The sequence below is a fragment of the Bufo gargarizans genome, chromosome 1, assembly GCF_014858855.1.
Source record: "Bufo gargarizans isolate SCDJY-AF-19 chromosome 1, ASM1485885v1, whole genome shotgun sequence".
Taxonomy (NCBI): domain Eukaryota; kingdom Metazoa; phylum Chordata; class Amphibia; order Anura; family Bufonidae; genus Bufo; species Bufo gargarizans.
This window is the reverse complement of record NC_058080.1, coordinates 367,854,824-367,926,912: the sequence shown is the minus strand read 5'-3', so window position 1 is coordinate 367,926,912 and position 72,089 is coordinate 367,854,824. Positions and strand designations below refer to the sequence as shown.

General features: G+C 46.7%; 1 pseudogene; it reads left to right on the top strand.

Moving 5' to 3' along the window:
• The first annotated feature begins 51,145 nt into the window (after positions 1 to 51,145).
• LOC122927320 lies at positions 51,146 to 63,563 on the top strand (annotated as a pseudogene).
• The last annotated feature ends 8,526 nt before the right edge of the window (positions 63,564 to 72,089 follow it).

Below are 72,089 nucleotides of genomic sequence, written 5' to 3'. Positions count from 1 at the left end.
GAACCCTCCTTGGCCATTCTAGACCCAGCGGGAGAACCGCTTTTTGACCCGGATGCACTTCACCATCCCAGATCCGCAGAATGGCTCCCCTCAGAGCATGTTGCCAAATACTTGGAGGCGAGAGTACACCAACCTCTTAGTAAAGAGGCTAGAAATAAGTTACGGGCTGAATGCCCCAGGCCAATTGTTCCCAATAAGGTCTGTGAGACCCCTATTGTGGACCCAAAGATGTCCCAATATTTAACGAAGTCAGGATGGAATCCCCGCAGAGGGCTTGAATCTGCTCTAAAAGCCTGTCAAGACAAGATATTTTAGGCCCCCTGACTAAAATATTTGAGCTGGCTGAGTCCGCTAAAGCTCAAAACACGCTGGTTGACCCAGAAGAGCTACGAGGTTGGGTCCAGCGTGCAGTATGTATCACTGGAAATATCAATACGTCCCTCTCTATTGAGAGACTTAAAGCCATATTGTTTAAAATTGAGCCAAAACTCTCGAATTTGGCATTAACAGAAGCAGGCAAGGATGCTAAAGGCCTCCTTTTTGGAGATTATTTTATAAAAGATCTCTCCCATTTTGTTGGGGCCTTTACGGCCTTGGATAAGGCTCAAACGTCTATGAGACACATTTTTCAAGGTCGGGTCTCCACCAGGGCCGGCAGCTCTAGGGGCCGCCTGTCCGGCCGTTCATCTTTCCAGACCCGTGGTTCGGGTCGAGGCTCCTTCATGTACCGAAACTCCAATCAGGAATCCAGACAGCCGTCTACCTTCTTCCCCTCTCATGGCCCGGCTTGGAGATCCAGAGGCTCCAGAGGTTTCCCAGCTTCAAGACGTCCATTCGGTAAGTCTACCAACCCCATCCCTTTCTTCAGTTACCTGGGTAGGGGGAAGACTCCGTCTTTTTTCCCACGTTTGGGCTACAATTACCTCGGACCCATGGGTTCTCTCTACTGTGCTAGGTTTCCGAATAGAGCTAACCAGATCTCAGATCTACATTCCCCCTCCAGAACCTTACCACCTTCCTGCTCCAAAACTCCTTCTTTTGCACAAGGAATTATTAGCCCTATTCCGGAAGGGCGCCATAGAGCCGGCCCCATCTTCCTCCCTGGGAGTGCTCAGCAATATGTTTCTTGTGGCCAAAAAAGGGGGCTAAATGCGCCCTGTTATCAATCTCCGGCCACTAAACGCTTTCGTCCGTTACCGCCATTTCAAAATGGAGGGTATTCACCTCTTGAGAGACATGCTCCTTCACGGCGATTGGATGGTAAAGTTAGATCTGAAGGACGCCTACCTGACAGTCCCAGTGTCCGAGGTTTCCAGGGACCTCCTTCAATTACGATGGGGCAAGGAGACATGGAGATTTACTTGTCTCCCATTCGGTCTTTCTTCAGCTCCTTGGGCCTTTACAAAATTATTGCGCCCGGTTGTCTCCTACCTTTGCAGTCAAGGGATCCGTCTCATCGTCTATTTCGACGATATCCTTCTCATGGCTCTGGACCGAGCTACCCTTCTGACGCATTTAGGTTGGACTATGGACCTCCTGTCCTGTCTAGGTTTCCTGCTCAATCTGGAGAAATCCTGTCTCACTCCGGGTCAGGAGATGGAATTTTTGGGTTTTTCCATCAATTCCATTACAGAAACTCTCAGTCTCCCATCTTCCAAGTTCCAGGCGATTCGCAAGGAGCTTTACCGGACTCTATCTCTCCCGCAGGTCTCCCTGCGTCAACTGGCCCGTGTCATCGGCCTCCTTTCGGCCTCTATCCAGGCAGTTTTTCCTGCTCCCCTGCAATACCGGGCCATGCAACGCCTCAAGAACTCACACCTTCTGGCAGGCCTTTCGTATTCGGACCTGATCACCTTGGACGTGGCAACCAGGAACGAGTTAACTTGGTGGATTGGCAATTTGGAGGTCTGGAACGGCAAAGCTATTTTCGCCTCTCGTCCGGATTTTACAGTCGATTCGGATGCCAGCCTTCTGAGATGGGGAGCCTACTGCGACGGAGTGACCACTGGAGGACGCTGGTCTGCGGAGGAATCTGCCTTACACATCAACGGCCTGGAGTTGCTCGCGGGCACCTTCGCAATTCGCAGTTTTTTTTGCGAATGGATTGACCGGAACCTGCATCAGACTACGGATGGACAACGTGTCGGCCGTCCGTTATGTCCACGCCATGGGAGGCACGCACTCATCGACCCTGTCCCGGCTGGCTCGGGATTTTTGGACCTTCTGCCTTTCCAGGGACATCACCGTAGTTGCAGAATACCTACCCGGTCTCCACAACACTCACGCGGACTGGAGTTCGCGTTTTCTTTCCGATTCCAGCGATTGGAAGCTAGACTCGACGGTGTTTGCTTCTATATCCTCCCTTTGGGGACCCTTTTATTTGGACCTTTTTGGGTCCCGCTTGAATTCTCAGCTGCTCCGTTTCTACAGCTGGCGTCCAGATCCGGACGCGGAGGCAATAGACGCCCTGTTGCAAGACTGGTCGGGTCACCTGATGTATGCCTTCCCACCATTTGCCCTGATTCCCAGTGTCCTGGCTCAGATTCGCCAACAGAGGGCCGAACTAGTCCTGATTGTCCCGTTCTGGACCACACAATCTTGGTTTCCTCAACTGTTGGAAGTCCTGGTTCAGTGCCCATTACTTCTCCCATTGTTTCCGGACCTCTTACTGGATCCTTTGGGTCTTCAACATCCTCTCATCCTGGAGGGATCTCTACAGCTCCTCACCTGCAGGGTCTCGGGGGACCCTAGCACGTCGCTGCAATTTCGGACTAGATGTCTTTTGGAAGACGCATGGGCTCCCGGAACCAGACGGACCGTGCGGCCTGTAAATCTTGGGTTGACTGGTGCATGGCTAGGAACGTGGATCCCTTATCAGCTCCTGTAACGGAGATTTTGGAATTCTCTTTTTGACAAGGGTAGGGCTTATCGTACGATCAATTTGTATCGTTCGGCAATTTCGGCCTCTCATCTAGGTTTTAGTGGGGTTCCTGCGGGTCAACATCCCTTGGTATGTCGTCTTAGAGGCTCTCGACTTTCGCGTCCTCCTAGACCACGTTTTTCTTCCACTTGGGACGTTTCTTCTGTCCTTTCTCTTTTTTCATCCTGGCCGCCCAACTCAGAACTTTCCTTGCGTCAGCTTTCCGCTAAATTGGTCTCCCTTTTTTTGTCTAGTCTCTTGTAAGAGAGTCTCGGATGTCAGGGCCTTGGACTACGACGCTCGTTCTTTTACTCCGGATGGTGTGGTATTTAATATCACCCGTCGCACCAAGACCAATATTCGTTCAGTGACTTACCCATGTTTCCCGGATTCTCCGTCTCTATGCCCGGTCGCTTGTCTGAGAGAGTATGAGTCTCGCACTTCTTCTCATTGTATCTCCTCTTGTCCTCACCTTTTCCTATCGTCGTCCTTTTCAACCTGTCACCAGCGTCACCTTGGCCCGATGGGTTAAATGGATTATGTCCCAAGCGGGAGTTGATACCGCGGTATTCACCGCACATTCCACCAGGTGTGCTGCTGCAACTTCCATGGCAGTCGCTGGAGCACGATTGGAGGACATTATGCGTCTTGCGGACTGGTCCCAGGTTTCTACATTCCGTGAGATCTATTTTCGTCCTTCTTCTCATGTTTTTACTTCAGTTGTTTCCCAGCTTTAAACTCGCAATATGAGCCTCCGTGTCATGTAATAAAATTGCATGATTTTCCTATTTTATGACGTAAAATCATGATTTTATTAAAGACACGGAGGCGAGTATTGCCCCTCCCTTCCCTCCCTGATTTATTCTGTTGTCATTTTACTTCTGAGATTGATACCTTCATTATGCTATGTCTTTTAAGTCTTGTACTGTATTTGAATGTTCCCTTGATGCAGAAAATCTTGCTAATAGCTTTGTCCTTCTTCCTTAAAAGGTCGATTACCCTTTGTTTTTCAGTTTTTTCTTTCTCAGGATGAACTTACCTATTACGCTACAACGGCTGACTACAGCGTCTACCTTTTCGTTTTCCAGCTCTGCGAATCCGGTTCCATGAGGATTTCGTCTTAAGTTTTTCCTTTTTTCAGCTGGAACTTTTCTTCAAGTTGGATTGTTCAGTTCTTCTATTGCGGAATCACCATCAAAGAAAGAGGAGGAGTGTTCGGGGTCCAGACCTATTATACTGGGTCATATGGGGGAGGGTTCTGTTGCCATGGCAACTTGTTTGACTTGTATTTTTTCTTTGCTGCTGTTTAATCTAGTAAAGAAAGAGATAGCAATACTCGCCTCCGTGTCTTTAATAAAATCATGACTTTACGTCATAAAACCTGCCTCCATAATCCTTGTGCCACTCAAAATGTTACGGGCTGAATGCCCCAGGCCAATTGTTCCCAATAAGGTCTGTGAGACCCCTATTGTGGACCCGAAGATGTCCCAATATTTAACGAAGTCAGGATGGAATCCCCGCAGAGGGCTTGAATCTGCTCTAAAAGCCTGTCAAGACAAGATATTTTAGGCCCCCTGACTAAAATATTTGAGCTGGCTGAGTCCGCTAAAGCTCAAAACACGCTGGTTGACCCAGAAGAGCTACGAGGTTGGGTCCAGCGTGCAGTATGTATCACTGGAAATATCAATACGTCCCTCTCTATTGAGAGACGTAAAGCCATATTGTTTAAAATTGAGCCAAAACTCTCGAATTTGGCATTAACAGAAGCAGGCAAGGATGCTAAAGGCCTCCTTTTTGGAGATTATTTTATAAAAGATCTCTCCCATTTTGTTGGGGCCTTTACGGCCTTGGATAAGGCTCAAACGTCTATGAGACACATTTTTCAAGGTCGGGTCTCCACCAGGGCCGGCAGCTCTAGGGGCCGCCTGTCCGGCCGTTCATCTTTCCAGACCCGTGGTTCGGGTCGAGGCTCCTTCATGTACCGAAACTCCAATCAGGAATCCAGACAGCCGTCTACCTTCTTCCCCTCTCATGGCCCGGCTTGGAGATCCAGAGGCTCCAGAGGTTTCCCAGCTTCAAGACGTCCATTCGGTAAGTCTACCAACCCCATCCCTTTCTTCAGTTACCTGGGTAGGGGGAAGACTCCGTCTTTTTTCCCACGTTTGGGCTACAATTACCTCGGACCCATGGGTTCTCTCTACTGTGCTAGGTTTCCGAATAGAGCTAACCAGATCTCAGATCTACATTCCCCCTCCAGAACCTTACCACCTTCCTGCTCCAAAACTCCTTCTTTTGCACAAGGAATTATTAGCCCTATTCCGGAAGGGCGCCATAGAGCCGGCCCCATCTTCCTCCCTGGGAGTGCTCAGCAATATGTTTCTTGTGGCCAAAAAAGGGGGCTAAATGCGCCCTGTTATCAATCTCCGGCCACTAAACGCTTTCGTCCGTTACCGCCATTTCAAAATGGAGGGTATTCACCTCTTGAGAGACATGCTCCTTCACGGCGATTGGATGGTAAAGTTAGATCTGAAGGACGCCTACCTGACAGTCCCAGTGTCCGAGGTTTCCAGGGACCTCCTTCAATTACGATGGGGCAAGGAGACATGGAGATTTACTTGTCTCCCATTCGGTCTTTCTTCAGCTCCTTGGGCCTTTACAAAATTATTGCGCCCGGTTGTCTCCTACCTTTGCAGTCAAGGGATCCGTCTCATCGTCTATTTCGACGATATCCTTCTCATGGCTCTGGACCGAGCTACCCTTCTGACGCATTTAGGTTGGACTATGGACCTCCTGTCCTGTCTAGGTTTCCTGCTCAATCTGGAGAAATCCTGTCTCACTCCGGGTCAGGAGATGGAATTTTTGGGTTTTTCCATCAATTCCATTACAGAAACTCTCAGTCTCCCATCTTCCAAGTTCCAGGCGATTCGCAAGGAGCTTTACCGGACTCTATCTCTCCCGCAGGTCTCCCTGCGTCAACTGGCCCGTGTCATCGGCCTCCTTTCGGCCTCTATCCAGGCAGTTTTTCCTGCTCCCCTGCAATACCGGGCCATGCAACGCCTCAAGAACTCACACCTTCTGGCAGGCCTTTCGTATTCGGACCTGATCACCTTGGACGTGGCAACCAGGAACGAGTTAACTTGGTGGATTGGCAATTTGGAGGTCTGGAACGGCAAAGCTATTTTCGCCTCTCGTCCGGATTTTACAGTCGATTCGGATGCCAGCCTTCTGAGATGGGGAGCCTACTGCGACGGAGTGACCACTGGAGGACGCTGGTCTGCGGAGGAATCTGCCTTACACATCAACGGCCTGGAGTTGCTCGCGGGCACCTTCGCAATTCGCAGTTTTTTTTGCGAATGGATTGACCGGAACCTGCATCAGACTACGGATGGACAACGTGTCGGCCGTCCGTTATGTCCACGCCATGGGAGGCACGCACTCATCGACCCTGTCCCGGCTGGCTCGGGATTTTTGGACCTTCTGCCTTTCCAGGGACATCACCGTAGTTGCAGAATACCTACCCGGTCTCCACAACACTCACGCGGACTGGAGTTCGCGTTTTCTTTCCGATTCCAGCGATTGGAAGCTAGACTCGACGGTGTTTGCTTCTATATCCTCCCTTTGGGGACCCTTTTATTTGGACCTTTTTGGGTCCCGCTTGAATTCTCAGCTGCTCCGTTTCTACAGCTGGCGTCCAGATCCGGACGCGGAGGCAATAGACGCCCTGTTGCAAGACTGGTCGGGTCACCTGATGTATGCCTTCCCACCATTTGCCCTGATTCCCAGTGTCCTGGCTCAGATTCGCCAACAGAGGGCCGAACTAGTCCTGATTGTCCCGTTCTGGACCACACAATCTTGGTTTCCTCAACTGTTGGAAGTCCTGGTTCAGTGCCCATTACTTCTCCCATTGTTTCCGGACCTCTTACTGGATCCTTTGGGTCTTCAACATCCTCTCATCCTGGAGGGATCTCTACAGCTATTTTTTCTTTGCTGCTGTTTAATCTAGTAAAGAAAGAGATAGCAATACTCGCCTCCGTGTCTTTAATAAAATCATGACTTTACGTCATAAAACCTGCCTCCATAATCCTTGTGCCACTCAAAATGTGCTGCTATTAAAATGTATTTGAAGTCGTACATTGCACTTAGTAAAACGACTTTGTTACATTTAATTCTTGATTACTACATTTCCACAATACTGATCTCCATGGAGCAACGGCCTGAGGGAGTGACAGAACACTTCATCAGAGCCATTACCACTCCCATTCTCATACCTTTATTCGAAAACTCCTTATGGAAATGTTTTTGCAGTTTCTTACTGTCAAGGTAATAAATGTGGTGCACACTATATATTTTACTTGGTTGTGACTGAAAACTGTGTCTAGTAAATGTTCCCCAATGTATCACTGCTAGAAGAGTGATACACATTTAGAGTGAATATAGTGCTCCCCTTATAATCAACTTAAAGGGGTTGTCCCACTTCATAAAATAGGTTTTATCTAATCTATTTACCCCCACACAACATATCTTCCTATCCATGTTATTATCCAAAAGCTACCTTTCTTTCAAAAAATCATGTAAAGCGATTCCTTTGTTGTTTTCTGTATCCCATGGATACGGCCTCTTTCGTCCGGCCGCATCGCTGTGCCGCGCCTGCGCACAACGGCTGAACAAGTACTCGGGCCGCCTCTCCATTCCTACAAGTACGCGCACGCCCGCGCATGCGCAAATACAGCAGGCGGGTGCCAGAATCAAATAGCCGGCACCCGACCTCTATGACAGGGAGCGGGACCTTAGGGGTTAACTGCCGATGATCGCAGCCCCCTATCATAGAGGTCGGGTGCCGGCTATTTCACTCCGGCACCCACCTCCTGCATTTGTATTAACATTGGTGGCGCAGTGCGCCCCCCCCCCCCCCCCCAGTATAATATACATTCAGTGCGGCCACCCCCCCCCCCCCAGTATAATATACATTCAGTGCGGCCACCCCCCCCCAGTATAATATACATTCAGTGCGGCCACCCCCCCCCAGTATAATATACATTCAGTGCGGCCACCCCCCCCCAGTATAATATACATTCAGTGCGGACCCCCCCAGTATAATATACATTGGTGGCGCAGTGGGAAGTGCCAATGAGGGTTAAAAAAATAAATAAAAAATTAACTCACCTCCTCCAATTGTTCGCGCAGCTGCCGGTCTCCTGTTCTATCTTTAGGACCTGTGAAAGGACCTTTGGTGACGTCACTGAGCTAATCACATGGTCCATTACCATGGTGATGGATCATATGATGTACCATGTGATGACCACAGTGATGTCACCAAAGGTCCTTTCACAGGTCCTAAAGATAGAACAGGAGACCGGCCACTGCGCGAACAATTGGAGGAGGTGAGTTAATTTTTTATTTATTTTTTTAACCCTCATTGGCACTTCCCACTGCGCCACCAATGTATATTATACTGGGGGGGTCCGCACTGAATGTATATTATACTGGGGGGGGTGGCCGCACTGAATGTATATTATACTGGGGGGGGGGGGGTGGCCGCACTGAATGTATATTATACTGGGGGGGGGGTGGCCGCACTGAATGTATATTATACTGGGGGGGGGGGGTGGCCGCACTGAATGTATATTATACTGGGGGGGGGCGGCCGCACTGAATGTATATTATACTGGGGGGGGGGCGCACTAAATGTATATTATACTGGGGGGGGGGGCCGCACTCAATGTTTATTATACTGGGGGGGGGGGGGGGGGACCTCACATACGGCTCCATGTGGATGACCTCATACACATGAACGAGCACGCAGGGTGAGTCATGAGGAGGCGTGGCCTTCACTCAACTGCCTGAGAACCAGGAAGTTATCAGGACATCTACTGCTGATAAGATTAAAAAAGCAAAGTGGGACAACCCCTTTAATGGTTGAGGGTTATTTGGCAATTTCTGATACTTTTTTTTTTTTGAGCAATCACTTAACATAAGCTGGGCAACCCCTTTAAAAATTCTAAACATTTCCTCACCACTCAAACAACGATATCAAATACAAAAGCTAGAAAAACCTCCAAGTTGCATTCACATTAAGTCCATAGATCTTTTTGTTGTTAGTCTTATAGGAGCAGATTAAGATCTGTAGGGCCACAGAGGACAAAACTCTGAAGAATCTTCCCCACACCCCTACTAGAAGTGATAAAAGTAATCTAGTGTAAGGTCTGAGAAACTTTTAAACTGATTCTGTTTTTGTTGCAGATGCAGTTCCCAAGACCAGGGTGCTTGCAAATTGTTTTGTTATTTAATACTATTGCATATGTTAATGCATTGTAATTAGGGCTGCAACTAATGATTATTTGAATAATCGATTAGTTGTCGATAATTTAATCGATTAATCGGGGAAAAACACCAAAATTACAAAACAAAGAGGGTTAAATGATTTAACTTGAAAAATTATGTTCAAAGGCCATATTAAAACAAATTGTGGATGGCACTGTTATGGAGGATCTGTGGATGACACTATTATGGGGGATCTGTGGATGGCGCTGTTATGGGGGGATCTGTGGATGACACTATTATGGGGGGATCTGTGGATGGCGCTGTTATGGGGGGATCTGTGGATGGCGCTGTTATGGGGGGATCTGTGGATGGCGCTGTTATGGGGGATCTGTGGATGGCACTGTTATGGGGATCTGTGGATAGCACTGTTATAGGGGATCTGTGGATGGCACTGTTATGGGTAGGGGGATCTGTGCACTGTTATGGGGAGGGGGATCTGTGGATGGCACTGTTATGGGGAGGGGGATCTATGGATGGCACTGTTATGGGTAGGGGGGATCTGTGGATGACACTGATATGGGGGATCTATAGATGACGCTATATAGCATCTTATGCTATATGTGTCATCCACAGATCCCCCTCCCCATAACAGTGCACAGATCCCCTTCCCAATAACAGTGCACAGATCCCCTTCCCCATAACAGTGCCATACACAGATCCCCCTCCCCATAACAGCCCCGGCCCCGTTGCTCACAGCAGACTATTCTGGCAGTAACTTTTACTCAACGCATCTTTATTACCTTACAATGTAACAGGCAGAGCGGGCGGCAGTGTGACTTTATGAATAAAGGAGGCGGAGCAGGCGCGTCACATGAGTAAGTGACGTTACGCCGCTGTCCGCTCTGTCTGTTGCTGGAGCTTCATTGTAAGGTAAAATAAAGATGCACTGATTTAAAGTAAACCCCCCCCCCCCCCATAGCAACGAATCGGCGATTATTCGATAACTGGATTCGTCGACATCGAATCCCGTTATCGAATATTATTGATAAAGTCGATTAATGGTTGCAGCGCTAATTGTAATATACCATTACATCTGACAAGAGGTTTCAAACCGTGACTCATTCTCTGCAAGAAGCTAGGTGTGGGCTTACGTCCTCCCCAGCTCAGTCTAGTCTAGTCTAGAGTTGAGGAAGTATGAGAAGCCACATGTGCTCTACTCCTCGCAGAACTAGCCGAAAGTTCCAGAGAATCACCTTTTCTGAAGGATTATCTATTAAGTGAAAGACCTCACCATTTCTGCAGTACAGAAGAAAGTGAGGTGGATAAAGGAAAGAATCCAGAAGGTCTACAATCTGCATGGGCGAGGATTGGAGTCAGTCAGTAAGGTATTTTTTTGTTTAAGGCTGCTACAGACTACAAGACTAATATTGCCCATCATATATTCTGCAGAGGAAAAAAAGAGTACTAAAATTCCCATCCTTGCTCAAATCCATATATTACTGTCTGTCAAGCTTTGCAATATGGACTATTTGGAACTGTGTTTTGATACTGTTGGATGTACTACAGCTCCCATTCTGCATTTTAGGAAAGAGAAATGTTTATTATCTACACCTGGATTGGTTACTGACTCCTGCACCATACGCCAGCCATTGCACCCTACCCCTCCTGCCTTGCACCAAAAAACCCAACCTATAACATCCTGGGCACTCCAACTACCATCAGGCAGGAGTTCCAACATCAGGGGATGAACCAAGGGAAGAAAGGGTGCACCCTACTTTCACTGCCCTGGCACTAGGGAGCTTTGGTGTGAGAACTGGCACTGTGATTGACTGTTACAGCCAGATTCACTACTACTCTCATCCTCTGCTCCTCCTGGGCTTGCAGCACATTTACAAAAGTTAAAAATAGTTTGAGCTCATTTAGAAATAAAATCTGTGGTACACCAAGCTACTTGCTGGACCCAGGGCTTTACTCTCACAGCTTCTTCCAGGGCACTGTGAGAGGGAAAATACATGGGATTCTTGGCAACTCAGATAACCATCACCCAACTGAAAAACCAACAAAGCATCTCCCATTCCTGCATTTCCCTGATGAAGGAAATCTTCTCTTTCCAATCCCTGATGAAGTGCATAGGATCTTGCTTTTTAGTCCTGGAAGGTATCCATAACTTTACAGTGATATCACTGAGTACTCATTCTGAGAGAGGATATGAGTACATGGAGCAGTGCTACAGGCCAGAGCAAGCTCCAAGAAGGCCTCGTCTAACATTGCATAGACTAAAACTATATGATGGACTACAAAGGATGAACATTCACAACCCCACCTACAGTAATTCACTACCAGTCCAATAGGAAGAGCAAACCAAGACCCACTACTTACAACTATAGGTAGGAGCACTACATGTTCATATATTTATGCGCATATGGAATATATAGCTATTGCATTTAGGGGTGGTTTAGGGTGAAATGCCCATAGTTGGTGTAGTATAGTGGGAAGAGGTAGTGTTGTATTGATGCTGACAGCTAGCGTGGTAGCAACTGTTTTTAACATTATTGTGTTAAACATTTCTTTTGCAGTAGGTGCGGTACTGCTGCGCTACTGCAGCACTGTTGGAATTTAGTTATAGGAGCACGATAGCAATATATTTATATCTACTCCCTATAATAATTTTCAAAACCTCAAAAGTCTTCAAAGACATTAAACAACAGAGGCATATGCCAAGGAGGAAGTGACAAATTATTCTGTTGGTCGATTTGCTGTTCCTTAGCAAAAGCACTATAACACTTTCTAACTTTGGCAAATGACCACACCTTAAAGTGCCTGAAATTATAAATGTGGTTTCAGTTTATTTTTAATATAGTGTAGGACAGTGATCTTAAACATTTTATGTCATTTATGAGGGTACAATGTTTATTTGTACTAGAAAATAGAGTGTAAAGATTCATCTTGTCAAAGCTGTAACTGAGCATTTCTAATAAGAGTCTGTCTTCAGTGTTCTATTGAGCGATGAAGACACCTGTGTGCAACAAGTCAGATAGGCAGGGTGGTGTGGGCAGTGATAGGGAACATATACATAGTCAGAGACTAGGGTAGTGACAACAGGTGGGCTCAGTAGAGCTGAAGACTGAAAATAGACTCTCCTTAGTAACCCTCAGAGCTTTGCTAAGAAGACTTGTAAGCCATGTACCGGTGGGCTCCCCAGGATACAGCGAAGTCATGAACGAGAAAAGCAAATCTAACACTAGTTTTGCCAAAACAGAATTTCACAAAAAATGTAATGAACACAGCCACAAATGCTGGGAACATAAGATACATTTACATACACTCAGCCCAAAGGCTGAGACCCTTGTGCTGCACAGCACAGCGCCCTACGATGGATGCAGGCGGAAAATGCTGTAATTTACTGACTGGAGGCCACAACTAGACTGCCACACCTTACCTGTTATTACCCTAAAAAAAAAAAATGAATCACTGTATGGGTGTTCTGTATGGGCTAGCCTGCGGTGCAGGACAACAGCTTACAATCTTACACAGATCTACTGTATTGCCCCTACCATAACTGGTCCTGTAGCACGTGGCTGAGTATTCCTTCTGAGCAAAATACCAGCCTGGCTTGAGTTTGTGGGAATTTTATCAGCTCTCCAATGTGAAATGTCTCTTTAAGATATGGAGTCCTTGCAATGAACAGTATTAACACCTGTGGCCTGACACAAACATAGACCCTAACTAACTACAGGCCTGGTCTCAGTCTCTAGGCGCCAACACTGTAATGAGGTGCGTGCATGATCTTACCGACCTGGGTCTGCTTTGCATCCACTGGTGACTCTGAACAGAACAAATGTCTCTCCAACAAGCATGCGGTACCGCAGTGTATATTGCTTTGTTCCTCTGCTCTCATCAGCGTTCCTGGCAGCGATCTTCCTTCCTCTGGACAAGATCAAGGTCTTGGACATGATCAGCTTTACTTAGCTGCAGGTCTGGTTACTGAAGGATGCTCTCACACCTGGATGCCGTTAGCTTCTCTGCTCACACAGCTCTTCAGTTTCTGCTCCTTAAGATGGCTGCCTCCTCTTCTTCTCCATGCTCTGAAAACCACACCTCTCATGAATATGGAAATATATATGCAGTCAGTCAGCTGTGTGGCAGTGTGGCAGCGTATGTTTCTACTACATGCTGTTTAGTTTTTCTCTAGACTCGCTACTGATGATTCTCTGATGAAACGCATCGAGCCCTGTGACGCAGCATGTGGGAGCTTTAGTTTAGTTAGTTAGTTTTGAGAGCCGCTTTGATTTGTTTGCTTGGTTGTTGATACAAATAACCATCCTGTGGGTACCTTTTTATAAAGGGGTCAGTTTTTGTTAGCTGGTCATACTCCAGAAAGTTTGGTTACTTGCCACCAGGTGCTCTCATACTTACCTACAGACACCATCTACCCAGTTTTGTTTAGAAATCCACTTTAATTATCCGATTTGGGCGAAAAATCACTAGACCCAATAGGATTATCAGGCAACCTTGAAGGTGTGGTTTTATATGAGTGATAATTGTTATACATTTCTCTGTTTTTAACTAGTATTAATAAAGCACATTAGTTTTAGCGCCTCCATTTTGTCCGTGATATGCAGTCAGTCAGCTGTGCCTAGGAAACAGGCATCTTGTGGCCAAACAGAAGAACATCAGCCCAGAACATTTAATGTAATCCATACAAACAGTGTTCAAACAATGAGAACTGTTTCCTCATCTCACATACTCTTTAAACCCTGTTTTCCAGTACAAAAAAGGATCTATCCCTAATTAAGTATATTACAGAAATGTCTAACACCACTGTCCCTACACTATACTAAAAATATACTGAAACCAGAGGTATAGCTAGGCTTTCCTGCACCTGAGGCAAAGATTTAGTATGGCGCCCACCAGGCCCGGTCTTTGGGGTGTGCGGGCTGTGCGGCCGCACAGGGCGCCATAGCAACAGGGGCGCTGGGCGGCCGACAGCTCGCAGTGTAATATGCGGCAGGTGAGGCGGCACTTGTGTTCTCCCTTGGGGCGGGCTGGCAGCGGCTGGGCACAGGGAGATGAGTGCTTCCATTGTGGCAGCGCTCATCTCCAGTCATCTGTATCGCCGTCCTCAGGACAGCGATACAGATGCCTGCCTGTGCTGCGGTAGGGGAGGGAGAGGCGTGTCCCTTTCCCTTCCTCTGATAGGCTGCCGGCCTAGTGCCTGCAGCCTATCAGAGGCCGGCGCCTGAGCCATACAGCGTGGGTAAGTATGGGTAAGTATGGAGGTAAGTATGTGTTTTTTTTAATTTTTTTATTATGTACAATACTTTTACTGGCGGGGGCTGTTATTACTGGCAAAGGGGGGGCTGTTATTACTGGCAAAGGGGGGCTGTTATTACTGGCAAAGGGGGGGCTGTTATTACTGACACAGAGGGGCTCTTATTACTGGGGGCTGTTATTACTGGCACAGAGGGGCTCTTATTAGTGGGGGCTGTTATTACTGGCACAGAGGGGATGTTATTACTGGGGGCTGTTATTACTGACACAGAGGGGATCTTATTACTGGGGGCTGTTATTACTGACACAGAGGGGCTCTTATTACTGGGGGCTGTTATTACTGACACAGAGGGGCTCTTATTACTGGGGGCTGTTATTACTGGCACAGAGGGTCTCTTATTACTGGGGGCTGTTATTACTGGCACAGAGGGGCTGTTATTACTGGCACAGGGGGGCTGTTATTACTGGGGGCTGCTATTACTGGCACAGGGGGGCTGTTATTACTGGGGGCTGCTATTACTGGCACAGGGGGGCTGCTATTACTGGCATAGGGGGCTATTATTACTGGCACGGGGGGGGCTGTTAATACTGGCACATGATTGGGGGCACTATAGGGGCATCTACTGAGGCCACAAAGAAGGGGTATTTTATATGGGCTCTCTGTACAGTACAATTTTATACTGGGACACATGGTGGGTACTATGGGGAAGGGGGGAGAGGAGTACTATGGGGTCATCTACGGGGGGCACTAAGAAGGGGTATTTTATACTTGCAAATTATGGGGGACACTGAGAGTATCTACTGGAGCATTTTATACTGGTACATTATGGGGGGCACTAGGAGGAAGGAGGGTGTGGAGCACTATGGGGTCATTTACTAGGGGCACTACACTATATAGGGGTATTTTATACTGGCACATTATGGGGGCACTATGAGGACATTAGCTCAAATGGGGGCATTACAATGGGGTATTTTTCACACTGTCACATTATAAGGAGAATTATTACTACTGGGGGGGGGGGCATTATGGTGGGCTTTATTACTCCCCCATGGTATGACCCCCCTAGTAGCAGCACCAGCCTCTCCCTGCTCTGCTATCCCTCTGCCCCTTCTCCAAATACTTATTATGAAATATTTCTCATTAGGATAAAACACCTCATCAGCTCCACCGAGCCCCCGGCCAAAATGTGGAAGTGGCGTCCGAGATCCCCAAGGGCCAAGCCAAGTAACTGTAAGTTTTCATGTGAAATATGTTTGTTATACACATATAGCATACACTGTGCCATACAATATTATTTTTTTTTTTTTTTTTAGCGCCACAAGGTTAGCTCACATAGGGCGCCTGAACACCTAAGGCCGGCCCTGGCGCCCACCATTTTTCCCAGCAGGCACTTGTTTCCCCAGCAGCACAATGCGGTCACACATTGCTCCTGCTGTTAGAAGGAGCACGGGCTGATTCCCGGCTACTGTATATTCCTTCCACACAGCCCAGCATCGTGATGTGTGGCCTGCTGGGGAGAGCCAGGAGCTCTGCTTCACCATCTCATTCAAATGCCTGGACACCCCCTCAATCCTCTGCGCCCGTGACACATGCCCTACTCTCTACGCTCCTGCTGAAACAACAGTTACATTTTAATGACCAGACACTTTTTTGGTGCATGTGGTGGTTTAATGGCACTAGCTTGTTTTTTATTTATTCAGTTACTGTACGGAGGGGTTAAGTTTAGCATATTTGCTTCTACTGCTTCTAAACTTTTAACTTAGATTCAGATTCAAGGCCACATACCAGAGAGCATTAGCTAATGGCACTACACACACACCTGCTCAGAGAAGTTTGTTGTTCTTCCTTGGTCTTTCTGGAAGATTCTGTGCCCATCCAAGTGTTGGGCACAAAGAAGGGAACTTGTGGTAATTTTGAGGTATGAAAATGAATCAGGCATGAGATACTACTTCTGAGTAAAAAAAAGGAATAGGGGGCCAGTGGCGTAGCGTGGGTTGCCAGCGCCCGGGGCAAGCCAAGTATTGCGCCCCCCCCCCCCCAACCTGTGAACACGCCCCTTTTTACAAATAATGCAGTACATGTCACCTACAGTCCTATGAAACGCCACAGATAACAAAGTGATAACTGAGTACAGATAATGTAGCAGATGTCACCTGCAGTCCTATGTAATACCACAGATAACACAGTGGTAACTCTGTGAGTACAGATAATGTAGTAGATGGGTGTGAGGCCCCAGAATTCAGAACACGTACAGTGTGACCTTAAGTCTGGGGGCAGGCTTTGGCAGTGTGGGCCAAATCCTATAGCCACCCCCCCCCCCCCTAAACAGATATGTGGATGGGCATTACATATAATGGTACACACTATACAGTAGAGTACAGCAGCACATACCTGTTACCTCCAGTGACATCTCCTGTCATGTAGACCTTCCTCAACGTCTTGATTCGGACATAAGACCGCCATGATACCTTCTTTCAGCCGCGACTCTGCAGAGTTTCACAGAAAAATGGTTAGATTTCTCACTTTACTATCATCCTCAGATAACAGACCTCCCCTCCACCCGTAGTGCCCAGAAGTATAATGCCCTCTGTGTAATTATAATATATACTGGCCCCTCTGTGTTATTATTATTCTTAAAGGGAACCTGTCACCAGGATTTTGTGCATAGAGCTGGGGACATGGGCTGCTAGATGGCCACTAGCACATCTGCAATACCCAGTCCCCATAGCTCTCTGCGCTTTTATTGTGTTAAAAAACAGTTTTGATCCTTATGCAAATGACCGGATATGAGTCCTGTATCCGGAGATGAGTCAAGCGGAAAGGAGTCCAGCACCGCCCCGCGTCCTCCGAATCTCCTCCTTGCTGGCTGACGTCACAGAGCTGGAGCGCCGAAATCGCGTGATGCGCGAGCTAGCGCATGCGCAGTGTCGGCATCATGTTCATTCCCTGTACTGGCATCAGCACAGGGAACGAACTACGCATGCGCTAGCTCGCGCATCGCGAGATTTCGGCGCTCCAGCTCTGTGACGTCAGCCAGCAAGGAGGAGATTCGGAGGACGCGGGGCGGTGCTGGGCTCCTTTCCGCTTGACTCATCTCCGGATACAGGACTCATATCCGGTCATTTGCATATGGATCAAAACTGTTTTTTAACACAATAAAAGCGCAGAGAGCTATGGGGACTGGGTATTGCAGATGTGCTAGTGGCCATCTAGCAGCCCATGTCCCCAGCTCTATGCACAAAATCCTGGTGACAGGTTCCCTTTAATATTATAATGGCCCCCTCTGTATTAGGCTCCATTCACACGTCCGCAAAATGTGTCTGCATCCATTCCGCAATTGTGTGGAATGGGTGCGGGCCCATGCATTCTCTATGGGGTCGGAATGGATGCGGAAAGCACACAGTGTGCTCTTCGCATCCGCATTTCCGGAGCGGCCTGCCGAACTTCCGGTCCGTGGCTCTGGAAAAAAATAGAACATGTGCTATTCTTGTCCGCAGCTGTGGACAAAAATAGGCTGTTCTATGGGGGTGCCGGCCGGGTGTATTGCGGATCCGCAAAACACTACGGACGTGTGAATGGACCCGAATAGTAATAATTATGGCGCTCTTCAGCCCCTCCAGCATACAGTCCCATGTAAAATACATCACTCCTTGCCTTCAGCCCCTCCAACATACAGTCCCATGTAAATAATATCACCCTTCCTCTCTTCGCTGCCTGCCTAGAGCTCCTTCAGCATACAGTCCCATGTAAAATACATCACGCCCCGCCTTCAGCCCCTCCAAAATACAGTCCCATGTAAAATTCAAACCTTCCCCGGCCTTCAGCCCTTCCAGCATACAGTCCCCATGTAAAATAATATCACCTCTCCTGCCTTCAGCCCCTCCAGCATACAGTCCCATGTAAAATACATCACTCTCTCTGCCTTTAGCCTCTTCAGCATACAGTCCCATGTAAATAATATCACTTCACCCCCCTCTCTTCAGACCCCTCTAACAGTCTCCAGTGTACAATGATTATTCCTCCTCCCTTCAGCCCCTGCAAAAAGCCCCCCCAAGTCCATATAACAGACTCCGACTGACTCAGTCTCTTCTGCCGCGGCGCCGCCTCCTGGCAATCCTCTGCTGGCTCTGGCTCCCGCGCTCCGCACTGTGTTTCCCGCCTGGAAAGTGGGCGGAGCCGGAGGGAGCCAGGCCAGCGGCCAGCCTAATGATTGCCACTAGCACTAGGAGAAGGAGGCGGCGAGGAGAAGGAGGCGGCGCCAGCCGCCAATCATGATGTATGTTAATTAGTCTAGCTAGTGAACTGTTCAGTTAACCAGTAGTGCGCCCGCCCACCGCGACCGCACAAATGAATCATCTGCATCAGGGCCGGGCGGGCGCACGCACTAAACAGCTGAGCTCTCTGCCTCAGACTCTGGCCGGCCGTTGCGCCGCATGCCGCAACCTGAAAAAAACTTACAATATAAAATCTTTCAGCCGGCGCCGGAGCGCCCCCCCTGCAGTTTGGCGCCCGGGGCAACGGCCCCCCTGGCCCCCCCCACGCTACGCCCCTGTAGGGGGCATATGGAGAAAAAACGGCGTGGGGCTCCTTTTACCCTCTCCATTCAAGAGTCAATCTTCTCATGCAGTTCTTCTAAGCGCTGTCAGCGGTTGAAGGACCCATGATGATGGGTGCAACTTCCTAAACTGGGAACTACACAATACTCTGAATGGGAGCCTGTATTAAATGTAATTAGGGGGCGGGGAAATTTGTCAGCCATAGGTCCCCCTCCTCCATGGACCCCATAGTAGCTGCGTGGTCTACACCACTGGTATGGGCTACCCTGTCCAATCAACGCTCTCAGCCAAAATCTAAAGCATGACTTAGAATTTTGATGAACTTCTGATGAACTTACAATTTGTTGTTTTTAATAAACATGTAAAAAAAACAACTAATCTTTGGCCTCACCGACTATCCATCTTCTATATATGTAATGTGGAATAGGTGCTTCTACAAATATGGTGCTCATTCTGAACACCATATTTCACAATTAACTTACACCAGACAACTGGTATAATACATAGATAAAACTGCTTCGCTTCACATAGTGTATTACAAAACTGACTGCCTGCAGCCACCACTAGGGAGAGCTCACTGCATAGGAATTTATCATTGGAAGGTGAAGAATCTCTGTGTACTGAACTCTCCCTAATGGCAGCTGATGGAAAATGCAGTGACTCTACAGTATGCTGTGAATGGGAGTAGTATTTCAGTGCTGGACCCCCATCTCCCCAGGTCCCGTAGCAGTTGTGTGATCTGGCCATATGCAAATCATGTTCCATCATGATCTAGTTTCTAGTACGTATACACACATACACTTTTGTTTTCATGGTTAAAAAAAAAAACCAGTATCATACAGCTTCATTTCAGAATGATATCTAGTTACATAATTAGGTGACCTGATTTTTTCATTTGCTTGGAATGGTATCGTACGCTGCATTACTCTTCCAGAAATATGCTCTTGGCTTCTCGTTAACTGACAGTGACAAGTTATTTCCCTTCACCTTTCATCAGACAACCAAAAAAGGAACTGGTTACAAAAATGTGGTTTATTGTATAAAAAATAGTATACTATTGCTGTCTATGAGATTTCTACTGCCTTCCTATTAATTACTGCCTTCTGGAATTTTAATATTGATGGCCTATCCTCAGGATCGGTCATCAATATCAGATCGGTGGAGGTACTCTGGCACTCTGGTGACCGCTGCAAACTCATCACAGCTTACAAAGCATCACAGCTTACCCATTCACTTGAATGGGTCCACAAATCCGGAGATGCGGAATGGTGCAGAACAGAAGCATGGAACGGACCCCTACGGAAGCACTACGGAGTGCTTCCGTGGGGTTTCATTCCGTACTTCCTTTCCGCAAAAAGATAGATGCGGCTGCCCCACGGACTGTGTTCACGCATTGCGGCCCACATTTTGCGGGCTGCAGCAAGACCACGATCATTGCGGCCAGATGTCAGCTGCACTACATGGCCAGCACCTGCTGTGTATGGAGCAGACTCAGCTTGTGCACCTGCTCCATACATTTTCCACAAATGATGTACAGATATGTCATTTTGTATTAATGGGTTGTCCCACAAAAATATTCTACATTTTTCAAACAAGCACCTAGATCTGTAAATGCACGTAATGAGAAATTTAGTATAGCCACTGAGTTATTAGATAAAATGTATAGTGCCACCTACAGTGCTTTTTCTTATGTCCACATCAGTGACCTTGTTGATGTGGACACACAAACTTTCAACTGCCACCAACCATATCTACTGGTAGAAGCTATCACAGTTTGGACTCAGTTTCTTTAGTGTGCTATCTATTTTTTTGTGGATTGCACATTGACCCTATTTTTTCCTATGGGGCCATGCAGATATTCACATTTTTTGCGGATCCGTGTTCTGCTAATTATAGAACATTTCCTATTCTGGTCTGTTTTACATACAAGAATAGGCATTTCTATTGATGGGATGAGAAAAATTTGGAATGCACATGAAAGGTTGCTGTTTTTGTGGATCTGTCAATTATGGACTAAAATGTAGATAATGTCATGTGCAGGAGGCCTTATAGGGAGATATCTGCAACAGCAAGGATGCCCACTGAGCAATGAATTGAGGGAACTCTGGATGGAAATAAGTATGGTAATTAATGTTCAATTGTCCACTGGACATATCCAAACCTTGCAAGTGTTCTGGTGAATCACAAACTCTGTTAGCCCCTTTTCACAGGATAGGACAGTGATGGGCAAACTGCGGCTCTACAGCTGTTGTAAAACTACAAATCCCATCAGGCTGATAGCTGTAGGCAGATTGGGCATACTGGGAGTTGTAGTTTTACAACAGCTGGAGAGCCGCACTTTGCCCATCCCTGGGATAGGAGAAAAATATTCGATCTGTAGGGTCTGACCTCAGTGAACCCCCCGATCACGCAAACAAGGGTCCATAACCTGTGGGAACCCCCAAAATGAATGGATCACCAGATGGAGCAGGTGCACTGCTACTCCATTCATCTATATGAGATTGCTGGATATAGCCTTTATAACTGCAGACTTGGGTTTGCAGAGAAAGGGAACTTTGATCCTTATGCAGATGAACCCAAAAGTGTTCTGAGGGCAGTCTGTGCTGTTTCTTTCAAATTTAATTAATGCACTGTATTATTATATCTCCTTTTACTATGTTGTTTCTACGTATTGTTTCTCTGCTGCCATCTGCTGGCCGGAATTTGTATGCTGCACGCCTTGTTCCTTATCCATAAAGTTTTTCTCTGCTGGGCGTGTTTTTGCAGCCTTGGTCCTGGTCACTTCCTGTAGCCATTTTCAGTGCTGCACTCCTTGTGACTGGAGACTCACATCTTGGCTTGTGAAGGCATCAGTTTTTGACCAGCAGTTGCCTCAGCAGTTGCCTCAGGAAAGACATCCACATCACAGCATCTACCGCATTACAGTACTGCACCACTGTATGTCACTGCTCTGGATCAAATAAACCCACGTTTGATTGCATCCTCATGTCTGCGTCTGGGTCCATCTAACCTGAGCATCTGCCGGTCCGGTCTGCTCCACTGCTTGGATACGAAGGTAGGACAGTCACAAGGTCATTATCAGTTACACCTTCATTCGCCTTCATGTGGGGACAGAACAGTCAAAAACTGCCTTAAAGCCTTATACCCCAGTAAACACTCGTCTCAACGTCCAATCCCCGGCTACAGGTTCCCTCAGAGCCCAGTGCCACACTCAGGAACCTCCCCTGCGACAGGCCCACTCGCAGCAAATCTGCCCGGCAACAGTGCACGTCCCACAAGCCCAAGGGGAAGCACGGCGTGTCCGCAGTAGATATACTCTCACCTGGAAGTCCTCCACTACTCTCCAAGCCACTTTCTACATCCTATATTAACCCTTGCTCGCAGGATATAAGAACTGTTCACGCACGCGGGGCCTCCCTCAAACCAAAACCCCCGCAATTCACTCAAAACACTTTAGCAACCTTATCGGGGTGCCTCATCTGAGCCGCACAGCAATTTTCAGCCCCCAATTCGAAAGTTCATTTTCTTAAAGAGACAGCGCACCTTAAATCAAAATGGCCGAAAAGGACCTCGTACAGTTCCCCAGTGATGAAACAAAGCAAATTCAACCTGATACTGATCATTATGAAGAGCTGGAGGTAGAATCCACACTTCCAGCAGACCAAGTCACGCGACCAAGGCGCTCTCTCAAACCAACTATAAAGATCACGGAAAATTATCACACCAGGAAAGATGAGCTATGTGACAACCTGGAAGAGCTATGGGAACGAGTTTCCTCCCTCATATCAGGAATTAAGTCCTCCTCAGGCGATGCCACCAGTTTAAAAGTTGCCGTCGGGCGGCTGAACTCAGCCCATGAAAGATACAAGAGACTGTCCACAAGGTATATAACCTTTCTAAAAGACTCTAATATTGAAGAAGCCCCGTCAGAATTGTGCAAGGCAGAATCAATAGACAGACAAAGAGACGCCATGGTGCTGGATGCTAAAGATAAAGTGGAACTCCGCATCTCTCATTTGCAAGAAACTCGATCACACAGATCGCATTCATCCAAACATTCCTCGCGGTCCTACAGATCATCATGCTCTAGAAGCTCCGCCCTGAGTGACAGATTACTAGAGGCCCGTATAAATGCAGAGCAATCCAAAGTGAGACGTTCCTTCACCGAAAAAGAAGTCCTTGCGAGGGCAGAAGCACAGACAGCGGCCAAGAGGGCTGAAGCAGAGGCGGCAGCCAAGAGGGCTGAAGCGGAGGCGGCGGCCAAGAGGGCTGAAGCGGAGGCAGAAGCCAAGAGGGCTGAAGCGGAGGCAGAAGCCAAGAGGGCAGAAGCGGAGGTAGAAGCCAAGAGGGCAGAAGCAGAGGCTCGAATAAAGATCCTTGAATCAGAGAGGGAAGAGGAAATTGCATTAGCAAAAGTAAGACTACTTGAGCAAGCATTGAGCCAAGGCCTTGATTCAGTCTGTTTACCACCAGAGGAGATAGACGATCCAGTTGATCGGACCAGCGACTATGTACTGAAACAGTTATCTGCACCACCCCCAGTGTGCAGTACTGTCCAAGCCAATAACACTGAAACCTCCAAGCCAGCTCTACCCACAGTGCCAGCGATACCCACAGCACCTGAGCAACCCAATAACAGTTGCCCAGGCGCGCCCTCTCAAGGGCATTTATTACAGCAAGATGGCTACCAGGTGTTTCCTGGCCTACCTCCACAGCTCAAGCGGCAGTCATCAGAATCTACAGAGGCTAGACCACAGCTCAACCCTGCAGCAACATCATTCTACCCGGAAGCATCTCACCCTTTCACGCCACACAGCCTATACGCCCCAGGGGCATCACAAGTTGTCATGGCAACAAGCAGTGAGAGATCAGATATGTCTGAGTTTGCCAGGTTTATGGTGCGCAGAGAGCTAATTAACACCAGTCTCTCAAAATTTGATGACCGTGCGGAGAGCTACAGAGCCTGGAAGGCAACCTTCAAAGCTGCCATCGCCAACCTCAACCTAACTGCAGAGCAGGAGCTCGACCTCTTGATCAACTGGCTGGGCCCAGGCTCCACAAATCGCATCAAGAGCCTTAGAACTGTCTATGTGGGACAAGCAGAAGCAGGTCTCGCTGCAGCCTGGCAAAGACTCGAACGCACCTTTGGCAGTGCAGAAGCAATAGAGAAGGCACTATTCAGGAGACTGCAGAACGTTCCCAAGATCAGTCTCAAGGATGTCCACAAGCTTCAGGATTTAAGTGATTTGCTCATGGAACTGGAGCTCGCCAAAAGAGATCCTCGTCTGTCCGGGCTGTGCTACCTGGATACTGCCCATGGGGTGAACCCAATTGTCGTGAAGCTACCATACAGCCTGCAAGAGAAGTGGGCGGCATCCGTCTCAAGGTACAAAAGAGTGCATGACGTCACTTTTCCCCCATTTATTCATTTCTGTAGGTTCATCGACGAACAGTCCCAGATGAGGAATGACCCCAGCCTCGACTTCCTGGAGTTCAATACTACAGCTTCAGTGACACCATCATCAAGGTATGAAAGTATTGTGCATAAACACAGAGACTTTAAGAGCAGCGTGAATGTTAGGAAGACTAACCTACCATCATCTGCAGTACCCACTGGTAAACAGTACACTACCTCATCAGGAGACAAGGCCTTCAATCGTGAATGCCCCATTCATAAAAAACCACACTCACTAAACAAATGCAGAGGATTTAGATCCAAAACCATACAGGAGCGCAAGAAAGTCCTCACCGAGCTTGGGGTATGTTTCAGGTGCTGCGCTTCATTGGAGCACATGGCTAAGGACTGTAAATCCATTATCAAGTGTGAGGAGTGTCATAGTGAAAGACACGCCTCAGCTATGCACCCAACTCCACTCACAAGGGATTCACCGGCTGCTGTCACCACCAGTCCCGCTCCAAGTCACGGCGGGGAGCCCCAAAATAACGCCAACACAGCCACTGCTGTTTCCTGCTCATGCTTGGACGTATGTGGGGAGGGCCAGAGTGAGAAATGTTGTGCCCGCATATGCCTAATCAAGGTCTACCCGGAGGGGCTACCAGAAAAGGCAGTAAAAATGTATGCCATCATTGATGACCAAAGTAACCGCTCCCTAGCAGGACCTAAATTCTTTGAAGCCTTTGGAATAAAGGGACCGTCAGAACCCTACATCTTAAACACCTGCTCGGGTCGCATAGAGACTAGCGGCAGGAGGGCACAAGGATTCATCGCTTGTTCCGTCAGTTGGAATACAGAAATACCTCTACCGACGCTGATCGAATGCGATCAAATACCCAACCATAGGGATGAAATTCCTACCCCGGAAGCTGCATTTCACCAACCACACCTAAGGCACCTAGCCAACGTTATCCCACCTATGGACAACAACGCCGAGATTCTACTCCTGCTTGGCAGAGACAATCTAAGGGTACACAAGGTGCGTCAACAGTGTAATGGTCCCGACTATGCACCATACGCCCAGAGACTGGACCTGGGATGGGTAGTCATAGGAAATGTATGCTTGGATCAACCAAGAATCCACTCTTTCAAAACGTACGTGCGTGGAGATGGACGCACAACTTGCATTAAGCCTTGCCCTCATCACTACGAGGTGAAAGAGAAGCCTCCAGACCTCATACAACCACCTGACGACATTCCTCCCTTCTTTGCCGACAACTTGGGAAGATTAGTCTTTCACACAAGCAAGGACGATGATAAAGTAGCTTTGTCAGTAGAAGACAGAGAATTTATCAAGATAATGGACAATGAGTTCCTTAAAGACGAAACCAATCACTGGGTTTCTCCATTACCCTTCCGAGCTACCAGGGTGAGACTCCCGAACAATAGGGAACAAGCTCTGTCTAGATTTAACTCTCTTCAGCGTACCATGAACAGTAAGCCTGAGATGAGAGAACACATTGTTGCCTTTATCGACAAAATATTCCGCAACAACCATGCAGAACCAGCTCCGCCCTTAGGGAAGAACGACGAGTGCTGGTACTTGCCTTCATTTGGAGTGTATCACCCACGGAAACCTAATCAAATTAGGGTTGTTTTCGACTCAAGCGCCAAACATCAAGGTGTATCTCTTAATGATGTCCTTCTCACAGGTCCTAATCTGACGAATAACCTAGTTGGAGTGCTGATGAGGTTCAGAAAGGAGCTTGTTGCCATCACCGCCGACATTGAACAGATGTTCCACTGTTTCGTAGTCAGAGAGGACCACCGGAATTTCCTCAGGTTTCTGTGGTACAAGAATAATGACACCAACGCAGAGATGGCAGAGTATCGAATGAGGGTACACGTATTTGGAAACAGCCCTTCACCTGCCGTGGCAACTTACGGCCTTCGTCGAACTGCATTAGAGGGAGAATCCAAGTACGGTAAAGACGCCAGAGACTTTGTAGAAAAGGACTTCTACGTAGACGATGGACTCAAATCACTACCGACTGAAGAAGCGGCCATCGATCTGCTCAAAAGGACTCAAAGTATGTTGTACCAAGCTAAACTTAGACTACACAAAATTGCTTCGAACAGCCTGGCCGTTATGAGGGCCTTCGAATCAGGTGATCATGCACCAGGATTCAAGGACATTAACTTGGGACTGGACAGTCCACCTGTGCAGAGGAGCTTGGGCCTCAGATGGGATCTCTCTGCTGACTCCTTCGGTTTTCAGATAAGTTGCGCAGACAAGCCATTTACAAAACGAGGTGTCCTATCAGTGGTAAACAGCCTATTTGATCCACTGGGATTTGTAGCGCCCATCACCATACAAGGTAAATCTCTACTGAGACAGTTTTCTGAAACAGTCAAGGATTGGGATACCCCACTTCCCTCTGAGAAAGAGCAAAAATGGGAAGCCTGGAAGCGATCCTTATGTGCCTTGGATGAGATCCACATCCCGAGATGCTATGTTAAAACCTCACTTTCCTCTAGCATAAAGAAAGAACTCCATGTGTTCTCAGACGCCTCCACGGAGGCCATCGCAGCGGTTGCCTATCTGAAGGTGACAGAACCCAACAACCAAAATCACGTTGGATTCGTCTTTGGTAAGGCTAAGTTAGCCCCTAAGCCTGATCATACTATTCCCAGACTGGAACTTTGTGGGACTGTGTTGGCAGTGGAGATTGCGGATTTCATACAACAAGAACTGGGTGTCGACATAGCTGAAGTCCAGTATTACACCGACAGTAAAGTCGTTTTGGGTTACATCCACAACCGGACCAAGCGATTTTATGTGTACGTTAGTAACCGCATAGAGAGAATCAGGAGATCCTCCAAACCTGAACAATGGCACTATGTACCATCCGAACTTAATCCAGCAGATCACGCCACTAGACATATGTCTATAGGTTCCTTTATTAACTCTACTTGGCTTACAGGTCCAGAGTTTCTGCTTGGAGAGGTGGACGAATGTGTACAGGAAGCTTTCAGCATCCAGGATCCGGATAATGATCCAGAAATCCGCGCTGAAGTTAGTGCGTTAGTCACTGGAACAAAGCAAACCGCCAGCTTCGGTTGTCAGCGCTTCGAGCGTTTCTCCAGCTGGATGAGACTCGTCAGAACTATTGCAAGGTTAGTGCACATTGCAAGATGTTATCATAATACTCACCAAGATAAAGATTGTCATGGTTGGCATGCCTGCCATAAACCCTTCTCTGCTGAGAACATCTCTCATAGTGAGTACCTCATAATACGTCACGTCCAGCAGGAAAATTTCAACATAGAATGGAAGTGCTTGTACAACAAACAGCAGATTCCTTTAAAAAGTCCTCTCGCCAACTTAAATCCAGTTATCGACAATTTTGGCTTGCTGAGAGTTGGTGGTCGTTTGAATCAAGCCCACCTGGGAATTGCAGAACAAAATCCTCTCGTCATTCCCAGCAAACATCATATCACCATCTTGCTAATCCGTCACTACCACGAAAGGGCCGAACACCAAGGCAGGCAAATTACTGAGGGCAAATTACGGTCTGCAGGCCTTTGGATTATAGGTATGAAAAAACGTGTGGCCCAAGTACTGCATCAGTGTGTGCACTGTCGTAAAGCAAGAGGAAAACAACTACACCAACAAATGGCCGACTTGCCTGCAGATAGACTATGTACAGAGCCGCCTTTCACCTATGTTGGGCTAGATGTCTTTGGGCCATGGATGGTATCCGCACGCAGGACCCGTGGCGGTCACGCAAACAGTAAGCGTTGGGCCGTACTATTTACTTGCATGAGTGTGCGAGCAGTTCACATAGAGGTGATAGAATCTATGGACACATCCAGCCTTATTAATGCCTTAAGACGGTTCTTTGCAATCAGAGGACCAGTAAAACAATTGAGGTCTGACCAGGGAAGCAACTTCATTGGAGCCTGTAGAGAACTTAACATCGACACCAAGTCCATTCAAGATCAGTTGGCGGAAAAGGGTTGCACCTGGATTTTCAACCCTCCTCATAGTTCCCACATGGGGGGCTCTTGGGAGAGAATGATCGGCATCTCACGCAACATCTTAAATTCTATGTTGATGGATGTAAACTCGTCTAGACTCACACATGAGACTCTAGTTACTCTCCTCACTGAAGTTTCAGCCATTATCAATTCAAGACCCCTTGTGCCAGTGTCTATGGATCCTGAGACACCAGCCATTCTGACTCCGGCTATTCTACTTACCCAAAAAACTGAGAGTACGCTTATTCCTAGTGGAGAATTCACTCATGCGAACATCTATCAAAAACACTGGAAACGTGTACAATATCTAGCAGATTACTTCTGGAACAGGTGGCGAAAGGAGTACCTCAGTGTTCTTCAAGGAAGAAGAAAATGGCAACACCACAAACCAAACTTGAAGGAAGGAGACCTTGTATTGATGAAAGAGCAACAAACCGAAAGGATTGACTGGCCTGTTGGGCTAATTTCAAAGGTTTTCCCTAGCAAGGATGGTAAGGTCCGGAAGGTGGAGTTGAAGATCTTCAGGAAAGGCGAGCTTAAAACGTTCTCAAGACCAATCAATGAACTCATCTTAATACTACCCATCGAGAACGTCCCTGACGGGTGAACAGGACTGTATTTAGCTTCGCAGATCTTCTCCATTCCAAGTTGAAAACAGGACTATCTATGTTTTGCATTCTAACATGTTTTTTTTTACAGGTTGTTTATATTTTATGGACATTCGTCATAGTGAAATCCCCAAAGTGAATTTCAGACGGGGAGTGTGCTGTTTCTTTCAAATTTAATTAATGCACTGTATTATTATATCTCCTTTTACTATGTTGTTTCTACGTATTGTTTCTCTGCTGCCATCTGCTGGCCGGAATTTGTATGCTGCACGCCTTGTTCCTTATCCATAAAGTTTTTCTCTGCTGGGCGTGTTTTTGCAGCCTTGGTCCTGGTCACTTCCTGTAGCCATTTTTAGTGCTGCACTCCTTGTGACTGGAGACACACATCTTGGCTTGTGAAGGCATCAGTTTTTGACCAGCAGTTGCTTCAGCAGTTAGCCTCAGGAAAGACATCCACATCACAGCATCTACCGCATTACAGTACTGCACCACTGTATGTCACTGCTCTGGATCAAATAAACCCACGTTTGATTGCATCCTCATGTCTGCGTCTGGGTCCATCTAACCTGAGCATCTGCCGGTCCGGTCTGCTCCACTGCTTGGATACGAAGGTAGGACAGTCACAAGGTCATTATCAGTTACCTTCATTCGCCTTCATGTGGGGACAGAACACAGTCCAAAGCCCTGAAAGTGCTTTGACATTTGTCAACAAATGATACCTAACTGGTTTAGTAGTCATAAAACATTTGCAATTTTTTTTTAATGAGTAATAAGTATACTAATATACTAGGAATAATAGCCCTGCTCACTAAAGTTTTCTACGTCATTAATTTCACAAAAATTCATAAAAAAAAATATTCTGGTAGGGGCCCTGGCTGGCTTGCCCCAAATGCTTTGCCTTCAGCCTGACAGCCAATCATAAAGCAAAATATTGGCTAGTTTATTAGCCTCTAAGCTAGATGTGAAGCACAGATGCCAGTGGGAGCTCTGCCAGTGACGTGTCTGCTATTTCTTTGGCAGATACCAATTGCAGACACAACCCAACCAGAGCCTTGCAGAGAGTGTAGTGATATATTTACTTAGGTAAATTGAATTACTAAGTAGGAATCAGGTATGATCAGAAGAGCACAGGGGCAGTTAGTGTACTGGAACTGGTAGCAAGTGCTGGGGCTTGTATAACTTCATGCATTATACTGTCTGCGAAAAGAACATTCCTGCACAAAGATCATTTAAAGAGACTGTAAAAAGTACTCTTTTTTTTTTCTGTGTCTGAGCCTGCGCTTTCCACCTAAAATCCATTAGAAAGATTCTACAGTTCATAAATGTTTTAAAGGGTTATTCCCAGCACCACCAGCAGAATATATTTTGCTGCATACACTGCCCTTTTCTATCCCAAAAAACTGTTGAAATTTTGCTACATTTATAACTGTGCACATTAGTGCATTTTAGTTCATCAATATTGATGAGCGGCAGGGGCAATATTCGGATTCACGAATAGTCGCCATAAATTCACGAATTCGAGACATTACAATAGCTGTGGAGATGCAGATAGAGTGCTCCAATATATTCACAAATGCGAAAATCAGCAATTAATGATGCGCATATTTTGGCGCAAAACGTGCAACTTCACATTTTAGCAGTTCTGATACATATTACTGATTGGTGCACTAAGTATTGTTGTGAACTTGTGACATCACAGCACTATGTCTGTAGCATGTCTGTATGGACAGCAGAACCTATCACACTGCCTAACACCCTGCACTGGAACACTATATCACTATCTAACCTACACTGACTATCTCCCACTAACTATCTGTATTATATATATAAGCTAACTAACTATCTAATGTAATGACACAGCAAAGCACAGAGCACAGCAATGACACTGCTCTCTCTCGGAACTGCAAAAAACTGCAATGAAAATGGCTGCTGGGGAGGTTCTTCTATAGTAAGGGGTAGGTAACTTTGCTATTGGTTGCTAGGGATTTTGCTAAGCTCAGACAAAGACATTGCGGCCTTCTCATTGGCCTACAAGCAAGAAGCAGGGAGGGATATAGCACTATATTCTCAATTCTAGAAGTGGCGATAGTCGCGATTCGAATATTCGCGCCCAACACTATTCATCAATATACCAGTGTAAACGTATCTCATTTTACTGCAACAATAGCAGTTTAAATTCTGTGCATTTTAGTGTGTCAATACCAAAGTATCATGTGTTCATGGCAGGGGATGTTTATTTACACCTGCATTTTTTCTACTATTCATCAGTGCACATGTTAGCATTTTATTGTGTCAATGTGCCATTGTAAATTCTGTGCATTTTAGTGTCAATACCAGTGCGAATTCAACGCATTTTAGTTTTTAATGTATCAATAACTGTGTGCTTTTTTTGCTAAAAAAAATGTTGAAATTTTGCAACCATTTATAATTGCGCAATTCAGTGCATTTTAGTATGTCAATAACAGTGTGCAGTGTGTTTGTAGATGGACACGGTTATTTTTACGTGTGTCAATTCCTCCTCCTCTATTTAATTGTTTAACCCCCTCCCCATAACATTGACATCCACAGATCCCCCATAACAGTGCCATCCACAGATACCCCATAGCAGGGCCATCCACAGATCCCCCCATAACAGTTCCATCCAGAGATCACCCCACCCATAACAGTGCCATCCACAGATCCCCATAATATAATAGTGTCATCCACAGACCACCATTAGTTCAAAACCCACCAAAAGCACAATTATTTTTTCTTATTTTCCTCCTCAAAAACCTAGGTGAGTCTTATGGGCAGGTGTGTCTTATAGGGTGAAAAATATGGTAATAACTACTATTTAATGAGGTAGCTATTTAACAGAAATGTAGAAAACTGAAAATATTTCAAAATTGTTGGTACATTTGGGATTTTTTTTAAATAAATAAAGGTAAAACATATCGACTTAGCACTGTCACGAAGTACAACACGTCACGAGAAAACATTCTCAGAATGGCTTGGATACGTAAAAGTATTACCACATAAAGTGACACTGTCACGAATAGGGGGTAGGAAGTAGTGCACCCCTGACTGCCATCCACATCTCTGTCCCTGCCTACTTGCACTTACCCGTCCTAGATAATGGAGCGCAACTGGGCGGCGTAAGTTACTTACTTACGTAAGTGCGGGATATACAAACAAGACAGACAATACGGAAAGTCAGATAGCAAAGTCAAAGTCGCAACAGTACAAAGGAGCAGGCACAGTGAGTCTAAACACGAACCAGGAGTCAAACCAGCAGATGACAACAAAATACAAGGAGCGGGCGAAAAAGAGTCAAAACGCGAGCTGAGAGTCAATACCAGGAGTTATCACAATACACAGGGAGAAGACAAGGACGAGTCAAACACGAGCCAAGAGTCAATATCAAAAATCAGAGGAAATGACGCAGCAGTATACGCTAGGTAAAGACCTTAATCACAGGCAACCTGTGGCCAGCAGGCTGCCTGTTAAATAGTGAGGAGTAGGAGTCATGTGACGTGGCCAGCATCACATGACTCACTCTCCTGCATCCAGCTGAGCGCCGAGTGCCCAGCTCGGCACTCAAACTCAACCCTGTTACTATGGGAAAGAAAAAAAGAGACCAAAAGATGACCTAATGGTGGGGGTGGAAAAGAGTTTCCACCCAACAAAACCATGGGCCACCTATACAAATGACTCGGTACCAGCTTGCGCGTTTCGGCGTGAATCACATACTTAAATGCCTCTCCCACAATTTGGATGTTTGAAAATAATTATGCTTATCCCCACCTATGTGTGTATCACTGCGCACAGCACCTCTCGCCAGTGCGTCCTCACGCCGAGACCGTCCCATCACATGACTATGTCATGTGCTTGTGGGCATGGTAGCGGGACGCCGGCCGAGAGGAGAGCTGGGCGCGGTCTGACTGGGGCTCTGCGCGCCGATACACACACAGGTGGAGATAAGCACAATTATTTTCAAACATCGGATTGGTAGGGAGAGACATTTAAATATGTGATTCACGGTGATGGCATTACCCCCGGACGAAGGCACGCCGAAACACGTGCTGGGGTAGTGCCATCCTGTTTTGTACAGCACACTGTCAGTATTAGGTGAGTGTCTGTTTTTTGGCCCCATTGGCATTGGATATAGGTGACTTCCTATACTTGGTCATCACTGTGAATTTATTCCAGTTTATGCACTTTAGCACATGCATGTGGTTCCTAATCTCTTAGCCATGTAGCCAATGTTATTGAGACTCATCTTGTATATCCCTTATATGTACAATTCACTGTATATCTAAATATTTTATAATTATATTACATTTGGAAACGCTTGTTACTTTTTTGACATGTGTGCAGCTCCAGGATGGCGCTTTTTCTGTCACTCTCCTTTACTTTTCAACGGCTTACTATATACTGTATATTATATATATTTTAATCATGTTACAATAAAAACTATATTTTTATAACGGTACTGTGAGCTCCTTTTTCTGTTCATTCACCTGTTAATATGGGAGCAGAGGACGATAGGCACACTGGAGAGACGAGCGCGGCTGGGTCCTCCCCGCCCCTTGTTAATCTGGAGACGAGGATGCCGTACGTGTCCTCGCTCCGATCTCACTGCAGGGCGTCGGCGATGCTGGAGAGAAGGAGCGCCCCGTCAGCGCCCTGTGACAGTACCTCCCCTTCTACGAGGGGCCACCGGACCCAAAGTCACCAGGGATGTTTTTTCCGGATGAGCAAGATGGAATTTTTTAATCAACCTGGAAGCATGCATCCTATTCACTGGCAGCCAGAACTTCTCCTCTGGTCCATAATCCTTCCAATGGACAAGGTATTGAAATGAATTACGAATTTTCCTGACATCCAAGATCTTAGATATGATATATTCATTTTGTCTGTCCACCTCTACCGGAGAAGGGAATCCCTGTGAAGGAACTACGGGCGAAATATATTTCTTAAGCAAGGATTTGTGGAATATGTTGTGAATACGAAACTAGTTTGGCAGCTTCAACCTAAATGATACAGGATTAATAATGTCGACAATTTTATATGGTCCAACAAATCGTGGCGCAAACTTCCTAGAAGACACCTTTAAGGCCAGATTTTTGGTAGACAACCAAACCTTGCCGACTTTAAAATCCACCCCCTTAAAACGCTTCCTATTAGCTTTAATTTTCTGAACCTCCTGGGCTTTTTCCAGGTTCAATTGAAGCTGAGCCCAGTCTGTGCACAGCTCTGAAGTAACACTATCAGCCTCAGGGTAAAGTGAGGAAACAGAAGAACAAGAATTAAATTGAGGATGGAAACCTAAGTTACAGAAAAACGGAGATACTCCAGTGGAAGAGTTCACACGGTTATTAATTGCGAACTCCGCCAAAGGAAGATATCTTGCCGACAACTGCAGATTAACAGAGATGTAACACCATAAAAATTGTTAGACAGCCTGATTCAACGTTTCCGATTGACCATTGGTCTCAGGATAAAAGGCTGACGAAAAGGACAATTAAATTTTACATCTTTGACAAAATGCTCTCCAAAACTTAGAAATGAACTGACACCCCTGTCAGATACAATGTTCTCCGGAACGCCATGCAATCGTACAACTTGATCAATAAGTAAAGAAGCCAGGGTCTTGGCATTAGGGAGCTTAGCCAGAGGAATGAAGTGCACCATTTTACTGAACCTATCGATCACTACCCAAACCACTGACTTACCCTCAGAGGGTGGCAAGTCAGTAATAAAATACATAGAAATATGTGACCAGGGTCTACTAGGAATGGGTAGTGGTCGTAATTCACCAGCTGGACGTGTTCTGGGAGTCTTGGACCTGGCGCATACCTCGCAAGCAGACACATACGAACTGACATCCCTCAAAAAAGTGGGCCACCAGTAGTATATGGACACGAGTTCTCTGGTGGCATAAATACCGGGATGACCGCATAAAACAGAATTATAGAACTCACCCAACAGTCGGAGACGAAAATGCCCTGGCATGAATAACTTATCTGTGGGTGTCTGTGCAGGAGCTAGGTGTTGTGCTGCCTCAATATCAGAAGCAAGATCCAATGATACTGATGCCACAATGATGTTTGCCGGCAAAATGCGTTCAGGAGGAATGTCTGGAGGTTGAAATGCACAAAAGCTTCGAGACAAAGCATCCGCCTTCACATTCTTACTTACTGGTCTGAAAGTAATAGAGAAGTTAAATTGTGTGAAGAATAATGCCCATCTAGCTTGCCAAGGATTAGGACGTTTAGCGGACTCGAGAAATAATAAATTCTTATGGTCAGTAAGAACAGTGATACAATGTTTGGCCCCCTCCAAAAATGTCTCCACTCCTCAAAGGCCCACTTAATGGCCAGCAATTCACGATTACCAATGTGGTAATTCCTCTCAGTGGGAGAGGATTTACGTAAAAAGAATGCACAGGGTCTTAGGTTAGTGAGGTTAGAGGGTCCCTGAGAAAGAACTGCCCCCACCCCATCCTCGGAAGCATCAACCTCCACCACAAAAGGTTTTTAGCTAAGTCGGTTAAGGGTCTAGCAATTACTGAATACTTTTTATAAATTTACGATAATAGTTGGTGAACCCTAGGAAGTGCTGCAATGCTTTAAGGGAAGATGGCCTCGCCCAATCTTGAATCACCTTTACCTTTCCTGGATCCATCTTAAACGAATATGGAGTAAGAACATACCCTAGATACAAAATTTCTTGTACTCCAAAAATACATTTTTTACATACATTTCTCTAACTTGCCAAACAAATTATATGCCCCTCTCAAATCAAGTTTGGGAAACTAGGATGCCCCCAGAACCTGATTAAACAAATCTGGAATCAATGGAAGGGAATATTTTATAGTGATCTTATTTAATTCTCGCTAGTCGATACAGGTCCTTTTTTTCAACAACAAAAAAGCCCCGCCCCTATAGGGAACACAGAGGGTCTAATGTGCCCTTTAGCTAGACTCTCCTTAATATATTCCTTCATGGAATTACCTTCCGGACCAGACAAATTATATATTCGACCCTTAGGGAACCTAGATCTTGCCACTAAGTCAATAGCGCAATCGTAAGGTCTATGGGGCAGAAGACTCTCTAGGTCAGATCTGGAGAAAACATCAAAATATTCCTAAATAAACGGAGGTAAGGTCTTATATTCAGCAGAGACCCCCCGCTTAAACAATGTGTAAATAGGAGTTACATTTAGGAGCCCATCTTTCAACAACCTCCCCCATGGTCCAATTGATAACAGGATTATGTAATTGGAGCCAAGGCATACCTAAAATCACTTCTACGGGCAAATTTTCCAAAACCAGAAAAGGGCAATTCTCAGTATGACACGCCCCTACGGTCAAGGTTATTTCGGAAGTACACTTGACCGTTCCACCCGACAAAGGAGTGGATTCAATGGCTACAATGTAAATAGGGCTAGGCAGGGCTAAAATAGGTATCCCAACATGAACAGCAAACTTGAGATCAATAATGTTAGAGGCCGAACCAGAATTAATAAAGGCATTACTAGAACCCCTATAGCACCCCAAAGAAATAACAATAGGCACTAGAAAAAAAATTCTTACCACCCCGGGGAGTACCTTGTCGGATCCAATGATCGGAGTCGCCACAGTAAAAACATGTACTCCGGCGTCTGCGTTGGTCTCTTCTGGTCATCCAAAGCTGCATAGGTTCATCAGTCGGAGTCTCTGACTTGACCCCCAAAGGACAAATCTCTGGTTTGGACACAACCTGTGGAAAAAACTGATGTTCCCGCTGTCTCTCCCTAATGCGTTTGTCCAGTCTCACAGCAAGAGTCATGGTTTATTCCAAGGTCTCAGGACAAGGATAACACACTAGCAAGTCTTTGAGGTTTTCCGACAGGCCTGACCTAAACTGACTTTTGAGAGCAGGTTCATTCCAACCAGAGGGAATGCACCACTTTCTGAATTGAGTACAATAATCCTCTACCGGCCGGTCACCCTGCACAAGGGACTTAAACTGACTCTCTGCCACGGTTGCCCTGTCCGGTTCATCATACAGAACCCCAAGAGCCTGAAAAAATGCATTAACAGACCTAAGACATGGAGAGTCGGGAGGCAATGAAAATGCCCAATCCTGTGGTTCGCCTTGTAGTAAAAAAAATTATAATTCCTACTTTTTGTTGTTCTAAACCAGAAGAATGAGGGCGCAAACGAAAATACAGTTTACAACTTTCTTTAAAGTTGTAAACTGAGACAAATAGGTTACAAGCAGATTCTAGCACTAGCAACCTTTCCCTCAACTCCTAGACAATCTGAGCAAGGTTCTGAATGTGATCAGTGAGACTTTCCATGGTGATATATGGCCTGTGATTCTGACACGAATAGGGGGTAGGAAGTAGTGCACCCCTGACTGCCACCCAGGCCGCTGTCCCTGCCTACTTCAACTTACCCGTCCTAGATAACGGAGCACAACTGGGCGGCGGTCCCTAACTTACGTAAGTGCGGGATAGACAAACAAGACAGACAATAAGGAAAGTCAGATAGCAAAGTCAAAACAAGGAAGTCGCAGCAGTACAAAGGAGCAGGCACAGCGAGTCTAAACACGAGCCAGGAGTCAAACCTGGAGATGACAACAAGATACAAGGAGCGGGCGAAGAAGAGTCAAAACACAAGCTGAGAGTCAATACCAGGAGTTACCACAGGTAAGGACCTTAACCTCTTAAGGACATAGGGCGTACAGGTACGCCCTTGTGCCCTGGTACTTAAGGACACAGGGCGTACATGTACGCCCTGTGTATTTCTGATCACTGCCGTGCGGCTGGCAGTGATCGGAACCCGGTGCCTGCTCAAATCATTGAGCAGGCACCTAGGCTAAATGCGCGGGGGGGTCCCGTGACCCCCCCATGTCGGCGATCGCGGCAAACCGCAGGTCAATTCAGACCTGCGGTTTGCTGTGATTTCTGCAGTTTCTGATCCCGCGGTCCTGACCGCGGGGATCAGAAACTTTAGGATTCCAAAAATGTTCCTGCATCCCTCCCCCCTGCACCCCTAAGTTATTTGAGCACGGTGGGAGGTGCAGGGGGAGGGTTGCGGGCGGTGCGGGCGGTGCGGGAGGCGGGCGGTGCGGTAGGCGGGATCGCGATCCCCCGCCCGCCTCCCCTTGAATAATCGTTGGTTTCTAGTGGGTATACCAGGGTGCCAGCACATTGCTGGCACCCTGGTATAAACGGCTGACATCTGTGCTGCGATGTCAGCCGTTTAACCCTTTCCATACCGCGGTCCGTACGGACCGCTGTATGGAAAAGGTTAACAGCGCAGGGAGCTCCCTCCCTCTCCCATCGGGGGGCTGCTGTGCCTTTGCAGCCCCCCGAATGGAGAGGGAGAGAGCTCCCAGGCAGCCCCCCCAGAGCCCCGTCCTTACCCTTCCCCGTCTGCGCAGTTCTGACCATAACTGAGCAGACGGGGAAGGTTCCCATGGCAACAGGACGCCTCTCAGGCGTCCTGCTGTCCATGGTGCTGAACAGATCTGTGCTGAAAGGCATAGATCTGTTCAGACAAAGTGTAAAATACAGTAAAGTACTATATATTGTACTGTACTGTATTATACAGACATCAGACCCACTGGATCTTCAAGAACCAAGTGGGTCTGGGTCAAAAAGAAAGTGAAAAAAAGTGAAAATAAAGTAAAAATCAAAAAACACATTTATCACTGATTAAAAATAAAAAAAATTAAATTCCCTACACATGTTTGGTATCGCCGCGTCCGTAACGACCTGATCTATAAAACGGTCATGTTACTTTACCCAAACGGTGAACGCCATAAAAATAAAAAATTAAAAACTATGATGAAATTGAAATTTTGCCCACCTTACTTCCCAAAAAAGTTAATAAAAGTGATCAAAAAAGTTGTATGTACTCCAAAATTGTAACAATCAAACCGTCATCTCATCCCGCAAAAATCATACCCTACCCAAGATAATCGCCCCAAAACTGAAAAAACTATGGCTCTTAGACTATGGAAACACTAAAACATGATTTTTTTTGTTTCAAAAATGAAATCATTGTGTAAAACTTACATAAATAAAAAAAAGTATACATATTAGGTATCGCCGCGTCCGTATCGACCGGCTCTATAAAAATATCACATGATCTAACCCCTCAGGTGACCACCGTAAAAAAAAAAAAAAAAAAACGGTGTAAAAAAAGCAATTTTTTGTCATCTTACTTCACAAAAAGTGTAACAGCAAGCGATCAAAAAGTCATATGCACCCCAAAATAGTGCCAATAAAACCGTAATCTCATCCCGCAAAAAATGAGACCCTACTTGAGATAATCGCCCAAAAACTGAAAAAACTATGGCTCTTAGACTATGGAGACACTAAAACTTTTTTTTGTTTTAAAAATTAATTCATTGTGTAAAACTTACATAAATAAAAAAAATTGTATACATATTAGGTATCGCCGCATCCGTGACAACCTGCTCTATAAAATTACCACATGATCTAACCGGTCAGATGAATGTTGTAAATAACAAAAAAAAAAAACGGTGCCAAAAAAGCTATTTCTTGTTACCTTGCCGCACAAAAAGTGTAATATAGAGCAACCAAAAATCATATGTACCCTAAACTAGTACCAACAAAACTGCCACCTTATCCCGTAGTTTCTAAAATGGGGTCACTTTTTTGGAGTTTCTACTCTAGGGGTGCATCAGGGGGGCTTCAAATGGGACATGGTGTCAATAAAACCAGTCCAGCAAAATCTGCCTTCCAAAAAACGTATGGCATTCCTTTCCTTCTGCGCCCTGCCGTGTGCCCGTACAGCAGTTTACGACCACATATGGGGTGTTTCTGTAAACTACAGAATCAGGGCCATAAATAATGAGTTTTGTTTTGCTGTTAACCCTTGCTTTGTAACTGGAAAAAAAATATTAAAATGGAAAATCTGCCAAAAAAGTGAAATTTTGAAATTGTATCTCTATTTTCCATTAAATCTTGTGCAACACCTAAAGGGTTAACAAACTTTGTAAAATCAGTTTTGAATACCTTGAGGGGTGTAGTTTCTTAGATGGGGTCACTTTTATGGAGTTTCTACTCTAGGGTTGCATCAGGGGGCTTCAAATGGGACATGGTGTAAAAAAAACAGTCCAGCAAAATCTGCCTTCCAAAAACCGTATGGCATTCCTTTCCTTCTGCGCCCTGCCGTGTGCCCGTACAGCAGTTTACGACCACATATGGGGTGTTTCTGTAAACTACAGAATCAGGGCCATAAATAATGAGTTTTGTTTTGCTGTTAACCCTTGCTTTGTAACTGGAAAAAAAATATTAAAATGGAAAATCTGCCAAAAAAGTGAAATTTTGAAATTGTATCTCTATTTTCCATTAAATCTTGTGCAACACCTAAAGGGTTAACAAACTTTGTAAAATCAGTTTTGAATACCTTGAGGGGTGTAGTTTCTTAGATGGGGGTCACTTTTATGGAGTTTCTACTCTAGGGTTGCATCAGGGGGGCTTCAAATGGGACATGGTGTCAAAAAAACTGTCCAGCAAAACCTGCCTTCCAAAAACCAAACGGCGCACCTTTCACTCTACGCCCCGCTGTGTGGCCGTACAGTAGTTTACGGCCACATATTGGGTGTTTCTGTAAACGGCAGAGTCAGGGCAATAAAGATACAGTCTTGTTTGGCTGTTAACCCTTGCTTTTTTAGTGGAAAAAAATTGGTTAAAATGGAAAATTAGGCAAAAAAATTAAATTCTCAAATTTCATCCCCATTTGCCAATAACTCTTGTGCAACACCTAAAGGGTTAATGAAGTTTGTAAAATCAGTTTTGAATACCTTGAGGGGTGTAGTTTCTTAGATGGGGTCACTTTTATGGAGTTTCTACTCTAGGGGTGCATCAGGGGGCTTCAAATGGGACATGGTGTCAAAAAAACAGTCCAGCAAAACCTGCCTTCCAAAAACCATATGGCGCACCTTTCACTCTACGCCCCGCTGTGTGGCCGTACAGTAGTTTACGGCCACATATAGGGTGTTTCTGTAAACGGCAGAGTCAGGGCAATAAAGATACAGTCTTGTTTGGCTGTTAACCCTTGCTTTGTTAGTGGAAAAAATGGGTTAAAATGGAAAATTAGCCAAAAAAATGAAATTCTCAAATTTCATCCCCATTTGCCAATAACTCTTGTGCAACACCTAAAGGGTTAACGAAGTTTGTAAAATCAGTTTTGAATACCTTGAGGGGTGTAGTTTATAGAATGGGGGCATTTTTGGGTGGTTTCTATTATGTAAGCCTCGCAAAGTGACTTCAGAGCTGTAGTGGTCCCTAAAAATTAGGTTTTTGTAAATTTCCGAAAAATTTCAAGATTTGCTTCTAAACTTCTAAGCCTTGTAACATCCCCAAAAAATAAAATATCATTCCCAAAATAATTCAAACATGAAGTAGACATATGGGGAATGTAAAGGCATCACAATTTTTAGGGGTATTACTATGTATTACAAAAGTAGAGAAACTGAAACTTTGAAATTTACAAATTTTTCCAAATTTTTGTTAAATTAGGTATTTTTTGGTGCAAAGAAAATATTTTTTTTTACTTCATTTTACCAGTGTCATGAAGTACAATATGTGACAAAAAAACAATCTCAGAACGGCCTGGATAAGTCAAAGCGTTTTAAAGTTATCAGCACTTAAAGTGACTCTGGTCAGATTTGCAAAAAATGGCCTGGTCCTAAGGTGTAAAAAGGCTGTGTCCTTAAGGGGTTAATCACAGGCAACCTGTGGTCAGCAGGCTGCCTGTTAAATAGTGATGAGTAGGAGTCATGTGACGTGGCCATCGTCACATGACTCGCTCTCCTGCATCCAGCTGAGCGCCGAGTGCCCAGCTCGGTGCTCAGACTCAGCCCTGTTACTATGGGAGCAGAGGACGCGCATCCTCGCTCCGATCTCACCGCAGGGCGCTGGCAATGCTGGGGAGAAGGAGCGCCCCATTGGCGTCCTGTGACAGACACATGTCAGATTTGCAAAAAATGGCCTGGGATGGAAGGTGAAAACTGGCCCTTGGGTAAAAGGGTTAAATAGAATCAGAATCAGCTTTATTTGCCAAACACGACACAGTCGATCGTGCTCGGAATTGGGTTAGGCACAGGTACAGGCATAGTACTAGGGGGGAGGGTTATGCAGTGGGCACATCTGTGGCAAGGGATTATGGGCGGGAGATGGGGCGTGGTGAGTTCAGCAGTAGATAGGACTTATGATAAAATGTCTAGTAAACAACAAAGTGGAAAATAAAAGACCCATGCCTCATCATCGTGTGATAATATGAGCAGCTATAGCATTGCAAATAGCAGCAGTAGTAGCATAGTTGTCACCATACATCCAGCCAGTTGTAGTAGCAGCAGAACACCCTTGCTTCTGCTAGGCGACAGATTATTATTGAGGACAAAGAGGATAACATTGCGGAATAGATGGCTCACTTATCCTCTCAGCCACTGCAGGATGATAATGTCACTTCTCAGTCTTACACCATGCCTTTGAGCCATGGGTCAGCACATTCTTCCTGCTCTGCATCCTTGCAGCCCCACAGAAGCTTTTTGCTTGAATCATTTCTGTCTTGACTGCCCCCCTCCTAGTGGGTTGGCATCTTTTTTCCTAGGAAGAGGCCACAAAACCCCATGTGCTATGGAAGATACTTAAGTTAGTCTGTCTACTGATGACTTCTATGAGAAGAGTCAAAATCTGGACTGACATGAGAAGGAGGTTCAGGCAGAGGCGAGGGACCCAATACATAGCTGTAGAGGTGGTAGTTGTAGTAGTGGCTCTTGTAACAATGGTTATAGCGGTATGGAAAGTAGTAGTGCAGTGTCCCAGGGGGTCAGTAGTGTATGCTGGGCTTTGTAGTGCAGATTGACCACTAACCTGGGATCCACTGTCGTCTTCAATTGGGGCAAATACAGGAACAGGCAGATGTTAAAAGTTCGTGACGCCAGTGTCAATTAAACGGTGACACGCCGTGTAAAGTATGGTGGAAGAATGAAGCAAGCACAGGATAGCCAACAAAAACTGGAACTTTTACTGAATATCAGTCAGGATAATACACGGACACTGGTAGTGCACAGTTCCATAAAAGACGGTTGGTTTTAGAAGAATACAGATGGTTCTTGACATTACAGGAAGGCCGGTCTTAGCGATGAATTATACAGAGTGTTGATTACAGGAGATGCAGTACAGGCGGCTTGCACACTATTCCTGACTGGTCCTGCTACATGTGACTTTCCTCCAAGGTCTAATGCCCTTTATCTGGCGTACCCTTGAAGCTGTCCTTATCTAGTACCTCCTCTGTTATCTTGAGTACCTCTCGCTTTATCTGATCGGCCTCTGTGGTAATCTGTGTCTTGGCTTGTGGCTCACTTATGCTGCTTCAGCTGAATGGATGGTGACTCAGGAGGGGAACCTTTTCCTTGGATCCGGAACCCGGTTACAGGGCCTTTACTACCCTCTCCTAGCCGGCAGGCTTCAGGCCTGCTATGCTCTCACAGGCCCATAGCCTGGCCTTCTCTCAGACACAGGATCATTTCTGACCTCTGCTCCCACAGTCTGTCTCCTCTGCTACTACTTCCTGACTGGGCCTTATATAACCTAGGGTTCCCTAACTCCCTCTAGTGACTCAGAGCTGGAACTACACCCTAGCCGGCCTGCAAAATGCACGTTTCACAGTAACAGGAAAATACCTAGCATGACATTATAAGATGTTTTATACCAACCTCCCCATAACTACAGGGGGAACGACAATACCCAAGTGACCCTTCAGTAGTGACGGGGTATTACTCTCCCGTACACTACATACCCCGCTGCTTTAAGCTGAGTACGACCTCGTACTCCATCAGGGCCCTCCCAACTGGAATCATGACCTGAAATAGAGGAAGACACATGCATGCATACATATATGTCAATTACACTCTTATCAGACCCAATTGGAAATGGTGAAGTCTGGTGACAAGGGGCGTCGTTCTCTTTTTCATAGGATAGTGAGTGGAAAGGGGGCGCTGACCTGGCACAGCGGATGTTGAAAGAACCAGGATAGTCCATGACAATAAATAAGTCCATAATAAATTAACCTCTCAGAGGCTTGCACATAGGAAGTCCATCTCTGGGCACATATACTTGAATAAGAAAACCGGTTATTAAATATGGTCAGCAGCACATATATAAAATGACAATACAGGACTCTGACAATACCAGGGCCTTGTTATCCTGGCAAGTCCTGCTTACCCTTTAAAATAGTGCTGACATAAAAATGTCTTTTCAACCTGAAATGGGGGTAAAAGGGGTAAAATTTGTGCAAAAACTTCAAGGCACAACCGGGAATTCAGCAGCAAACCGGATGTCCCAAACAAAACAAAGGCAGCTGGAAGCATTGATACACAGTGGCACATGATTTAACTAGGATGCCACCGGCCGTGGGTAACTGGCAGCGAGCTTGACCAGCTCTGCCAACTGGAGGGACAAACGGCCATTAAGGAGATGAACAAGAGGGCAAAAGTACTCACAGACGAGTATCATGTTCCTCCTCAGATGACGAGTCGACATAGGGAACCTGCAGCAGTTGTTCCGGCAAGGACGGCCACATTTGAAACCCGTCTCCCCTGACAATTTTTAGAGGGGGAGGTTTATCTTTCACGGCCTCCATTTCGGCCTCCGTTCTCGGGAATGGAAACCACTGCACTCCTCCAGCGCAGCCAAGGTCCGCCACCCAGTACACCCGCTTGCGCAGGGCCTCTAGTTCCGCTTTAGTGCAGGTGGTTGGATCTACCGGAGGTCCAGGGGGTCCGGCCGCTGGGGTAACAAGGGCACCTGCGGTTTGGCGCCGGGCCTCAGCCCACTCCTCTGCTCTCCGGCAGCTGTCCTGTCGCTCCTTCTCCTCCTCTCGTCTCACTGCATCCGGAGGGGGATACCGCTCCTCCAGCCCCTGCAGCACGATGGGCTCCCAGAAAACGTCGGGGCTGAGGTAGGTCTGGTTCTGTAGATGGGTGGTCCGGGCCTTTTCCACATGCGCTCTCCCTGTCTCAACTGGCTCTGACCTCTCTTTCCCAGAGTCCCAGTTCTCGGCCGGCACCTTCGGGCGAGTCACTGCGGTGGCGTAGGGGCCCCTTAGACTTTCGGCAGGGGTGTATTCTATGATCTCCCCCATAGTTAGATTGTGGAGATGCTCTGGGAGGTAGTGCCGTTTTACCGATCGCCGGTTGACATAGAAGTCCCGGCCAGTCCCCAACTCCTGGATAAACCCATAGCCTTTTTCCTTATCAAAGGACACCACGATCCCGCGGCGCCTTACTAGCTGGGGCTTACCCGGAAAGGAGTCTCCCTGTATGGACTTAGCCATCTCTTCGAACCGCTTCTTCCGGCTGGTGTTCTTTTTCGCCACCGCGGCTCTCAACTCCTCCATAATAGCCGGCCATTCTGCATGCCGGCGACGGATCGGTGGGGACTCAGGTCGGGTGATGCTTAGGTCCATGGCCTGGGCCCAGGGGGTGGCCGTCCAGGCTAGAGGATCCCACGGCCCCAACTCCGGAAAGTCCGGTGGAGTGGCGCCCCACTCGCACGTGGTCTCATCCTCGCTCTCTGCAGCGCACGCCATCTCTTCTCTTCCTGGTTGCTGCATCGACTCTGACTCCTCCCACGCACTGGGCCAGTCTATCTCCATCGGAGCCCCGCCTCCCAGGCGTAACTCTTCAAAGTAGTCAGCCGCGTCGTCACTCCTCAAGGTGGGTGGCGCTCCAGGGCAATCGTCTCCTCCTTCTTCTTGGAAGGTTTCGGCGCCAAATATTCGCGCCTCTGCACATCCTGATGGCGCAGTAAAAAGCCTCATGGCGTCGGCGGCCATTTTAGATGTCCTGATGCTGCAATTCACTGCCAGCAAGCAGGATGACGAAAAATCCAGTAAAACACAGTCCACAAATACGATTTTTCTCTCTGGGGGTAGCGCAACACAGTACAGCGTCTCTGATTCCTCCCAGGCACAATTGTAATCCACAAGTTAGGAATAAAGGTTGCAGTCTTTGTAATACGGTGGTGGAATAATTAAAGCACACAGTTCACACTTCCCTGCACTTCAGAAGCATGCGTATCCTGTTCGTGACGCCAAAAAGAGCGATGCAGTGTCCCAGGGGGTCAGTAGTGTATGCTGGGCTTTGTAGTGCAGATTGACCACTAACCTGGGATCCACTGTCGTCTTCAATTGGGGCAAATACAGGAACAGGCAGATGTTAAAAGTTCGTGACGCCAGTGTCAATTAAACGGTGACACGCCGTGTAAAGTATGGTGGAAGAATGAAGCAAGCACAGGATAGCCAACAAAAACTGGAACTTTTACTGAATATCAGTCAGGATAATACACGGACACTGGTAGTGCACAGTTCCATAAAAGACGGTTGGTTTTAGAAGAATACAGATGGTTCTTGACATTACAGGAAGGCCGGTCTTAGCGATGAATTATACAGAGTGTTGATTACAGGAGATGCAGTACAGGCGGCTTGCACACTATTCCTGACTGGTCCTGCTACATGTGACTTTCCTCCAAGGTCTAATGCCCTTTATCTGGCGTACCCTTGAAGCTGTCCTTATCTAGTACCTCCTCTGTTATCTTGAGTACCTCTCGCTTTATCTGATCGGCCTCTGTGGTAATCTGTGTCTTGGCTTGTGGCTCACTTATGCTGCTTCAGCTGAATGGATGGTGACTCAGGAGGGGAACCTTTTCCTTGGATCCGGAACCCGGTTACAGGGCCTTTACTACCCTCTCCTAGCCGGCAGGCTTCAGGCCTGCTATGCTCTCACAGGCCCATAGCCTGGCCTTCTCTCAGACACAGGATCATTTCTGACCTCTGCTCCCACAGTCTGTCTCCTCTGCTACTACTTCCTGACTGGGCCTTATATAACCTAGGGTTCCCTAACTCCCTCTAGTGACTCAGAGCTGGAACTACACCCTAGCCGGCCTGCAAAATGCACGTTTCACAGTAACAGGAAAATACCTAGCATGACATTATAAGATGTTTTATACCAACCTCCCCATAACTACAGGGGGAACGACAATACCCAAGTGACCCTTCAGTAGTGACGGGGTATTACTCTCCCGTACACTACAGTAGCCATGGTGACAGTGGCACTTGGGCAAATAAAGAGGACAGATAAAAGTGGTGGGGAGGATGAGGACTATGATAATGATTGTGTGTTGACAGGATCTGGTATCTGGATCAGGCTGCTGAGGAAGAGGTGACATCAGGATGGTGACCGAGGTGGCAATAAAGAGTAGAGACATTTTACAGCTAGGAGCTCCAAAGAAAACTGCCAGCATCAGATCTGCTTGCATTGTGATCAGCAGGGGAATGGGTGAAACATCTGATACTATGAGCGCAGGCTAAAAACATACCAGACCTTGCCCAAGCTCGGTTGTTGCAAGCTCTGTATGAGTCTCTCCCATATAGTAGTTTTTCTTCGAAGTGCCGTCAGAGAAAAGCACTGCCGTGTGCAAGATCTGCAGGGTCAAACACAGGCACCACAGCTTTATTGCAGCACACAACCTGGCATCACTAGGTCCAGTGGTAAAATAGGACTTGCCAGCAACCAAAACAAGACTGAAATCTTCTCTCGGTTTCCCTTGTCGCGCACATCCACAAGCAGTACAGTGTCCTTGTCATCATCAGTTACTGTTTCTCCTTCTCAGACTAATCCTCCTCCTCCGCTCCGTTGTCATTAATAACTGAATGTGTGGCCATGAAACAAATATATGCAGCCAGTAGGGATGAGCGAACTCGAACTGTATAGTTCGGGTTCGTACCGAATTTTGGGGTGTCCGTGACACGGACCCGAACCCGGACATTTTCGTAAAAGTCCGGGTTCGGGTTCGGTGTTCGTCGCTTTCTTGGCGCTTTTGTGACGCTTTCTTGGCGCTTTTTGAAAGGCTGCAAAGCAGCCAATCAACAAGCGTCATACTACTTGCCCCAAGAGGACGTCACAGCCATGCCTACTATTGGCATGGCTGTGATTGGCCAGAGCACCATGTGACCCAGCCTCTATTTAAGCTGGAGTCACATAGCGCCGCCCGTCACTCTGCTCTGATTAGCGTAGGGAGAGGTTGCGGCTGCGACAGTAGGGCGAGATTAGGCAGATTAACTCCTCCAAAGCACTTGATTAATTGATCGATCTGCAGCTGTGGATCATTGAGCTGCTGATACTCAATTGCTCACTGTTTTTAGGCTGCCCAGACCGTTTGTCAGTCACTTTTTTCTGGGGTGATCGGCGGCCATTTTGTGTCTTGTGCGGTGCTGCGACCAAGTGCATCCAAGCTGCGACCAAGTGCATTTAACCAGCAATAGTCTGTTTATTTTTTGGCCATATACTACATCAGGGGCAAGCTGCGCCTGTCACCAAGTGCATTTAACCCTCAATGGTGTGGTTGTTTTTTGGCTAAAGCCTACATCAGGGTGAAGCTGTCACACCAAGTGCATTTAACCAGCAATAGTCTGTTTATTTTTTGGCCATATACTACATCAGGGGCAAGCTGCGCCTGTCACCAAGTGCATTTAACCCTCAATGGTGTGGTTGTTTTTTGGCTAAAGCCTACATCAGGGTGAAGCTGTCACACCAAGTGCATTTAACCAGCAATAGTCTGTTTATTTTTTGGCCATATACTACATCAGGGGCAAGCTGCGCCCGTCACCAAGTGCATTTAACCCTCAGTAGTGTGGTTGGTCAAGCTATCACACCAAGTGCATTTAACCAGCAATAGTCTGTTCATTTTTTGGCCATATACTAAATCAGGGGCAAGCTGCGCCCGTCACCAAGTGCATTTAACCAGCAATAGTCTGTTCATTTTTTGGCCATATACTACATCAGGGGCAAGCTGCGTCCGTCACCAAGTGCATTTAACCCTCAGTAGTGTGGTTGGTCAAGCTGTGACACCAAGTGCATTTAACCAGCAATAGTCTGTTCATTTTTTGGCCATATACTACATCAGGGGCAAGCTGCGCCCGTCACCAAGTGCATTTAACCCTCAGTAGTGTGGTTGGTCAAGCTGTCACACCAAGTGCATTTAACCAGCAATAGTCTGTTCATTTTTTGGCCATATACTACATCAGGGGCAAGCTGCGCCTGTCACCAAGTGCATTTAACCCTCAATGGTGTGGTTGTTTTTTGGCTAAAGCCTACATCAGGGTGAAGCTGTCACACCAAGTGCATTTAACCAGCAATAGTCTGTTCATTTTTTGGCCATATACTAAATCAGGGGCAAGCTGCGCCCGTCACCAAGTGCATTTAACCAGCAATAGTCTGTTCATTTTTTGGCCATATACTACATCAGGGGCAAGCTGCGCCCGTCACCAAGTGCATTTAAACCTCAGTAGTGTGGTTGGTCAAGCTGTCACACCAAGTGCATTTAACCAGCAATAGTGTGGTTATTTTTTGGCCATATCCCAGTCTAATTCTGTCACTAAATCCATACCGGTCACCCAGCGCCTAAATACTAGGCCTCAAATCTATATCCCGCTAAATCTGTCGTTACCGCTGTACTGTTGTGGCTGGGAAAGTTATTTAGTGTCCGTCAAAGCACATTTTTTGTTCTGGGTTGAAATACAATTCCCAATTTAGCAATTTCATAATTTAGTGGTTTCTGCTATATCAGAGCTATTTGAAATCTATCCCTAAAAGGGTATATTATATTCAAGGTGCACATAGGGTCATTCAGAATAACTTCACACACACGCTACTGTGCATTTCCAAGTCTAATTCTGTTAGTAAATCCATACCGGTCACCCAGCGCCTAAATACTAGGCCTCAAATTTATATCCCGCTAAATCTCTCGTTACCGCTGTCCTGTTGTGGATGGGAAAGTTATTTAGTGTCCGTCAAAGCACATTTTTTGTTCTGGGTTGAAATACAATTCCCAATTTAGCAATTTCATAATTTAGTGGTTTCTGCTATATCAGAGCTATTTGAAATCTATCCCTAAAAGGGTATATAATATTCAAGGTGCACATAGGGTCATTCAGAATAACTTCACACACACGCTACTGTGCATTTCCAAGTCTAATTCTGTCACTAAATCCATACCGGTCACCCAGCGCCTAAATACTAGGCCTCAAATTTATATCCCGCTAAATCTCTCGTTACCGCTGTCCTGTTGTGGATGGGAAAGTTATTTAGTGTCCGTCAAAGCACATTTTTTGTTCTGGGTTGAAATACAATTCCCAATTTAGCAATTTCATAATTTAGTGGTTTCTGCTATATCAGAGCTATTTGAAATCTATCCCTAAAAGGGTATATAATATTCAAGGTGCACATAGGGTCATTCAGAATAACTTCACACACACGCTACTGTGCATTTCCAAGTCTAATTCTGTCACTAAATCCATACCGGTCACCCAGCGCCTAAATACTAGGCCTCAAATTTATATCCCGCTGAATTTGAATACAATACATTGGGCCAAATAATATTTTTGTTGTTGTGGTGAACCATAACAATGAGGAAAACATCTAGTAAGGGACGCGGACGTGCACATGGTCGTGGTGGTGTTAGTGGACCCTCTGGTGCTGGGAGAGGACGTGGCCGTTCTGCCACATCCACACGTCCTAGTGTACCAACTACCTCAGGTCCCAGTAGCCGCCAGAATTTACAGCGATATATGGTGGGGCCCAATGCCGTTCTAAGGATGGTAAGGCCTGAGCAGGTACAGGCATTAGTCAATTGGGTGGCCGACAGTGGATCCAGCATGTTCACATTATCTCCCACCCAGTCTTCTGTAGAAAGCGCACAGATGGCGCCTGAAAACCAACCCCATCAGTCTGTCACATCACCCCCATGCATACCAGGGAAACTGTCTCAGCCTCAAGTTATGCAGCAGTCTCTTATGCTGTTTGAAGACTCCGCTGGCAGGGTTTCCCAAGGGCATCCACCTAGCCCTTCCCCAGCGGTGAAAGACATAGAATGCACTGACGCACAACCACTTATGTTTCCTGATGATGAGGACATGGGAATACCACCTCAGCACGTCTCTGGTTGGTTGTGGGCGCCGCTCCTAGTGGGGGAGGGGGAGGGTTGAGGAAAGCGAGGGTCGGTGTGCTACGCTGGCGCAAGAGGGCTCCCTTTGCGCCCAGCACTGCCTCAATAACCTCCTGCAGGGGGAGTACTTCAGCCCTGTGGAGCTCTCGTCCGTCGCCATGCAGCTGGATGAGCAGAAGCGGATGAGAATGGCGGAGGGCGGTATGACCAGCGCCGAGTACAGAACCTTCATGCAGCAGCCGTCCGGAAACATGGACGACAGCGGATTCTTCTCCATCCAGGTTATAAGTGATGCACTAAGAGTCTGGGGACTAGAACTGATTCTTTTCAACAGTCCCGAGTATCAGACCCTCGGCATAGATCCAATAAATGAATGAGCCTTTATCTCTAATTATAAGGAGCACTGGTTTACTGTACGGAAATTGGGTAAACAGTGGTTCAACTTGAATTCCCTGCTGACAGGCCCGGAGCTTATATCCGACACCTACCTTGCACTCTTCTTAGCTCAGCTACAACAGGAAGGATACTCCATATTTGTAGTAAAAGGAGATCTACCTGACTGTGAAGCCGACCAGATCCTCCAGATGATCCGGGTGCAGCAGATTCAGCGGCCGCGGCTCATAGGAGAGGATGCAGCACTGACCGACCAAAGTCCTCAGAGGAGTGTTCCGGGCGTGGAGGGGTCTCAGTTGTACGACGGATCCCCCATGATGGATGAGGATGAAGAGAACCTGCAGAAGGCACTTGCACTCAGTAGGCAAGAGATAGACATGGAGGACGAGGAGGCAGATCTCCGCAGGGCGATACGACTCAGTATGCAAGGAGGACCTCGCAGTGAATACACAGAGACCTCACCCCACAGCGTGCCACAGACATCAGGGACCTGTAAGGAAGAATCCCTCTCACAGGAGGAACTGCGCCAAAGACGACAGATGTATTTTGAAAAACAACAGCAGATAAAACATGAACCGTGCTCCGATGGGAACTGTGCAACAACAGACTCTGGACATGCAGAAGCGGATTCTGGAATGAGTGAAGAGGACATGCTCAGGGCAGCCATGAAAATGTCTCTAGATACTGGTGGGACCAAGTCTGAGGAGCAGGGCAAAAAAAAAAAAAAAAAATTCAGATTTATTGGGCAGACTAGATGGGCCAAATGGTTCTTATCTGCCGACACATTCTATGTTTTTTCTATGTTTTCTGATGATGACGAAACACAGGTGCCAACTGCTGCGTCTTTCTGCAGTGTGCAGACTGAACAGGAGGTCAGGGATCAAGACTGGGTGGAAGACGATGCAGGGGACGATGAGGTCCTAGACCCCACATGGAATGAAGGTCATGCCACTGACTTTCACAGTTCGGAGGAAGAGGCAGTGGTGAGACCGAGCCAACAGCGTAGCAAAAGAGGGAGCAGTGGGCAAAAGCAGAACAGCCGCCGCCAAGAGACTCCGCCTGCTACTGACCGCCGCCATCTGGGACCGAGCACCCCAAAGGCAGCTTCAAGGAGTTCCCTGGCATGGCACTTCTTCAAACAATGTGCTGACGACAAGACCCGAGTGGTTTGCACGCTGTGCCATCAGAGCCTGAAGCGAGGCATTAACGTTCTGAACCTGAGCACAACCTGCATGACCAGGCACCTGCATGCAAAGCATGAACTGCAGTGGAGTAAACACCTTAAAACCAAGGAAGTCACTCAGGCTCCCCCTGCTACCTCTTCTGCTGCTGCCGCCTCGGCCTCTTCTGCTGCTGCCGCCTCGGCCTCTTCCTCCGCCTCTGGAGGAACGTTGGCACCTGCCGCCCAGCAAACAGGGGATGTACCACCAACACCACCACCACCACCTCCGTCACCAAGCGTCTCAACCATGTCACACGCCAGCGTTCAGCTCTCCATCTCACAAACATTTGAGAGAAAGCGTAAATTCCCACCTAGCCACCCTCGATCCCTGGCCCTGAATGCCAGCATTTCTAAACTACTGGCCTATGAAATGCTGTCATTTAGGCTGGTGGACACAGACAGCTTCAAACAGCTCATGTCACTTGCTGTCCCACAGTATGTTGTTCCCAGCCGCCACTACTTCTCCAAGAGAGCCGTGCCTTCCCTGCACAACCAAGTATCCGATAAAATCAAGTGTGCACTGCGCAACGCCATCTGTAGCAAGGTCCACCTAACCACAGATACGTGGACCAGTAAGCATGGCCAGGGACGCTATATCTCCCTAACTGCACACTGGGTAAATGTAGTGGCAGCTGGGCCCCAGGCGGAGAGCTGTTTGGCGCACTTCCTTCCACCGCCAAGGATCGCAGGGCAACATTCTTTGCCTCCTGTTGCCACCTCCTCCTTCTCGGCTTCCTCCTCCTCTTCTTCCACCTGCTCATCCAGTCAGCCACACACCTTCACCACCAACTTCAGCACAGGCCGGGGTAAACGTCAGCAGGCCATTCTGAAACTCATATGTTTGGGGGACAGGCCCCACACCGCACAGGAGTTGTGGCGGGGTATAGAACAACAGACCGACGAGTGGTTGCTGCCGGTGAGCCTCAAGCCCGGCCTGGTGGTGTGTGATAATGGGCGAAATCTCGTTGCAGCTCTGGGACTAGCCAATTTGACGCACATCCCTTGCTTGGCGCATGTGCTGAATTTGGTGGTGCAGAAGTTCATTCACAACTACCCCGACATGTCAGAGCTGCTGCATAAAGTGCGGGCCGTCTGTTCGTGCTTCCGGCGTTTACATCCTGCTGCTGCTCGCCTGTCTGCGCTACAGCGTAACTTCGGCCTTCCCGCTCACCGCCTCATATGCGACGTGCCCACCAGGTGGAACTCCACCTTGCACATGCTGGACAGACTGTGCGAGCAGCAGCAGGCCATAGTGGAGTTTTAGCTGCAGCACGCACGGGTCAGTCGCACTACAGAACAGCACCACTTCACCACCAATGACTGGGCCTCCATGCGAGACCTGTGTGCCCTGTTGCGCTGTTTCGAGTACTCCACCAACATGGCCAGTGGCGATGACGCCGTTATCAGCGTTACAATACCACTTCTATGTCTCCTTGAGAAAACACTTAGGGCGATGATGGAAGAGGAGGTGGCCCAGGAGGAGGAGGAAGAGGGGTCATTTTTAGCACTTTCAGGCCAGTCTCTTCGAAGTGACTCAGAGGGAGGTTTTTGGCAACAGCAGAGGCCAGGTACAAATGTGGCCAGCCAGGGCCCACTACTGGAGGACGAGGAGGACGAGGATGAGGAGGAGGTGGAGGAGGATGAGGATGAAGCATGGTCACAGCGGGGTGGCACCCAACGCAGCTCGGGTCCATCACTGGTGCGTGGCTGGGGGGAAAGGCAGGACGATGACGATACGCCTCCCACAGAGGACAGCTTGTCCTTACCCCTGGGCAGCCTGGCACACATGAGCGACTACATGCTGCAGTGCCTGCGCAATGACAGCAGAGTTGCCCACATTTTAACCTGTGCGGACTACTGGGTTGCCACCCTGCTGGATCCACGCTACAAAGACAATGTGCCCACCTTACTTCCTGCACTGGAGCGTGATAGGAAGATGCGCGAGTACAAGCGCACGTTGGCAGACGCGCTACTGAGAGCATTCCCAAATGTCACAGGGGAACAAGTGGAAGCCCAAGGCCAAGGCAGAGGAGGAGCAAGAGGTCGCCAAGGCAGCTGTGTCATGGTCAGCTCCTCTGAGGGCAGGGTTAGCATGGCAGAGATGTGGAAAAGTTTTGTCAACACGCCACAGCTAACTGCACCACCACCTGATACGCAACGTGTTAGCAGGAGGCAACATTTCACTAACATGGTGGAACAGTACGTGTGCACACCCCTCCACGTACTGACTGATGGTTCGGCCCCATTCAACTTCTGGGTCTCTAAATTGTCCACGTGGCCAGAGCTAGCCTTTTATGCCTTGGAGGTGCTGGCCTGCCCGGCAGCCAGCGTTTTGTCTGAACGTGTATTCAGCATGGCAGGGGGCGTCATTACAGACAAACGCAGCCGCCTGTCTACAGCCAATGTGGACAAGCTGACGTTCATAAAAATGAACCAGGCATGGATCCCACAGGACCTGTCCGTCCCTTGTCCAGATTAGACATTAACTACCTCCCCTTAACCATATATTATTGGACTCCAGGGCACTTCCTCATTCAATCCTATTTTTATTTTCATTTTACCATTATATTGCGAGGCTACCCAAAGTTGAATGAACCTCTCTTCTGTCTGGGTGCCAGGGCCTAAATATATGCCAATGGACTGTTCCAATGTTGGGTGACGTGAAGCCTGATTCTCTGCTATGACATGCAGACTAATTCTCTGCTGACATGAAGCCAGATCCTCTGTTACGGGACCTCTCTCCTCTGCCTGGGTGCTGGGCCTAAATATCTGACAATGGACTGTTGCAGTGGTGGCTGACGTGAAGCCTGATTTTCTGCTATGACATGCAGACTGATTCTCTGCTGACATGAAGCCAGATTGTCTGTTACAGGACCTCTCTCCTCTGCCTGGGTGCTGGGCCTAAATATATGCCAATGGACTGTTGCAGTGGTGGCTGACGTGAAGCCTCATTCTCTGCTATGACATGCAGACTAATTCTCTGCTGACATGAAGACAGATTGTCTGTTACAGGACCTCTCTCCTCTGCCTGGGTGCTGGGCCTAAATATATGCCAATGGACTGTTGCAGTGGTGGCTGACGTGAAGCCTCATTCTCTGCTATGACATGCAGACTAATTCTCTGCTGACATGAAGCCAGATTGTCTGTTACGGGACCTCTCTCCTCTGCCTGGGTGCTGGGCCTAAATTTATGACAATGGACTGTTGCAGTGGTGGGTGACGTGAAGCCTGATTCTCTGCTATGACATGCAGACTGATTCTCTGCTGACATGAAGCCAGATTGTCTGTTACGGGACCTCTCTCCTCTGCCTGGGTGCTGGGCCTAAATATATGCCAATGGACTGTTGCAGTGGTGGCTGACGTGAAGCCTCATTCTCTGCTATGACATGCAGACTAATTTTCTGCTGACATGAAGCCAGATTGTCTGTTATGGGACCTCTCTCCTCTGCCTGGGTGCTGGGCCTAAATTTATGACAATGGACTGTTGCAGTGGTGGGTGACGTGAAGCCTGATTCTCTGCTATGACATGCAGACTGATTCTCTGCTGACATGAAGCCAGATTGTCTGTTACGGGACCTCTCTCCTCTGCCTGGGTGCTGGGCCTAAATAAATGCCAATGGACTGTTGCAGTGGTGGCTGACGTGAAGCCTCATTCTCTGCTATGACATGCAGACTAATTCTCTGCTGACATGAAGCCAGATTGTCTGTTACGGGACCTCTCTCCTCTGCCTGGGTGCTGGGCCTAAATTTATGACAATGGACTGTTGCAGTGGTGGCTGACGTGAAGCCTGATTCTCTGCTATGACATGCAGACTGATTCTCTGCTGACATGAAGCCAGATCCTCTGTTACGGGACCTCTCTTCTCTGCCTGGGTGCTGGGCCTAAATTTATGAAAATGGACTGTTGCAGTGGTGGGTGACGTGAAGCCTGATTCTCTGCTATGACATGAAGACTGATTCTCTGCTGACATGAAGCCAGATTCTCTGTTACGGGACCTCTCTCCTCTGCCTGGGTGCCGGGGCCTAAATATCTGAGAATGGACTGTTCCAGTGGTGGGTGACGGGAAGCCAGATTCTCTGCTATGGGACCTCTCTCCAATTGATTTTGGTTAATTTTTATTTATTTAATTTTTATTTTAATTCATTTCCCTATCCACATTTGTTTGCAGGGGATTTACCTACATGTTGCTGCCTTTTGCAGCCCTCTAGCCCTTTCCTGGGCTGTTTTACAGCCGTTTTAGTGCCGAAAAGTTCGGGTCCCCATTGACTTCAATGGGGTTTGGGTTCGGGACGAAGTTCGGATCGGGTTCGGATCCTGAACCCGAACATTTCCGGGAAGTTCGGCCGAACTTCTCGAACCCGAACATCCAGGTGTTCGCTCAACTCTAGCAGCCAGTAATCTGATAGTGTGCAACCTTTAGGGAACTTATGGCATGAGCTCATCCTTGAGGGAAGGTATCTTGCCATCATTATTTCTCCAAAAAAGCCATCCCTGCCTTGTCATCTCACGTTACATAGTCCATCAAGGTCAACCAAGGGATAGGTGGGGATGCGAATCACAGAAGGAAATGAGACTCAGATTTCTACATGTTTTCATAGGTATTAATGTTGTTTACTTTTAAGAATTCATCTAAAGCCTTTTTAAAACTGTCCACTGTTCCTGCTGTGACCATGTCCTGAGGAAGTCTGTTCCACAGATTCACAGATCTTACATTAAAGGTTTCTGTCACCAGAATTAACCCTATTAAACTAGCTGACATTAGCGATGTGTTAATGTCAGCTGAACCTAACTAGTCTATTCCTACTTTTATGTATGCCCCCGTTACTGCAGAAATATAACTTGTATAATATGCTAATTAGCCTCTAGGTGCAAGGGGGGTGTTGCCCCTGCTCCTAGAGGCTTCATTCTCCCACCTCTGGCCACACCTTGCTACACTAGATTGACAGGGCCAGGCAGCCTTCAGCTTCAACTGCCGGCCCTGTGCGCTGGGGAAATCTCACGCAGGCGCAGTGAGGAAGCCGGCATCCGGCGAGCGCCCTTCACTCACTGCGCCGAATACTGAACGGGATGGTGCAGGAGCGAGATTTACATGGCAGACAGGGCCGGCAGTAGGAGACCAACGCTGCCTGGCCCTGTCAATCTAGTGTAGCAGGGCGTGGCCAGAGGTGGGAGAACGGAGCCTCTAGGAGCAGGGGCAACGTCCCCCCTGCACCTAGAGGCGAATTAGCATATTATAAAAGTTATATTTCTGCAGCAACGGGGGTATAGATAAAAGTAGAAATAGACTAGTTAGGTTCAGATGACATTAGCACATCGCTAATGCCAGCCAGTTTAATTCTGGTGACAGAAACCCTTTAAAGAAGTTTTGATGCTTCTGGGGACTGAACATTTCCTTCTCCAGTTGAAGACAGTGTCCCCTTGTGTTTTAAGGGCATTTTACATGGAACAGTTTTTCTCTGTATTTCTTTTATGGCTCATTTATATATTTGTATAGGTTAATCATGTCCCCCCTTAGACGTCTCTTGTCAAGACTAAATCCATGCCCCTTATCACTTTAGTCGCTCTCCTCTGTACTTTTTCCAGCTGCAGAGCGTCCTTTCTATGGACTTGTGCCCAGAACTGAACTGCATATTCCAGATGAGGCCACACCAACACTTTGTTAAGTGGTAATATTACACCCTGCCCCGCGAGTCCATGCCTCGTTTAATGCATGACAATATCCTGGTGGCCTTAGAAGCAGCTGATTGACAATATATGCTGTTATCCAATCTATGATCTACAAGGACATCCAAATCCTTCTCTGTAAGTGACTCCCCCAATGTTACATCACCTCCTAGGACATATGAAGCACAGAGATTATTACTACCAAGATCCATAACTTTACATTTATCCACATTGAACCTCATTTGCCAAGTTGATACCCAATCACTCAGAGTGTTCAAGTCAGCTTGTATTTTATGGTTAGATAAATATGTACTCTGCACACCTGGATCCAGTGTGGGTGCCTGTGAGAGTGGTTTAGACAGTATAAGTTAAATCCACGGCACTCCGAAAGTTTTTTTGCAAAATAAAATTTCACATGTAGCCCACATCCAGCGCCTGCCTCTTCACCCTGCCTACAGGTATGTAAGAACGCCAAGCTACCTTATCCCCCAGAACTGGTAATGGAACCACTACATGATACTAACTGAGATCAAGATTGAATTAGCTATATGTAGCCTTTTGGAACTCTTCATTTTACTATGGTGCCTATCAGATCGTATCCCCCACACCCAGTCCACTGGAAACTAGGATTCTCGCTTTTTAACCCTCACCCTGTGTTCCTCACACCCTTTTTCGTGTAAGAAAGGCCATTAGGACTCAACCCCCCCCCCCCCTTTAAATGCTCCTTTCTCCATTTATTTTTCTTAATCCTAACAGAATGTCTGTTATACTCAAAAATCTTCTGTGATTACATTATGTGCATATTGTATATCTCTCTAGACCCCGCTGAAGAAGGTCGCACAGACCGAAACGTTCGGGAATTATCTGATATGGCATAATACTTAGTATATGCAAATGAATTGCACTGGATGTACATTAATGATATTCTGTATACTAAGAATTAAAATGTGAAATTTTATTTTGCAAAAAAACTTTCGGAGTGCCGTGGATTTAACTTATACAGCTTTTATTTTATGGACATCTTTCATAGACTGCAGAGTACTACACAGCTTAGTGTCATCTGCAAAAATAGAAATGATGCTATTTATCCTGTCCTCGATATCCTTAATAAATAAATTAAATAATAGAGGACCCAGCATTAAACCTTGGGGAACACATAGAAACATAGAATGTGTCGGTGTCATGGTCTTACCTTCTTGCTGTTCTCCTTCGTTTGACATGTGCTGGCGGCCATCTTGGTTTCTGGGTTTCTTGTAGCCTCCCACCCTGCGGCTTCTCCTTCCCACTGGGAGGAGCTGGATGCCTAGCTCATATATATAGGAGGTCTGTGGCTTCAGTTCCTTGCTTGGTCCTCCTGTGTTCACATGCTTCTAAGACTGCAGCTGCTTCTGGTTCCTGATCCTGGCTTCGTCTGACTACCCTGCTGGTTCCTGATCCAGGCTTCGTCTGACTACCCTGCTGGTTCCTGATCCTGGCTTCGTCTGACTACCCTTCTGGTTCCTGACCTCTGGCTTCGCAAGACCCTGCTTCGGTTTAGCCATCCGTTTGGACTTTTGCCTTACAGCTTGATTTTCAATAAAGCCTTCTTATTTCCACTTATCTCTTGTTGTACGTCTGGTTCATGGTTCCATGACATTCGGCAGATAAGAACCATTTGGCCCATCTAGTCTGCCCAATATACTAAATACTATGGATAGCCCCTGGTCCTATCTTATATGAAGGATGGCCTTATGCCTATCCCATGCATGCTTAAACTCCTCCACTGTATTTGCAGCTACCACTTCTGCAGGAAGGCTATTCCATGCATCCACTACTCTCTCAGTAAAGTAATACTTCCTGATATTACTTTTAAACATTTGCCCCTCTAATTTAAAACTATGTCCTCTTGTAGCAGTTTTTCTTCTTTTAAATATTCTCTCCTCTTTTACCTTGTTGATTCCCTTTATGTATTTAAAAGTTTCTATCATATCCCCTCTGTCTCGTCTTTCTTCCAAGCTATACATGTTAAGGTCCTTTAATCTTTCCTGGTAAGTTTTATCCTGCAATCCATGTACTAGTTTAGTAGCTCTTCTCTAAACTCTCTCCAAAGTATCAATATCCTTCTGGAGATATGGTCTCCAGTACTGAGCACAATACTCCAAATGAGGTCTCACTAGTGCTCTGTAGAGCGGCATGAGCACCTCCCTCTTTCTACTGGTAATTCCTCTCCCTATACACCCAAGCATTCTGCTAGCATTTCCTGCTGCTCTATGACATTGTCTGCCTACCTTTAAGTCTACTGAAATAATGATCCCTAAATCCCTTTCCTCAGATACTGAGGTTAGGACTGTATCATTGATTTTATATTCTGCTCTTGGGTTTTTACGCCCCAGGTGCATTATCTTGCACTTATCAACATTTAGTTGCCAGATTTTTGACCATTCCTCTAGTTTTCCTAAGTCCTTTTCCATTTGGTGTATCCCTCCAGGAACATCAACCCTGTTACAAATCTTTGTGTCATCAGCAAAAAGACACACCTTACCATTGAGGCCTTCTGGAATTTCGCTGATAAAGATATTAAACAATATGAGTCCCAGAACAGATCCCTGAGGTACCCCACTAGTAACAAGACCTTGGTCTGAATATACTCCATTGACTACAAGCCTCTGTTGCCTGTCCCTCAGCCACTGCCTAATCCATTCAACAATATGGGAGTCCAAGCCCAAAGATTGCACTTTATTGATAAGCCCTCTATGTGGGACAGTATCAAAAGCCTTACTAAAGTCTAAATAAGCGATGTCTACTGCACCTCTTCCATCTATTATTTTAGTCACCCAATCAAAAAAATCAATAAGATTAGTTTGACATGATCTCCCTGAAGTAAACCCATGCTGTTTTTCATCTTTCAATCCATGGGATTTTAGATGTTCCACAATCCTCTCCTTAAGTATGGTTTCCATAAATTTCCCCACTATTGATGGCCTATAGTTGCCCGATTCCTTCCTACTACCTTTCTTGTGAATGGGCACAACATTTGCTAATTTCCAATCTTCTGGGACGACTCCTGTTGCCAGTGATTGGTTAAATTAATCTGTTAATGGTTTTGCTAGTTCACCGCTGAGCTCTTTTAATAGCTATGGGTGTACCCCATCAGGCCCCTGTGACTTATTTGTATTAATTTTAGAAAGTTGACTTAGAACCTCTTCCTCTGTAAAGACACATGCATCTGGGGGGCAGTCGGACTGCTGGATTATCACTCTTATAACTCGAGACCATTCTGAATAGGAATCATTGACCACAACTCTCTGGACACGGTCCTTAAGCCAGTTTTCAATCCAATTACAGACTTTCCAAGCCTGTAGGTCTATAATTACCTGTGAAGGACCTTGATCCTTTTTTTAATATGGGCACCATATTTGCCTTGCGCCAATCACTTGGCACTGTACCAGTACCTAGTGAATCTTTAAAAATTATAAACAGGGGCACAGCAATGACTGAACTGAGCTCTTTAAACACTATTTGGTGTAATACATCTGGACCCAGAGCCCTGTTCACATTTACCTTATTTAACTTATCTTGGACCAAATCAGACCATATCATAACAGTTAGCAAATTGAGTATATTACTGGATGTATTAACAGCCCCAGCACCACAGATATCAGCTCCTTTCTCTTCTTTTGTATATATAGAGCTAAAAAATGTTTTGACTAAGCCCCCATTACAATTATTTAGGGGGACCAACCTGCTCAGGTTTTTTAGCATTTATATATTTAATGAATTTTCTGGGATTTTTTTTTTGCTCTCTTTTGCCACCTGCTGTTTGTTTTGTATTTTTGCTAATTTTATCTCCTTTTTACAGATTTTATTAAGCCCTTTTTAAACTTCAAACGCTATAGCTGACCACTGAGATTTGTTTTCTTTAAATGCCCTTTTTTGTCTTTTATTGCCCTTTTTACAGTAGCTGTAAGCCTTGGGGGTTTAATTTTAGCCATTTATACTTGTTACCTAAAGAAATAAAACATGTTATGCAATTACTCAATGTAGATTTAAAGCTTTCCCATTTATCCTCAGTATTATTATGTGACAATAGCTGCTCCCAGTCTAGGAAATTAGCCTTTTTAAAATTCAGTGTCTTTGCTCTGCCTGACAGAGTTTGCTTCTTATAGTTTAGGGGGAATATAATTATATTGTGGTCACTATTACCTAGTGTTTCTCGAACAGTAATATTTCCAACAAGCTCTGCATCATTAGAAATTTCCAGATCCAACAGAGCATCGACCCTAGTGGGAGCTTCTACAAACTGGCCCATAAAGTGGTCCTGCAGCAAGTTGAGGAATCTTCTCCCCTTTGCGGTTGAGGCAGAATCATGACCCCAGTCAATGTCTGGGAAGTTAAAATCTCCCATTATGACAACTGTACCAGCCTTTGCAGCCCGCTCTATTTGGTTATACAGTTGACCTTCTATCTCCTCTGTGATGTTAGGGGGTCTATAGATTACTCCAAGTATTATTTTTTCTGTGTTTCTATCCCTTTGAAATTCCACCCATATGGTTTCCACATCTTCACCATCCTCACCCACAATTGCCTCTTTCACACTTGTCTTCAGATCACTCCTCACATACAGGCAGTAAAACCCTCAATATTAACAGCCCAGTCATGCAAAGACTCCAACCATGTCTCATGTCTCAGCCACACCAACTACATCTATGTGTTCTAGTACCATAGCCTCCAGATCCCTCATTTTGCTAGCTAGACTTCTGGCATTTGTGAAAATACATTTTAAATTACTTTTAACTGTAAAGCGAATATCCAGGATTTTTTGGTCACCTCGGTGGATGTTTGTATGCCGCAGGTTCTTCTTTCCAGCAGCTCTATTTTTCATCGGTGTATAATTCTTCCCAGTCTTCTCCCTACTTTCGTCACTAACCCCAGCCCCCAATAAATCCCCACTGTCCTCTCCTATATCACGCTCTATCTGCACTATCTACCCCCTTATCAATATGACCCCCCACCCTCCCCCAGATCCTAGTTTAAAAGCTCCTCCAGCCGTCTAACCATTTTTCCCACAGGGCAGTTGCACCCTCCCAATTAAGGTTTAAGGTGCAGCCCATCCCTGCTGTAGAGCCTGTAACCGACCGAGAAGTCGGCCCAGATCTCCATGAATCCAAACCCTTTCTTCCTGCACCAGCTTCTGAGACATTTATTGAACTCCCTAAGCTCCCGTTGTCTGTCTGGTGACGCTTGTGGCACTGGTAGTATTTCTGAAAACACTACCTTGGAAGTCCTGGACTTAAGCTTCTCTCCTAGTTCCCTAAAATCATTTTTAAGGATCTTCCATCTCCCCCTGACTTTGTAATTGGTGCTAATATGTACCATGACCTCCGGGTCTTCCCCAGCCCCACCCAGCAATCTGTCCGATCCGCAATATTGCTGTGCGGCAAGGTGAACACCACCGTTGACATCTGAAACAATTGCTATGGGCAAAGACAGTCAGAGGCGGCTCTAGGCTTTATTAGGCCTTAGGCGAAACTCGAACATGAGGCCCCCACGAAGATCGTTGGGATGCTCGTGATTTCCCGTACGGCACCCTGGCTCATTCCTCAATAAATAAGCTGTGTCAACCACCGCACGGAGCGGTGGTGTGGTCAACACTCTCCCTCCATGTATCTCTATGGAAGACTCGGAGATACACAAGTGCTGTATCTGATACATGGAGGGGGAGTGTTGACCACCGCTCCGAGCACAAGGAGATCCGGAGTACCATACAGGAGATCGTGGGGGATCCCAACAGCCAGACCCCCCCCCCCCCCCCCCCGATCAGACACTTATCTCCTATCCTTTGGATAGGGGATTTATTTTCCTATCCCGGAGTACCCCTTTAATATGTAGTGACATCACAGTAAAGGGTTAATATTCACAGTGCATATTAACACTTTGCATTAACCCTGGCCCAGTTCTCTAAATCGACCCTCCTCCCGCACACCGCATTTTGCTGTATTTGACATACAGCAGCACATACCTCTCACATCCAGGGCCTCCAGGTGACGTCTCCTCGGATGTAGATCTTCTATCATCATCTTCTGCATTCAGTCCGGACACTTCTCTCAGCCGCCTTGCCTCTGCAGAGTGAGACACACAGACATCTTAGTGTCCTCACTTTTTTATCATCATCCCCCAACCTGGAGTCCCCACAGTGTTATCCTTCTGCTTGCTCTGCCCCCCAATACCCCCAAATACTATCCTGAAGAAATAATAGTGCCCCCATAGTAATAGTGCTCCTCATAGTCCCACCAATAGTAATTCCCTTCTAGAATGCTCTCATTAGTAATAATGCCCCCCACACTACCCCATTATGTAATTTGCCCCCACACTGCCCCCATTAAGTAATTTGCCCCCACACTGCCCCACATTATGTAATTTGCCCCCACACTGTCCCATTATGTAATTTGCCCCCACACTGCCCCATTATGTAATTTGCCCCCACACTGCCCCACATTATGTAATTTGCCCCCACACTGCCCCATTATGTACTTTGCCCCCACACTGCCCCATTATGTAATTTGCCCCCACACTGCCCCTTTATGTAATTTGCCCCCACACTGCCCCATTATGTAATTTGCCCCCACACTGCCCCATTATGTAATTTTCCCCCACACTGCCCCATTATGTAATTTGCCCCCACACTGCCCCATTAAGTAATTTGCCCCCACACTATGTAATTTTCCCCCCACACTGCCCCCATTAAGTAATTTGCCCCCACACTATGTAATTTGCCCCCCACACTGCCCCCATTAAGTAATTTGTCCGCCACACTGCCCCCCATTAAGTCATTTGCCCCCCACACTGCCCCCATTAAGTCATTTGTCCGCCATACTGCCCCCATTAAGTAATTTGCCCCCCACACTGCCCCTATTAAGTAATTTGTCTGCCACACTGCCCCTATTAAGTCATTTGTCCACCACACTGCCCCATTAAGTAATTTGTCCGCCACACTGTCCCCATTAAGTAATTTGCCCCCCACACTGCCTCACAAATTTGCTCACACACTGTTTCATATTATGAAATTTTCCCCCCACCTTTAACTTGTCCGCTGACCTGCTAGGCTGCTGCGCGGTCATGAGTTCAGTCACTTGGGAGCGCAACTTCATCCTGCGGCACGTAATCCTGCGAGACCCGTGACCTCCCGCGGCGGGTCTCGCTGGATTACGCACCGCACGTCTGGGTTGCACTCTGAAGTGACTGAATTCATGACCACACAGCGCAGCAGCCTAGCAAATTAGTGGGGGTGGGGAATAGCATTCGGGGCACTGGCTCAAGCCTGGAATGTTTTGACCTAAGGACGCTCCCACCCGACACTGCGGTGTCGGGTGGGAGCCAGAGCGAGGCCCCCACCAGCACGAGGCCTTAGGCTGCGACCTAAGTGGCCTAATAGAAAAGCCGCCTCTGAGGACAGTACATGTACGTCACGTCCCAATGGATCAATGTTTACCATTGCAGTGATGATGCAGCACCACAGTAACAAGGCAAGGTCCTATTGACACCTCCACATTTGTGTTGGTCTGCTTACCACACAGGTGCTTATCCACCTCCTTGATGTCCTCCTCAATGGACATTCTCATGTCCCCAGCATTGCTTCCACTCTCCCTCCCTCGAATCATGAAGTGTGTGCAAACTTAATTGTTGCCAGGCTGTCTTAGAACTGGTGATCCAGGGCAAGAGAAGCCACACAGAGGATCTGTTGCTAAAGTGCATTAAGCAGCAAATATCCAGCTGGCTGTCTCCTGGACAACTGCCAGTTCAGGGACAATGGCAAGAACATTGTGGCTATGCTGCATTTGGGGGAAATAACACATGCCCACTGCATGGTACATGTATGAATTCCCTCCTCAACTTGCAGAGACAGAACAGTCTGCCATTGGACCTCTTGATCTCTGGCATTCCAATTCACTGGAACTTCAACTTGCATATGCTGGAAAATCTGTATGAGCAGCGTAAAGTGGTGAACGATTACATCATACATCAGTCTACCACAGCAGGGAACATGCTCAGGCAGTGGCAGCTTATCAGGGACAGGTATTGTGTGCTCAAGCCCTTTGAAGTGGCCACTAGATTTGTCTGTAGGGACAACAGCATTAACGATATCACCATATGGCGAATGGTGTGACAAACAAAAATCAAAAGTCATCTTTCCCATTATGTGAGGACGCCATTCTCTATCTGTACCATCACTGATGTCTGATGAGTTGGCTTGTCCATAGGAGAGTCCATCACATGGGTCAGTGCCAGATACACCAGACCCTCCCACTCCAGGCCTACTCAGGAATCTGGAATACAGAGGGAACAGTTTGACCACCATTTCTCCATAGCTGCCTTCTTGTCTCTTGCTCAACAGAGGATTTAAGACTACCTACCCTAGCAAATCTCAATTCTTTAATATACTCTCTCCCATCTAAGGAAGATCTCTCTCAATTTGCTGCAAACATCCTTAAAGAATGCAAACAAGAATTTTCTCATGTACACTCTAATTTGTTTACCCTTAACGACAGAGTGGACTCTATATCACAAGACCAGGTCAAAACTGTTGCTGAAGTTTCGTCTTTGCAAAATATGTTTCAGACTCACATGGCTCAGATATACTGTATGCTTTACAGCAACATCTTGACGACATTGAAAATCACAGGCGTCACAATAACTTACGGATATAAGGTCTTCCTGAAACCATTTCAATATCTGATATGCTCCCAATTGTCTTGGCAATTTTCAACAACATATTAGGCCACTCCTTGACAACACATATTGAAATGGACCAAGCTAATAGTGCTCTCAGAGCCTTTAACCCAGATGGCTCCAGACCCCATTAAGTTATTTGCAGGATTCATTTCTATGCCATCTATGCTATTAAAGAACAGATTTTGGCTAAAGCCCATCAGCAGCCTTCCCTTTATCATGAGGGGAACAGTCTCATCTTGCAAGATCTGTGACGTTATACTTTGGGACAATGAGCTGCTTTGAGGCCACTCTTGTATCTTCCACACAATTAAGGAATCTGGTACCTTTGGGGGGAATTACTTTGTTTTAATTGCTGGACACAAAGGTTTCTCTTCTGAACGGAGAGTTCAGTTGAGGATATTCCATGTTTTCTTCAAGACCTGGATCTTCCACCTGTATCCTTGGCCCTCCTTGTTACCTTTTTCGTCCTATTCACCTTGGCAATTGGCATCCCAGAAATCCTCTAATGATGGTCCCAGACTTCCTCCTGGGGCTCCTCACAGAAAAAACAACCGTTCTACTGGTCATTCCCCTGGTTCTTAGTCAACAGCTCCAGTCTGAGCTGTCCTATATCTCTCAGTTGACCTAATAGCCTCTACTTTCTTAGACCTGCTCATAATCATTTTGCTATCTGTAGCGCAATGTTAAATTGTTTCATTATGTTTCAAGGATTGCGGCTAGCTCTCTCTCCTGGCTGCCTCCTTCCTCACCTAGTTTGAGACACTTGCTGGGGACTGATTGTCCTAACTGACTTTCTCTGCTACTTTGGATTTTTACTGTTATATACTGCTGTTTCTTTTGTGCCCTATCACTTTCTAGTGCTCCTATTTTCTTTCTCTCTTATTTCTTAGCCTTTTCCTCTTTAGTTCTTTCCTTACTTCTTCTTTCCTCTCTTCTTCCCACCTCCCTTTTTTTCCACAGTTGGTGGCTATGATATCCTTTTATGATAATAGCTTCACTCAAGATTGCCTCCTTTAATGAGAAAGGACTGAACACTCCTTAAAAACGTGCCCAGATTCTTCATCATTTTCATTGTCAAAAGGTACAAATCATATGCTTTCAAGACTCATTTTAAAGAACACAAGGCTCCTGGATTCAACACAGACACTATACAACCTGGCACTTTGTGAATAATCTGATGAATATCGGTAAGTCTAAAGGGGTAGCAATAGTTAATCACAAACTTCTGCCTTATCAGTTGTTGGGTTGTATGGTCAATATTGTATGCCAATGTCACGGCGGGGAGTGGGGAAAATCCCCCACCGTGCAAAGGCAGAAACTGCAATGCCAGATAGGAAGGAACAGGGAGCAGGTCACCACCTAGCGCAACCCTGAACTCACCTTAGACTCCTACCGCATGAGCCGCCTCAGAAGGTAAGGGGGCTCATGCTCACCAACCTTTGACCCTGCTATCCCTACAAAGCCCTAGGCCTAATGACAGGGCAGAGACCACTCATTTATCCAACACCACGGATGAATGGTGTCTCAAACGGCCCAGTGGCACGCAGGATAGAAGGCCATGGGCTAAACAGTACGGCAGGTAAGTTACACAGTAACATGACTATGCAATCCTCACTTACCTGCCGTAGCCATGATGGTAGGTGGCGAGTCTTCGCTTAACCCCTCCGGGAAAGCACGCCCCTTCCGGAGCCGTCACACACCACAATCAAACCTCCAAGCAAAACCGGCACCATAACTACATACACCAGGTAGGGGGAGGAATGACAGAAACACACCGGAGGGGACAACAGACAAAGCAAGAAATACAAAATAACAAATAAGGATAGCTCACACAGACAGTATCATTCAGTCCAGGAGCAGAGCTTCACACCAAGCTGACAAACAAACCAAACTGACACTCATGCTCCACCACACCAACATATAGGAGGCCTGAGGTCACACCCACCACACCTACCAAGAACACCTTAACCCTGTGCACACCAAAGCAGGGAAAGGAAACATCCTAAAAGGGAAAGCGCACACACATGCATAAAAACAAGTTGCCACCGGCAACCAGCATGCGCGGCGAAAATGTTGCGGCACACACCGAGGCCGTGACAGCCAAATATCTTATTCTTTCTCTGCTGAGAGGTGGATGTGAGTTTACTTTTATTAATGCATACACTCCCAACCAAGCTCAGGTCTCTTTCTTGATCGATCTTGTTCTTGATCGATCTTGTAGATAGGGTTCTTCCCTTAATCCAGGGTACAGTTGTACTTTGCAGTGACTTAAACCTACTTTGGACCTGTCCCTTGACAACAACTCTTGTCTTAATCATCTATTAGAAAGGTCAAACGGGCACTCTTGCAATTTCAACTATGTGACGTTTGGTGAGTTCAATACCTGTCAGATTGGAACCATAGCTTCTTCTCCTCCCCCCATCCCTCCTACAGCTGTATAGACTATATATTATCGCAACATCATCCCCTCTCCTGGTTACAGACTTCCCATATTGGTAACATTTGTTTGGTCAGACCACTCCCCCGTGTTTTGTACTCTTCATCTTCCCTTTGTTTCTAAAAGTGAGTGGACCTGGAGGCTAAATGAATCCCTTCTCCAGGACAATGTGTGTGCCGCTGATATCCCCAATCCATTTCGAACTTTCTCTCAGACCATACGGGGGACTTTCATCATTCAATGGGAAGCACAAAAATGTGTTTTTCACGGTGTCCTTATCAAGCATGGCACTAGGCTGAAAAGAGAAATGGCCCATTCTTTCAAACTTGCTCTTCAAAAGGTTGCCTCCCTCAAGTTGTCCTACAAACATGCATTCTCTCTGGCAACTCTACGAGAGCTTTAAAATGTTGACATCAGAATATATGCAAAGCGGTTAGTGAACAGATTGAATGCCATTTTACCTTCTTTAAGCCATCCAGACCAGGTGGGGTTTGTCCAAGGGAGGGAGGCTCGTGATAACACCCTTAAAACTGGACATTATTCTTTATGCTAAAACTCACCATATTCCCCTAATGTTCTTCTTCTTTGACGCAGAAAAGTCCTTCGATCAGATCTTCTGGCCTTCTTTGCGATCTACCCTTTCTCACACTGCTTAGGCCCTTGGAGTTCCTCAAAAATTATTGGTGCCGGCCTATACATAACCTAGGCGCATCCACTGCTGGCCTAAATATACGCCACCTCCCTTGCTGGGGTAGATTTACATCATTTTCTATACCTTAAACAGGTGTAGAAAATGATAAATGAGGCAGACCGGCCAGCCCTCTTTCCCGCCCCTTCTCACCTATGCCACGCCCCTTTTTAAGCCTGGAGTGAGCGGGTAAAAGTTGCAGATTTGTCTGCAAACCCCCTTTGCTACCAAACCTGCGTCAGATATATGCCAAAAATTGGAGTATATGTAATAATAATAAATAAGTGGCTATATAATTCTCCTTCCTCACGGATTAGGATTACTGGCTCCCTCTCTTCCCCCTCCTCTAGCCACAATAGTACCCATCAGGGTTGTCCACTTTCCCCTTTGCTTTATGTTTTGGTCATGGAATAGCTTATGATATTTCCGGGATACCTATTGATAGACATGGCTATAAATGTGCTGCATTCGCTAATGATCTATTGGTTTATATTACCAACCCCCCATATTTCTTTACCTTCACTATCAGTTTGAGGCCTGGTCTAATTAAGATTAACATGACCAAATCTAAAGCTCTGAATGTCTTTTTACCTGCATCAATTGTCACGACTATTAAGGCCTCTTTCCCCTTTGTCTGGCCCATCAGGGGCATATCTTATTTAGGGATTAAACTACCGTCAGATTAAGGCTACTTTCACACTAGCGTTCGATCGGATCCGTTCTGAACGGATCCGATCATATTAATGCAGACGGAGGCTCCGTTCAGAACGGATCCGTCTGCATTATATTGGCAAAAAAAAAGCTAGTGTGAAATTAGCCTGAGTGGATCCGTCCAGACTTTTACATTGAAAGTCAATGGGGGACGGATCCGTTTGAAGATTGAGCCATATTGTGGCATCTTCAAACGGATCCGTCCCCATTGACTTACATTGTAAGTCAGGACGGATCCGCACGCCTCCGCACGGCCAGGCGGACACCCGAACGCTGCAAGCAGCGTTCAGGTGTCCGCCTGCTGAGCGGAGCGGAGGCTGAACGCCGCCAGACTGATGCAGTCTGAGCGGATCCGCATCCATTCAGACTGCATCAGGGCTGTACGGAAGCGTTCAGGTCCGCTCGTGAGCCCCTTCAAACGGAGCTCACGAGCGGACAGCCGAACGCTAGTGTGAAACTAGCCTTATCTTGTTTTCTCTGTGATAATTTTGTTCCTCTACTTCAGAGATTTCAAAAAGATTTGGAGTCCTGGCATCGCAAAGAGTTTTCGTGGTTTGGGAGAATAAGAATTATAAAAATGAACCTACTGCACAGATTGCTCCTACAGACCATTCCATTCACATCCCAGCCTCCTTCTGAAGCCAGGTACACCAATGCTTCACGAAGTTCATTTGGTCCCCTGGCCAACCTAGGATCCGTACAAACATTATCATTCAACAGCACAAAATCCTGGGTGCGAATTGCATGACTCTTGTGAGCGTTCGTTGTCAGTACTTCCTTGGATTATGCCCAATCCCTCTTATACTCCACCTTCTTTATCATTCACCTCTGGAAATATGTTTGCAGTTTTAGCTGCCTTGATTGACTTCAAAGGTTCCCTTGTACCGATCCCTTATTCCTTCCTGGGACTTCATTTTCTCCCTTCCTATCAGGCTCAAAATTATTTTATCATGTTCTCTCAGGAAACTCTTTATAACCTCTGCCCTCTTTGTTTACTGACTTTTCTCCTACAGCAGTGATGGCTAACCTTGGCACTCCAGCTGTGGTGACACTACGACTCCCAGCATGCTCCATTTATTTATATAGAGTTCTGAGAGCAGCCAAGCAAGCGGGGCATCTTGGGAGTTGTAGTTTTACCACTGCTGGAGTGCCAAGGTTAGCCATTACTGTCCTACAGTATGTCATTCCTTTGAATACC